Below are 69,274 nucleotides of genomic sequence, written 5' to 3' on the forward strand. Positions count from 1 at the left end.
TAAGATAGGCTATTGAAAGCTTCAGATCAAAACCAGCCTTGATAAACGAGGGAAAGCTGGAGGGGTTAATCTGGCTCAAAGTAGCCAAGTGGTGCTAGCAGAGAGCTCATGGGTGGGACGGATCTCAAATTCCTACAGGATGGCTGGGCTAAGCAGAGTGCCTCTTGAGCAAGAGTAGGAAGAAGTCCTTGCGTCTTGCCCTAATGACTGGTTCATGGGACCCTGACTGCAGAAAGGGTTCTGTCGGTTACTGCTGTTGAGAAAATGCCAGACATCACCCCAGAAGGTACGGGAGGATATTCAGGATGGAGTTTATCTCATTCTCCATCTGAGGACAGTTGCTCGTCCTATTAGTTTGAAGGTGCCTGGAATAACTTCAAAACTGGGATAAAATCCAGAAGCATCCTCTGTACAGATTCTCCAGGTGCGAATCAGCCAATGTACAGCACGTGGCCCAGTCCCAGCACACCCCTCTTTCCCATACAACAGATCCTTAAGAATCTGGCAGCACTGCTTCAGGATTGAGATACTGGGAAAATAAGGGGCAAAAAGTTGGGGCGGGGGGGAGAGCAATGAGACCAGAACCTTCCGGAACTTTTACAAAGTGCGCAGAGAAGGAGAGAGGGTCCCATGGGTGGTACTGGATCAAAACCAGTTCTGACAAACTATCATGACTCTTCATTCATGCCGAGGACTGTTTTTGTCCTGTTTTTGGAAATAGGTCTTCTCTCCCACCCCAACTCCCCCGTGTAGCTCCATCTCAGTGTTTTATTAAACATGCCCTCAAAGGCTGAATGGCCAGGTGAAGTCACACGAGGCACAAGTCAGAAGGCATACGGACAGGGAGACAGCCTCCCTCTGACACCTCGAGGCCAGAGCATGGAAGGCGGGCCGTCCTACCCCAAGCGTGTCTGATAAGTAGGTCATTTTGGCTAACATGGTAAATAGACCAAAATCTCTGTATCAACTGTTTTTCACAGGAACAAATTTGGATATACTTAAAGCCAAATAAATAAGAGTACTATGACAGACCACAGCTGGCAAAAAAAAAATGGCCCCGGGCCCAGTCCCAAATGTTGGTCAATCCCCAGTATGAATTAGGCGCATGAAAAATTGGAAGGAAAAGGAGACGCAATTAATTATCAAACTTTAATTGATAGACTAATCTTACAGGATAAACAATAAGACAGCTAGTCAAGGTTACACTTTAAAAAAAATCCAGCAGCGCAAATCTAATAGACTAAATACGTTCATCTCCTCCCAAACAGGCATTTGATTTAAAAACAGAAACCAGAACAGAGCGCACACCACAAGGAAACATGGTACTTACGTATATTGTCAAATAATTCTGCAGAACTCTTTAAGAAAGAAAAGGAAAGAGGTTTTTAGAAATTTAGAAAGCAGTAGAACCACCCAGCCTGGCAGGGAGATGTGCCAGATTTCTGCACTCTGGAGGGCTCCCGACCACCTGTAACTTCAGAGAGGCCATCAGGCCCTACTAGGAAGGAAACAGTCCTCTCCTAACTGGAGAGGACTTCCTCGCAGAGCCTTAAGACAAAGGGACCGTCCTTTTTCCAACACAACAGGCATGAACACAGCAGCAAGGAGCAAGAGAGAGGTCTCCCTCAGAAGATGGGGTGGAAAGCAGGCCTGCCCTCACACGGCCCTGGCACGTGGAGTCCATCCCTTCCCCTTCTCAGCCCCAGCAAAGCAAGGGTGGGCCAAGTGCGAGAGCCCAGGATGGCTCCTCCAGGCACATGGTTAAAGGAAGAAGAAGAGGAAAGCGAGTCCCTTCCGGATGAAATATGGCAACTTTTCTGAGATGTGGCAAAGTGGCAGAGTTGGTCTCTTTGGCCCTTGTCAGGTAGAGCAGCCGCTAAGGAACCTACTGAGGCCTCAGTGGCCCCCACCGTGTCCGCGAGGGCATCCTTAGTTCAATCCCATCTGCAAAGAGCTAACGCCACTTGCAAAAGGCCCAGCTTCAATTAAAATACTTCACACCAGAGACTTCCAGCAACTCGCAAATCTGCTTTTCTAAGTTCTCTGACCAGACTGACAGAAGCAGAGCTGCGAGGGCCGGAGCCCTGGCAGGAGTGACCTTGTCACTACTTGGCTAAGTGGGCTCAGGGAGGGAAGAGAGGCCTGACGTCTGTCCTCCTGAGGCCACCCGCCTGCAAGTCCTCTGCCACAGGGAGGCAGGGCATGACCCCAGGGAAGGAGCCGCTCCCCTCCAACAGGGAAGGAGCGGCACAGAAATAATCCTGAGGAAAAATTAACACTGTGATGCCACCTAGGGGGACGAGTACTTCATTTTGCTAACACAGATTTAGTCAGTATACTCTGGACCGTAAACAAGGTTAGGAAGAGACCGCTCACGGGACTGAGTGACAAACCCGTGAATACTGCTGTGACTCAGACATGGATCTAAATCAAATACTTCTCCCAGCGGCTTCTGGAGCTGTCCACCTCTGCTCTCCCGAGTGCTCCCAGCAAGGTCTCCATGCAGACAGGGTCAGGAGCCAGAGCTCAAGATCATTCTAGCAAATTTACTGAGCTCCATAAAGCAATACTCCAACGGCTCTGTATGAAAAGATGTCGTTGACATTATTATTTATATATAGTATCTCGAAGTAAGGAAAAAAGCACCATTTTACGTAAAACAAAAAGGCTCACGCAGGCTTTGGTCCTGCCTAGAAATGACAGCAGCCTGAGTGAGAAGCGGTTTGGCCCTTGGGGAGCAGGGAGACAAAGGGACACACACTCTCACTGGGAAGGAAGGAGGGCAGACGGCATGTGCAGCCACTGAACAGGGCACACGGGAGACCTGGCGGGAAGGGCCTCGGAGAGCAGCACTGTGAGGCCAGTCTGGGGACGGAGACACCGGCTCTGTGGGAACAAAAGTGGGCGTGTGGCCCCGTCAGGACACGTCTCCAGGACAGGGACGCTGGCCAACGAAGAGGGCAGTATTCACACCGAGAGGACCTTCCACTTGCTACGTGATCATTTCCTCTGCAGACCCGTCCACCGCAGAGGGAGGCTCTGACAAGTAGCAAAGGAGCCCTTTTCTCCAGGCTCCGCAGGCCAAACAAGGACAGAAACACTGCAGCGACTGCTCCTTCTTCAAGAGATGACAAACATGTGGTTTCTTGGATGCGACACTTCACTTAATGTACGTATGCCCCCCAAAAAAGCAAGAGTAGATTTCCCTGCTCAGATGCATAACCGGGCACAGGCTATACCGTGAGAAGCACGAGTCTGTCTACATGGGCTGGATGCCTGAACTACAGCTTGGAAGGGAAGGGCGTAGAGTATCATCATTAACTGGCTCACAAGGAATAGTCATCTTAGGCGAACACATGCTAATTACATTTCACAGAATGAGGGGGAACAGCCTAGAATCCAAAATGTGAAGTTTGGAAAATCTCTCGCCAAACCTTACTATGAGAGCCTGCAGCCAGGGAGAGGAGAGTGGCAAAGACAGCCAGCAGAGGAACAGCAAAGAGCACAAAGGGGATCATTCACCAAGAGACTCGCCCTCGTGTCAGAGTCCACCAAGCCATAAGGAGACAACAGAAGCTCACATGTACCAAGAACATAAGGGCTAAAACCAGAAGAAGGTGAGCTATTTCATGAAAGTAACTTATCCCGTTTTCGATGTTTAAATACATCGGCCAACCCACTAGGTCAACAAGTCTTTTGAGAAAGGCAGCATCTCTGGACCTGGGATGAAGGACACTTGAACATAACGCATGAGCAGAAGGACCAAATGGAGAAGCATAACTGAAATAATTGTTGGACTGCTTAAGAATTTCTCAGAACTCCAAAAGAAAGAAGGATCTGGGCCTGTGGCTGTATGGCTGGAGAAACTGTCTTCCACCCAGCTCCTCCTCAGAGAGGCCTTAGTTGGCCTGGGAGCTGTGGCTTTTGAGCAGCGCATCCCCAGGGCACGCATGCCGGGCTGGGCCTTGAGGCCCAATCGGTGAGGCCGCCAGACAACCATGGCACCAGCAGTGGAACTCCCCAGAGATCAGGGCCCAGTGCAAGAGCTCCCTTCCCTAGACCAAACAGCTCTTCCTCTCCCGCCGCACATTCTCGAGCAGCAGCACGGTGGGAGGGAGGCCAGGAGAGGAAGCATTGATGAGGTACAAAAACAGGAACTGACATCTTTGGGTTTTTAAAACAAAAACTCAGATCTAAAAAGTGAGAACATAAAAAAGGGAAAAGAATTAAATCTGAATCGATAGACAGAAAAATATGGCTTACTAACCCCCCCTCGTTTTGCATACAATTTTATATGAAAAAGAAAAAACCCAACTCATCACAATGCAGTCCAAATGTTTGCAACCAAAGATTTATGAAAATATTTCAGTTGAAGTCACTTAAAAAAAAAAAAAAAAGGAAACCAGCAAGCTTTTGATCATTCTTTTCTAAACAAAATTGGTAGATCTACTCTCAAACGCACTTAAGAGTATTCCACACAACATGTTTGGAATTCAGATTTATTGATTTCCACCGTATCAACTTTAAAAATGATATGAAGCTGACTGCAAGAAAAGGGAACTGGTGATTTTAAGTTAAAATCAAGCTAATGGTGAAAGTACATCACCTCTGGCTTCAGTCACCACATCACCTTAGATTGGATATAGCTTTTTGTTTTTGAACAAAGTCCCAGAACTCTGAAATCCAGGGATGCTGCAGGCCTCTCCCAGCAATGTCCTTCACTTTGGGTCAGTCTCCTGGGCCAGAGGTGAAAGTGCTTTCAAAAATACTGCCACTTCCCCAGCACAGTGTCTTTGATTGCATCCACATATTGAGTTGGGACCCAGTACACCCAGTAGTAAGAGGCTTCCGTGGGGCCCAACTGAAACGCCTGGAAGGGAAAAAGGAAAACCAAGCGGTACTTCAGAGGTCGGGAGACTAAGCAGGCAGCACGACACACACGGGGGAGGGCTGAGAAGTGAATTCTTTACAGGAAGGGGAAAACTGTGCACACAGGGAGCATTCTCCTGTCCAAAAACAAAACGAAAAACCAAAAGGTGGTGGGCAAGTTAAGCATAGCCAATCCTAAAGCAGTGGCTCCCAAACTTGAGTGTGCATCAGAACCATCTGGAAGGCTTGTTAGAACAGACTGGTGGGCTCCACCCCCTCGAGTTTCTGATTCAGGGAGGTCTGGGGCCTGAGAATCTGCATTTCTAACAAGTTCCCAGGTGATGTCATACTACTGATCCAGAGACCAGTCTGACAACCACTGCCCTAGAGAAACTGTCACACATGCACAAGGAGACAGGTCTGAACGTTCAAAGCAGCGCTGTCAGAACTGGGGACAACCCGGGAAAAACCTACATGTCCGTCGGCAAGGGAACGCAAAATTAAAAGTGACATGGTGGCCTGCTCGTATGAATGCGGGATTACTTTTCAAAAGGTACGAACTGGATCTATAGTTAATACAGACAGATCACGATGTCAAACCAAAAACAGCAAGCTGCAGAACGATACATACCATGAGACCGTTTATGAAAACTGAAAAAACACAAAACAGTACTGTATCTCGTCCATGGATTTATAGTAACGTAAAAGTGTAGAGAGCTGGGAAGGATCCCCATGATAAATCATGCTCATGGTCATGGGGGAGGGGGAGACACTGGGGACGTGTTCACTGTTGGTAGGTTTTCTTTTATTTAAAAAAAAAAAAAAGGTTTAAAGCAATTCATAAAATATTTCCAATGATCATTTCTTTGTGACGGATATACGGGTTTGTTACTCTGTTCTTTTCTGCCTTGTAAAACATTTCTCTGAGAACAAAAAGCACAGCCACCCTTCTCTGATGTGAACTATGATACTGTTAATCTAGTGACTGATATGGCATCTAACAAACAAGGGAAGTCCTTTCGCTTACAAGTAAGGATGCCACTTAATGGTGTTTAGTGACGAGAAGGGGCTAGGAGCGCTACTCTCTGCTGGAGAGGACCTGAGAGAGAAACAAGCACTTAAACCGAGTAAGAAGGCATTGACCATCCAAACCAACTTCTGAAAGGTCCACTCGACTTGTCCGAAATCCCTCTCACCAGGCTGCTTGAAAACCGGGGCTGCAAATGCTACCAGGCAAAATGGGGGCCCAGCTGAAAATACCCAGAATCCAACTTCGTAAATGGAAAAAACAGCTGAGTGAGCAGAACAAATACGTCTACAATCCTTTAAGGCTGGAGGGCCTGACAGTGACAGTGTCACTCCCAGGTCACCCAGAGGCCCTGTGGCCCAGGGACTGCAACCCCAACCATGGCCTGGCTTCAGTGGCTCGGAGCGGACAGACCCCAACAGGCCAAGAGAGGGGACGGGGCTGACATTCCCCCGGAGCCAGGAGACTTGCCATCTGCCCAGAGACAACTTCTCTAACACCAGAACCCCTTTTTCCTGGGATCTTCCAACACCTCCCTCTGCAGGGGACTTCTGTAAACACCACTGCGCAGGTCAAGCCACAGCCGTTCCTCATTTTCCATGACAGGGCTGACACAGCTACAGTGCTGTCGGCTAAAGCTAAAACATCTGCACCACCTAGTAATGGCTCAGGTCAGGCCCCTGGCATAGTAACTTAAAAGTTCTGGTAACCAAACTTCACTTCTAAAGTGGCCCCTCTTAACAGTGCTGGGAGAATTCAGGGGTTTGCCTGAGCTGCTCCGTTCACTGTATCACTGGTTTCTTGGCTTTGTTCTGCATAAACTTGGGGAATGCCTCCAAACGTCATCCCGCGAAAGAGCCTGCTCTCTTTAGAGGAAACTTCCATGCAGAATGATGACGACAGACCCCATCTTATCCACAGAGTCCTCAGCCACCTGATGGCTGCCGCCTGAGAAGAGCAACACCATCACAGAAGGGGACTGCCCGGCGTCTTCACCAACGCCCAGGTTAGTGGGAGATTTTGTCTTATACGTAGGACAAAAGTTAAAAGGAAAACCCGCGAGCCAATCCTCCTCTCTGTATTTATTTTCCTGGTCTAAAGACAAAATATTACAAACAAGAGGAAGATAAATGTATTGAACATGTCCCCTCTAAACTGGTGGGGAGAGGATGCAAAATAAACTGAGGAGTAGGTCATAGATTAAGTTCTAGGTAGATCAAGAAAACGTGAGGGTCTTAAACTGCGCGTCTTCCGAACACTGAGTTTGATTCTTCATTTAAAAAAGCTCAGTTAGAGCTCCATTCCCTGCTAGATGAGCAGAAGTGCAGTGAGAGGCTAACCCACGCCGGGTTACTTACCATCATGTGGTAGTCTTCGTGTCCTTCGATAGGTTCACTGACCACATTTTTAATGGAGCCCATGGGCAATTTCTCAGTCCGCTCTAGTTGAGAGGGATTACAGTGATTACTTAAAGGCCCTCCTGTCCACTCCTGTGACTCAGCAGTCCCTCATCAGGATGGTGGCTTTGGGATCTACTGGAATCTCAAGTCTCCCATGTGCTCTAGGGATGATGGGATAGAGTCTTCTGACCAGCACTCCCAGAGATTTGCTTGGCAGTTGGAAACTTCTCGGGAGCAAACAGGGAACAGGACTCGCAATGACATATTAAAGGTCTCTGGGAGCAGAGACAGTGCTTTCCCGGTGTTATTTTTAAAGTCTGGCAATTTATAAACACCCAAGGATTTCCACTGCAATGTTCTTGCCCGAGCCCAGCAATGGCTAAGTTCTTTGGCACCTGGGGGAGGGACAGTCAAGAGGACCAACAACATGCCCCTGTGGCTCGCACAGATAAGGAGTGCTTGGGGGTTTCACACTAGTTTCTGTCCCATTCTCCTCCTCACTTGCCCTCCCACTTCCCCATTCCCTCTCCCAGCCCCCCCAACCCTCCATATACACACACCTGAAGTAGTTCTCCTGAAACATTTACAACACCTTATGATTAACCCTCAAGATATCACTTATCCCAGGAGGCTCAGGAGACATTTTGCAGCAAGTTTAAGGGTGGCAGGTAAGAAAGAGGAGGCAGTGAGAGATGCCAGGAGTGAGAGGAGCCTGCAGGAAGTGAGCCAAGTGCCGCAGGGTGGGGCATGGAGGCAGGAGGGGCAGAGTTCCTGCACAAGAACCCACCCCCTAGGAGCAGCAGACACAGCAGAGGACAGGAAGGTTCTCAGCAAAGTTAAATCAAGTTGGAAAAAACTCACTACAGCCTTTGCAGAAAGAAAAAACTGGAAAAGGCAGAATCTGAAAATAGATGAGTTGATGAAACAGATCTAGAATTTAGAGACCTGGGTTCTAATCTGGCTGGTTGACTGGACACATTTTATTTCCATTCTGTGGGCCTTCGGGTCTGAAAAATGGGGGGGTGGGGAGAATGGACGTGAAGACATCCATTCAGGTTTTGACTTTCAGTGGCTCTAAAACAGTGACCCACGGGCAGGACCGGACCAGCAGCTGTCTTCAAGACTGAAATACTTTTAAACGCCAGCCACCTTGAAATGTCCAGAGATTTCACACAAAAAGATAAATTTCTGGCTTCTCTTGAAAAGTCGATCCTGGGCCCACATTCCTAGTGACAGCAATGAGCTCGATCCCACTGGACCCCCCTACGGCCAGGGCACAGGCTCCCCCTGGCGGCTTCGATCACCCACGTCTCCTGCCTGAAGCTCGTCCTTCCCATAGCTGGGTCTGAGGCTGGGAGGACTGCCTGCTACACGGGCTACCCCAGAGAGAGTTTAAGCTGCATGTAGGAGCCCCTGAGCGTCACTCTGGAACGAACTCCATCGACAAAGAGGCCAACCAGCTGCCGGGATGGTCATTCCACAGCAGCTCCTCGCCAGTGGAAAGATGAAACCAGTGGCTGGTAGCCAACTCCCAGAACAAGCTGTCCTGCTGGGAGGCTGCTTATGACACTCAGATGACAAGACTCCTGGGCAAGTGAGGACACTGCCCAGCATATATCGATACAGTAGTCTGGGCGAGAGTGAAAACCTCAGTCTTGGTCAACCATGAAAACAGAGGTCTTGGCCATGTTCCTTTAATCAGGCTGGTGAGTAAGGAGGCTTCTGATAGCTCTGAAACCCCCACATACCAAAATTCTTCTAGAGTGCTGCCTTCATGCCAAAACAGGAAAGCAGCTGCTCCTACAAGCTGATATGAAACCTCCAACACAGGTACAGGGGGTTCTGCTTAGGGCCGCAGGTAGAACGGCCTTCCTACACAACCACCTCACATGGAAATGTTCCCCGAGGCACCAATGGGCACCTGCAGACTTAGTCATCATCCAGCCTCCCCAGCCTGCACCTGTCCTCCTAGCCGTCAGGGACCTTTTGCATCAGCCTTAGCAACTGCTTCAGTCGGACTGCCCGGAAGAGAAAGTGAAAATTGAGGAAGAGGCAGGATTTGGGCAAGTCAACGCAATGATGGAGAACTAAGCAAAACCAACTGCAAAGTCGTGAACAAGTAAGGATCTGACAGAGGCAGGGAAGCTCACAATGAAAGAAAACCAATGTTGTGACAGGCTCTGCAGGAAGGGAAGGATCTACTAAAGAGGGTCCAGAGACCCTTGGGAAAACTAGGGAAGCCCTTACGTATTCTGCAAAACCTGCTTTTTGACCATGCAGTTAGAGGTGAATGTGAAACGAAGAACATACAGCAAGTTATCATAAAACTGTTAGAAAACTCAAGCGTTTTTGGCATTTTGGTCTTTGTTCGCCTTAAGAACCAGGACAGAGTTACAAACAAGAAAACATGTTTTGACATTCTGAAGGAGAACACACCTCACTCCCCACTGCCCCTCTGATTATTATTTTCCATTAAACTGTGGTCCCATGTTAAGCAGTCACATTAAATGGCCTGTCCCTGAAACCAGGTAACCTCACGTGATGGAACCCCCTAGACTTCTCTTTAGCATTTACCTCGAACACTGAACACCTACAGTGCTGGCCACAAACAGGTGAATTAGGCATGTTCGGTTCCCTCCAGGAATCTAACAGGGGGACAGACAAGTCAGAGAGTAATGAGTGCTCTGGGGACGTAAACGGAGTGCTCTATGAACAGAAGCGGCAGCAACTCATGTGGAGGGTGGGAGAGGCACCAGGGAAGGCTTCATTAGGAGAGGACATTTGAGTAGGGCCTCAGAAGATGTTATTAATAACAAAGAATGGGAAGTAAGCATTCCAGGTAAGAGCCCAGCAGGAGCAAATACGCAGGGCTGTGCAGAGCGTGGTGGAAAGTGCAGGCTGATGCAGATGAAACCCACAGCGTATTAACAGGGAAAGCAGGGCCGAAGCCTAGATCCAAAATTTGACAACACTGGACACTATGTGTAGGCATGTGAACTTGGCCTGAAAGAGCCAAAGGTTTTTGAGCGCCAGTGAGGGAGATGGGTGGGACAGAACAGAACACAGACCGGGCAGGGAAATAGGTTAACTTGCTTTAACAAACCAAGTTTAAAGATGCTAGGAGTCTTAACTGGCACAATAGAGTGGCAAAAAAAAAAAAAAAAGGGCGGGGGGGGGGGAACAGAATTCTGGAGCATAACTGACACGACTTTGAACCATCTGGGGGAACGCAAGGTGAGGATAGTCAGAGACAATTCCCAGCCAACAGCAAGCAGCAGCCTGCCCCAGTGGGCACAGGCAGGGGTAGGTGGAGGCAGGCAGAGCACAAACAGGTAAGGGGGGTGGGGACAGGTCCACAGTACTAGGAATGCACCTGGTATGGGGACAAACGCTGACCTCCGGGGGCCAGGCAGGTGACATACATGAACAAAGCTGGCTCCACAGGAGGCAAACAGGGCAGTGAGGACTGCGGCTCATCTGAAACTACCACTGGGCTCCAGCCGATCGCTGCCATGTGAGAATGCAGGTCCAGAATAGCTACATCTTTTGATTTTTTTCAAGAGAAGCCCAAAAACCCCCACACGAGATCAAGTGAAATCTCTTGATTTTTACAGAAAGTGTGTAAACCCAAAAAACCCTGGTCTGTGGATCAGACCTGGCCCTCAGGCCACACATTTGGGACCTCTGGTTTTGGGCACAAGTGAAGAGCCACTGTTGAAGGACTGGCCCTGACAGAAGACTGAAAAGAATGAGGGAAAAAGGTCCAAACAGAAGGTGAGCATCTAAAAGCAAAGACAAAAGCCAGGGGCACGCAAAGCACAGTGAAGAGAGAGAAATCTCAGGAGGGGCACAGTCGCACCCAAGACCGAGCGCCACTGAGGGCCCGTAGCGGCGAGCCGGGAGGAGGCAAGAGCAGGAACCTACCTTTAGTGCCAATCCACAGCTGGTCTTGTTCTAGCTTGAAGGTGAGTCTCACTTTGCCTCCGGACTTATTGTACATGCCGGATAAGGGTACCGTGGGCAGCCGCTCCTAGAGGCACAGGAGCACAGTGAGAGATAGGGACTAGAAAAATGGCATGACAGAGAAGGACAAGGGACAGGATGTGAGGACGTGATCACAGGAACCTCAGGAAGTCAGAAGGCGGGTCTGGTTCGTTTTCAGAACGCTCACAAAGGAGTCTGGCTTACCTGGGCACCCTTAACAGATGGCATCACATCTTCAGGTTTTCCTTTATCCAACACTTTCCTGTGTTGCTATAACATAAGTCAGAAGAAATAATAAATGAAACAGCTGACTCCACTTTAGTCATATTACTTACTACCTTTCTGAAAAAGAGAAAGAAAGCCTTGATGTTTTGGTTCAAAAGCTTTTAACATGTATAGGTTATGGGTCTTTTGACATTAAAGAGCAGTGGCAAGAATGTCTCTGATAGAAATCTCCTATATCCGTAGTGTCTGAAACAGCAGCCACGAGACATTTGGGGCTATTAAGTACTTGACATGTGGCTAGTAGAACCAAAGAACTGAATTCTCAATTTTAATCAATTTTATGCGGCTGCCGTATTACACATCAGAGTTCTGGAGCAACGAGGGTTTCCAGATTGCTAATTCAAATGAACTCTACTCCCCTCCTCTGACCAAAAAAATTGCCACTGAAAGGAACATCAAGCTAAAGAGAACCGCAAAGGGTGGTTTTCTGCTAGGTACAAAATGACGGCCATTTCTGTCAACTTAACCTCCCAAAGAAACGGATCACAAGGCTGGTAAACAGCCTAACTGCCTACAAGGGGCATTGCTCCGACAAATGGAAACTCAGCCTACTGCAGAAGTCTTCCCCGCTGCCCCACCCTCAACCCCAGCTAAACACAAAGCCTGGAGAGCCACATTTCGAAGAGAAATGCTGATCGCTCTCTAGACTGACATTAAGAAGCCTCTGACCCTGCCCCCCAGGGGGTTTGAGGCAGCTTGCTAAGGGTTCTCGTTAGGCTCATGGCTCCCTAAAACAGCTCTTAACCAGCCCAAATGCCCAAGCTTGTTTCCTCTCCACCTGTGGCTTTCTAGGTCATTATTCGCTCCCTATTTGGAAAAGCTGAAAAACAGCCGAGCAGCCAGTGGGTGAAGGGAAACAATGCCACCAAAGTGAAGCACCAGGTGGCCACTTCAAAGCCCCCTTGGCACGGCAGAAACCCTCTGGCAGGGAGGGTCCCTACACGTATTAGCCCCAGATTCCTCAACAAGCTGATAAAAAGCCAGGAGAATGGGTCCCTCTCATTAGGCCATGTCAGTCCTCATAACTAGCATCAACGAAATAAAGCAGCAGAGATTAACAGCTTAATTCGACTCATATCTCACAATCACCTTTTGGAAAAACTTTCCCTGTATTGAGGAAAACAGTTTTAAGACTGTTAAGCTACCATTAGTAACTCAAAACCTATGTTTAAGAAGCATGTAATGCTCCAGGGGTGTGACCAGTGGGAACACTCACTTCTGACGTGCTCACATTTCACAATTTCATAGATGTGGCAGAGGAAGATAGGTAAATGGAAAAGAACTCAATTGGTTACATTTTGATCTCATACTTGGGGGTGAAAATGTCCAAGCAAACACCTTTTAAGTGTTAACACAGAGTTATGATTCCTTAGCTAAAACTCCACAGACAGATGTTTTAGATTTTTATAAAGCCCCAAAATCTAGTAAACTTTATAAAAGCAATATAGTTTAAAAATATGTTACACATGGGGCACCTGGGTGGCTCAGTTGGTTACGTGTCTGACTGACTCTTGCTTTCAGCTCAGGTCATAATCTCACAATTTGTTGAGTTTGCTGGGCTCTGTGCTCACAGCTTGGAGCCTGGAGCCTGCTTCAAATTCTGTGTTTCCCTCTCTCTCTGCCCCTCCCAAGAGACATGCTCTGCCTTTCTCTCTCTCTCTCTCTCTCTCAAAATTAAATAAACATTAAAAAAAATTTTTAAAAATATGTTACACGTTATCCTCTGTAAAATCTGGGGCAGAACCTTGTCACTGAACACATGAATATTTCTATAGCAAAACATGAATATTCACAGTAATTCTGGTTACGTTTTGATACCTGGTCAGATTTTGGAAGCACATATAGAGGAATAGGGATCTGTAACACGAAACTATCTTCTCACGCTATGAGCCACATGCCTTGGTGCGTATGATTACTAAAACTGATCTTGGTTCAGATTAGTCTACTCTACTCAGAACACAGGTTAAGTTGAGACTGTTTTGCTAGGACACTACTAAGAGTGCCTGAGAGGCTCCAGGACAACGACTGGGGTTTGCTGGGTAGCAAGGTTGCAAGTGATGGTTCTTTCAACTAACTCCCTCTACGGTGAAATACTCTCACTTTTCCTAATTACGAAAAGAATTTTAATGGCTACACTGAGCAGAAGACAAGGCTGGATCTCTCCTATCCAACACGAGCAACAGAGAAGGTAAAAAAAAATCAGGCGCCCATTTCACGGACCAGGAGGGAAAAAACCCAATGCCGGTGTGGTTATGTTCCTAGTCAGCTTCATTTGGCTTCCTGAAAAAGTCAGTTTTAGAGGAACCTCTCTCTGCCGAGTCTGTGCCTATCCAGAAATGGCTTGTTGACTTGGGGGAAGCCACAAACCGAAAAAACAAACGTAAGCACTTGTATAAAATGGGGGGTAAATTCTAACGGTCGCGTTTTTCTCTGGCACTGAATAGAGAAGGGAAATCCACAACTGATTCCTTTCGATACCTGGAGCCTGCCTTTCCAAAGGCCTTATCCTAAAGTAAGTAGACTTGAGGCACACTGACCCGCCAGATGAGACAAAGTTGCAAATCTCAGGTGGTTGTCACCTCCACTCAACAGCCAGCCGCACCCAACTGCTGCCATAAATTTCCATCATGGGCCCTGTCCAAAAAGGAGCTTATTCTAGGGAGAATATCACCAGCCAACGCTCCAGAGGACAAAGCCTCAAACTTCCCAGGACTAGCAATCACATGACAGACTCACTTTCTGCCTGCAGAGCGGTTCCTTCTTGTTCTCTTCAGCCTTTGCGTCCTGCTGGGCAGCATCTTTGGGTGTGTTTACGGCTAAAACATCATTTATCGTGGAGCCAACCACCATGATCTTGGCTCCGCTGGTCACTTTTATTTCTCTCAATGTCTTATCCTCAGGGACAAGTCCCTTGTACATGACTTTTTGCATGGCAGGAGGGAGACCTTGGGAAAAGATAGGAGAAAGTCAAAGGAAGGGATGAAAAATGCACCTGGACCAGAGTCATGTGGCGACAGACCTGGAAATGAATACTCCTCCACCACCTTGTGTGCTCAGGCAACTCACAACCTGAGTCTGTTTCCGAAATTCTATAATTATGATGGCAGTAATTCCTTCTGCATAAACTTGTTTTAAGGATTTAGACATGAAACAGAACATTTAGTACAGTGTCCCGGTATTCAGTAATTATTCAATTAAGTTCATCTATCATTCGTTCCAAGTTGTTCCTCAACCCTCTAAGCACACAAATACTAAGTGAAAGACCACAGGTCTCAAAGATACAGAAATCAGTAAGGATAAAGTTGTTTTTAGAGAACTTACAGGCTTCGTGGAGAAAACTTAAAAAAAAAAATCATTTCAGTTGACAAAGTGCTGTAAACAAGACAAAACTGAAAACTAAATAGTATAAGAATCTACAAAGGGGCCAGCAACGTTTCCTAAATTTCCCTTATGAGAATTACCCAAGATATTTGCTAAAAATAAATTTCTGGCCACATTCCAGATACACTGAATCAAACCCTCTAGGGGAAAGGGCCTAGGAGCTGTAAATTTAACATGTACCTCAGATGATTTTCATAAGAGAGGTTTCTGGCAACACTGATTGGAAGCAGGGGCCTAAGGGTCAGGCCTGGGCCTGAATCTCAGCTCAGCCACTTTCTAGCTCTATGATTTTGGGTCTCATTTTCCCCATCTGAACGATGGGCATATTAGTACTTACTCCGAAGAACTATTCTAAGCATTGACGGAGCAGATGCAAAGAGGGTGGCCAGCCCTGTGCTTAGCACAGTGCAAGCACTAGGAATCAGCAGGCGCGGCGAGGAAGGCTGGCTGTCGCTGACAGTGCCACGACGATTACCTGTAATCGAGTGAATCTTCTGTTTTAGCTCAGAGCCTGTGCTATCCAGGGGGAACTTCACGTCGTGCTTAGTCTTGTTCCAGATGATCTTCAGGTCCACCAGCTCCTGGCCCGCGCCGCCACCAGCGTCCTCGCCGTTGCTGACCGAGGCCTGGGCCGCAGGGTCCCCAGGGGGCTGGGCCGGGGCCGGCTGCAAGCTGCCTCGCGCGGCGCAGGAGTCCTCGGCCGCCGCCGCCCCCGCCGCGACTTCGGCCTCCACGCAGTTTAGGGGCCGCGCGGGGGTCTCGGTCGCCACCGTCTCGGCCTCCGTGTCCATGCCAGGTTCCTCCATGCCTGCAAGGGGGTTAGGGGGTGGGCGCTCGCCGCAGGCTGGGCCTGGGACCCAACCCTCCTCGGGCGCTGCCGGACCTCCGCTCCCGAGCCAGACTACTCCCCAGCGGACCGGACCGCATCCCTCCCGGAGGCCCGCTTCACCTGGGCCCAACCCGGGGGCCCGCCACCACCGCCACACTCACCATCCGGGGCTCCGGCTGCCGCCATGATGATTGTGTACAACACCCACCACTCCCGCAGAGGCCGCCGGGAAAAGACGAGCTAGCTGAGATTGGCCCCCGCAGCAGCCCCTAATCTCGCACAGCCTGGCCGGAAACAGGTGGACGTTTCTATGGAGACCCGCCTCCTCCGCTTCCCCTGCCCGGCCCCTGCCACGCTTTAGCTTTCAGGACCCGAGGGGGGCGGGTCCGGGAAATCGCCCGCTCGATGGGCTCTGCCCCCTAGAGGCCTAGTGGGGCCGGAGCGGCGTTGGGGAGCGTGGGCTTGCAGGCTAGGAGGCCTGCGCCTTTAAGGGGCGGGGCTGCGCCCTCTGTGGCAGACGCGGATTGGCTGGAAGGGGTCCTCGGAAGTGATGCACCGAGAAGCCCACGTGTGCGGTTCCATCCCACATGGCGGTGCTTCTGAAGAGGCTGCTGCAGTCGGCGAGGCCCCCCACGGCCTTGGGCCGCCCCGTAGGACGGCGCGAGGCCAGCATGGGCACTGATCCCGGGGCTGCAGTGCGGGTGCGGTTCGCCCCCAGCCCCACAGGTAACCTGGGCGGACGTGACGCTGTAGGTCGAAGTCCATTGTACCGTGTCCGCCCCCCGAATATTCCCGAACGAATCCCTTCCGGTCGAGTCAGACTGGGCGGGCAGCGCGACCCTATTTTGCAGGCGTAGAAGTAGGCCCACAAGCGTAATTTATTCACATTGCCAGGAAGTTATTTGTGTTTATCGAACTGTACCATTACTTTCGGTCCCTTTTTCATGTATTCAATAAATGTTTATTGAGGACCAACAGTGTGCCAGGTATTGTTTTAGGCGTTGGGATGCCGTGGTCTCCAGGAACGTTTTTGGGTCTTGTTCTCAAGAAGCCTATCCTATAGTATACATTATAGCCGCGACAAATACGTGTAAAAATAACTGTAGTTTTAGTTACAGATGCCATGAGAGAAATGAAGCAGAGTAGGGGTCTGGGGGTTAGATAGGAAGCTCAAGAAGGGCGTGTTGAGGATGTAGCGTTTGAATTGAGAACCAAAAGACAAGAAGTCTATGTAAAGTCTGTATGAAGTCCATAAGAGGGACTTTAGGCAGAGGAAATTGCAGGTACAAAGGTCCTGTGGTTAATGTTGGCACTCAGCAAGCCAAAAGAATTAGGCAGAGGCTCACTGTATGCCCTAGTGGAGAGCTTGTCAGGGTGTCCCCACCATTTCCCCCTGGTTTGTTTTTCTCACGGAGGCTTCCTTCTGCCCTCTCCACACTGAGCATTCCTCTCATTCAGAACCTGTGGGTCCACATGTAAGCCTTTGTGTCAAGATCCCACCTGCACAGAGTGACAGGATCTTTCCTGGCAGGCAGCAGAGTGTAGAGCCGGCCTCTCAGACCATGGTGACAGGACTGGTTTTTAATTTCTAATTGATTATGGATCAGTATTTTTATATAACCAATAGAAATGTGTTACTAAAAAGGACAAATATTGAAAGCATACAAAATATGAGCCTATTTCTGTTGAATTCACCAAATATAAAATTACTCTGTCAAATTGCTGTTTCTAAATATTTTTTCTCAATTTCTGTACTTACTTGGTTATGAACTGGCAGCAGTTTCTAGACCAGCAAGTGTCTGTACTTGGCTTTGCACAGCACTCATGTAGTGGTTGGGGGCCACAAGGTCTGAGGTTGGCTGGGTCCAAATTGCCAGCTTTGCCGTTTGTTAGCTGTGTGACATGGGCAAATTGCATAACCTTCCTGAGCTTCTGAGTTTTACCTTCTGCCAAACAGGGCTAGTAATAGTTCCTGACTTGTGGGTTTGAGCTAATGCAACTGAGGCACTTAGCAAGGTCTGGTACTTAGCACTTAATAAACAATATTCTCTATTGTGATTATAGTTCTCCTTTTTTTTCTGATTTGCAGGAAAAGCCCATACAGAAAAGGCTGCTAACTACAGACAGATAAAACATACTGACTACAGACAGATTTATGAAACAACATAGGTCATTAATAGCTAAAATTAATTGAAGGGTATACTTTGACCAGCGCTTAGGTCACAACAGCCCTGTAAGGAAAGTTTCTTTTTTCTTTTCTTTTTTTTAAATCTTAGCAGATGAGGAGATTGAAGCTCATACACATGAAGTAAAGTGCCCAAGGGATAGCAACTGGTAAATGGTGGATGGAGAATTTAAATCCAGATTACTGGACCCCTGTCTTCTGTCTTGGGGACCTCTGGTTTTGTGGTTGCCTTGTAATAACTAGCAGAAGGTCACACATAATCCGTGTTGAAGAAGTTTGCCTGATGCCAGAAGAGCCTTATGGGTCCCATGCTGCCTCCTAAACCTGTAGATGCAGAGAGGCTCGTTATGGAGTCAGAGCCATGGCCTGGACCAAAGAAGATAAGATACTAGCTTTTTTTTTTCACCCAAGCACATCATTGAATTTGTACATGTTAAATGGATGTGTGGTAATGGGTTCAGTGGATAATCCTCTGTCCTTATTTGGGTAAAACTTGGCCTTGAGGCAAATCTAAGTAGAACAGTGGGTGCAGTTAGGAAGAGTTGGAGTCTTTTTTTTCCCACAAAATTACATGCTCTAAAACTTGGGTGGTCTTCTATTTCCAGGATGAGGGGCTAAAGAGGTTGACCACCCCTGTCCTCTCCTGCGGCAGTCTGTCTCGGTGTTGACTGGAAGGATGGGACAGGGGTAGCTGTTCCTTGAGCTTCGATATTTACTGGGACGTCCTGGTACAAGCAGGGCTTACTTGCGCCTGGCTGAGGTGTATCAGTTCATCTTCCCTGTCTTGACTGAGTGTTCTCTTCTTATACTAGGCTTCTTGCACCTGGGTGGCCTACGCACTGCCTTATACAACTATATCTTTGCCAAGAAGCACCAAGGGAGCTTCATCCTCAGGCTGGAAGACACGGATCAGACCCGCCTTGTGCCTGGGGCAGCAGAGAATATTGAAGACATGCTGGAGTGGGCAGGTGAGGCGGTCAGGAAAAAAACCCTTCTCCAAGGGGGAAGTGGGAGCAGGGAAAGGAGCCAGTAGGCCTCACAGGGCCCAAGCTGGACAATGAGGAGTTCCTGGAGAGATGGGTATATTTGTGCTGCCTCAGGAGGCACGTGCCCCCCCAAAAAAGATGCTAAAGAAATGCTTTGAGGCTGTTTTGAGGTTCCTGTTCTTAGAGTGTCAGGTGCTACTGGGAACGGACAGGAAACACAGGCCAAGCATAAGATGGAATTGGAGAGGCAAGGCGTGTGGTGAGCAGAAGGCTCCAGCCCCTTGTTCCCATGTGGGAATGCTGGCCCAGCTTGTCCAACCTTCTGACTTCCAAGAGGAGCCAGAAATCCAGGTTTTTGTTACTGTTTTTTTTTTTTTTTTTAATGAATACTTGCCATTGTTAAACTTGAACTCAGATTTTTTTTTTTTTTTAAACACACTGTGTGAGCCAAACTAAATGTGTACAGCTTCTAAAGTCAGTCTTCTTATGGGAAGTTTAATCTGAAGGACTGCTAAACCCCAGGAAGACAAGGAGGAGTGTGTTTGTGTTCCCTGGGTCAACAATTGCTTACCTGTCAAGACAGGTATAACCAGTTAAGTTCTCCAAGGAAAAATACCAAAAATACCGAGACTTTTATGAGATGTGTATTTTAATCTGCAGTAAATTATTAACTAGACTTTGGATTCCCAAAGGGCAGAAACTGATTTCATTTTTATCTTCTATTGTAGAACATTATGGCAGATGCTTAGTTGAGATTAGTTGAGTAAAGGAATTCATTCAAAGAGATCACTTATTGTAATTTAGGTCGTGTTCCAGCGTTGAACAGAGACTCTGTTGTCAGTAATTGGAAGACAGATAAATTAATTCATTTTCACCATGATGTTAAGTGTTAATGTGTGCTATGGGGAAAAGGTTAACAGGTTAGAGAACTGACAGGGAGGGATGCTGTTTTAGACAGGGTGGTCTTCTCTGAGGAGGGGACATTAAAGCAGAGATCACACAAAGTGAGGGGCTAGCCCTGTGGCTACTTGCACGAAGACTGTTCAAAGCAGAGGCAGGGCACCTGGGTGGCTCAGTAGGTTCAGCACCCGACTCTTGGTTTTAGCTCAGGTCATGATCTCACGGTTTCATGAGTTCAAGCCCCACATCAGGCTCTGCGCTGGCAGCCTGCTTGAGATTCTCTTTTTCCCTCTCTCTCTCTGCCCTTCCCCCACTCGTGCTGTCTGTCTTTCTCAAAATAAATAAATAAACTTAAAATTTAAAAGCAGGGCATCTGGGTAGCTCAGTTGATTAAGCATCCGACTTCAGCTCAGGTCATGATTTTGCAGTTCGTAAGTATGAGCCCTGTGTTGGGCTCTGTGCTGACAGATTCTGTGTTTCCTTCGGATTCTGTGTTTCCTTCTCTCTCTGTTCCTCCCCCACTTGCACTCTGTCTCTCTGTCTCTGTCTCTCTCTCTCAAAAATAAAGATTAAAAAATTTAATTTAAAAAGCAGAGGGAATGGCAGGTGTGAAGGCCCTGATGAAGGAAAGCATAGGGCGTATTAGAGGAGCAGCAAAGAGGCCAGCATGGCCCAAGGACTGTGAGCAAGCAGAGGGACTGGAGATGTGAGGACAGAAGTTGGCCGGTACTGAACCTGCAGTACCAGGCAGGCCAGGATGAGAACTTGGATTTCACTGAGTGTCTGCTATATGTCAGCCACTGTCTGAACAGGAGGTCCAGGGGTGAAAGAGTCCTACCCTTGGAGCCCCTGGTGCAGCACGATTGTGTAAATGACGCCTGCAGCCCCTCAGCACAGCTTCCTCCGGTGTGGTGGAGAGGCAGAGCTGACTTCTGTGGCTTCTTAATTTAGGAGTCACCCTTTTTGTGTGTAATTGACATATAATTTACCTGACACGAAAGTCACCATTTCAAAGTCTACAAATCAATGGTTTTTATTGAAAGCTGTTTAGGGTAGAAATACCACCATCCGGCTCTTTTGTGTCCCCTTTGTCTCTGCAGAAAGTGTATATTGGTTAAATCTGTCCTTTGTGACCGGAGGAAACTGGACCTTGGGCTGGAGCTGTGGCTTACAACAGATCGCATTTCATATAACGGCACCCATCGCAGTGGTTCTGCGTGTGTGCACCAGGCTGAGCACTTTGAAAGTACCAGTGCGTCCCGTTCTTGCCACCGCCCCGCATGCTAGAGCATAGCTCCGCTTTGCGGGGAAGGAGGCTGAGGCAGTACAATCAGGGTGAAAAGCGTGGATTCTGTGGCCCCCTGGCCTGGCTTCGAACGCATCTGTACCGCTTGCTGTTGGCCAAGTGATGTAACAGAGCCCCTCTGTGCCTCAGCGTCCATACTGAATGGGGGTCACGATGGCGTCTACCTAGTAGGGCGGTTCTGAGGCTTGATGGAAGTCATGGGACACAGGAGCAGCCTGGCAGGTGCTTGGCACTGTGGCCCTCACCCGTCTTCAGGATCCCTTGTCACAGCTTCTCTGGCACAGAACTAGGGGTCCAGCCAGGGCTATGCCCTGAACCATACTTCGTTCTTTGGAGCCAGCTCTTCCAGGCCTGGGCTGCTTTCCCCCTCCCCAGGGAAAGGACAGATGGAGAGGAAGGGCAGTTGAGAGCGTGGACTATGGAGGTGACATACCCCTGTGACTCCTTATCTTTCAGGCCTCACAACCTTGAGCGCTTACCCTCTCTTGTCTTTCAACTGGTCACCTATAAAAAGGAAATCGCGACAATAACAACCTTGAGGGTTGTTGTGAGGATTAAAAGCTTTACTGTATGCATAAGGCACACAGAACAGTGTCGAACCGGTGCTGTCAGCATCTTCATCGTTAGAATTTGGTGAGCATTCTCTCTTGTTGTGCCGCAGGCATCCCCCCAGACGAGAGCCCCCGCCGGGGAGGTCCAGCGGGGCCGTACCAGCAATCCCAGCGACTTGAGCTCTACACCCGGGCCACAGAGGCGTTGCTGGAGTCTGGCGCTGCTTACCCCTGCTTCTGCTCACCACAGCGCCTGGAGCTCCTGAAGAAGGAGGCCCTGAGGAATCACCAGACGCCCCGGTGAGAGCCCCAGCCTGTCGAGGCTGCTTCCCCAAAGTCGCGTGTGTCCCTCATCTGCATGACAGATTCCCCCCAAACTGTGGTCCCTGCACGGCCTCTTTGGTCAGGAGTCTGGGCGCAGCTCTGCTGGCTCCCTTGGCTCAGAGTCTCTCTCAAAGCTGCAGTCAAGGTTTTGGCCAGGTTTGTGGTTTCCTCAAGACTGGCCTTGCAGAGGGTCCGCTTCCATTTCTCTCATGAGGCTGCTGGCTGACCGTGGGCTACACTGGCTGTTGTGCGGAGATGCCAGCTCCTTGCCATGTGGGCCTGTCCACAGCACAGCTCACAGCATAGCAGCTGGCCTCGCTGTGGGCAAGGTGGACAGAAAGCAAAAGAGAGCAAGACAGAAGCCAGTCTGTTTGTAACTGAACAGAGGAAGCAACATCTTGTCACTTGTGCCGCATTCTCTTCCCAAAAAGAAAGTTGTTAGGTCCAGCCCACACTCCAGGCAGGGGATGACACAAGGGCAGAAACACCGGAGGTGGGCATTACTGGGGCCATGTCAGAGCTGCCGACCACACTGGCTCTCAGGCAGTAGTAACACGTAAAGTAACTTCAATTATTTGTAATTCTGAGTAAGTAAAGTTTTTTTTAGAGGCAGAAAGATGTATATGCAAAGATCTCTCCTAACCCTGACTCTGGCCCCTCAATTTCCCTTTCTATGAACAACTGCAGTTAGAATTTTCTTTCTTTTTTTTTAACGTTTATTTTTAAATTTTTTTTAATGTTTATTTTTTGAGAGAGACAGAGCACAAGCAGGGAAGAGGCAGAGAGAGGGAGACACAGAATCCAAAGCAGGCTCCAGGCTCTGAGCTGTCAGCACAGCACTCACAGCTGTCAGCACAGCACTCACAGCTGTCAGCACAGCACTCACCAACTGAGTCACCCAGGCACCCCATATATTTATTTATTTTTGAGAGAGAGAGAGAGCACATGTGAGCTGGAGAGTGGCAGAGAGAGAAGGGGACAGAGGATCCAAAGCAGGCTCTGAGTTTACAGCAGAGAACTCAGTGTGGGGTTTGAACTCATGAAACGTGAGATCATGACCTGAGCTGAAGTCGGATGCTTAACCGACTGAGCCACCCAGGTGACCCTAGAATTTTCTTCTGTCTTCTCCAGAGACACTCAACCCATGTACCCTGATGAACACGTATTGTTTCTCTTCCCCATTCCAATGGCAGCACACAATATACGGATTGTGCAACTTACCGTTCCCACTTACCTTTTTTGAGGCTATCCAATCTATATAGGCCCACACATTTTTCTTATGCTTGCATGGTATTCCACTGTACAGATGTAACATCCGTTAAACAGTTTCTTACTAATGAATCTTGATGCCATTTCTAATCTGTAGTTATAATGAAAGAGCTGGAATGGATCATGTTGACATATGTTGTTGTGCACGTGTGCAGGGTGTTTGTTGGAGACCCTCCCAGATGAGGAATTGCAGGGCCAGTTTGGAGCTTTGATAGACACTGCCTGTGGCCCTTGACCACCTTGCTTCCCATCAGCAGTGGCATCAGGACATCTTGAGTTCCAGTTTGTTTGTTTGTTTATTTATTTATTTATTTATTTATTTATTTTTTAAAGATTTTTTTAACGTTTTATTTATTTTTGAGACAGAGACAGAGCATGAACAGGGGAGGGTCAGAGAGAGAGGGAGACACAGAATCTGAAACAGGCTCCAGGCTCTGAGCTGTCAGCACCGAGCCCGACGCGGGGCTTGAACTCACGGACTGTGAGATCATGACCTGAGCCGAAGTCGGATGCTTAACCGACCAAGCCACCCAGGCGCCCCTCACTTATTTATTTTTTAAAGAAATTAAAACAAAGTTTTTTTAAGTTTATTTAAGGAATCTCTACACCCAACGTGGGGCCCAAACTCATGACCACAAGATCAAGAGCCACATGCTCTTGCGACTGAGCCAGCCAGGTGCCCCGCCCCTTTTTAAGATAGGGTTCATGCCTGATGTGGGGCTTGAACTCACATCCTTTAAAGTCAAGAGTCAAGCTCTCATGGGCACCCCCCACTGAGTTCCAGTTTAAATGAAGTGTTTGGACAAGCACTGGATATTTGTATGAGGTCATGATATTCACTGCAGCTTTACTTTTTTGTCATAAATAGTCTACTTGTCTATTGGTAGAAGGTTTGTTTTTTTTTTTTTTTTTAAATTTTTTTTTTCAACGTTTATTTATTTTTGGGACAGAGAGAGACATAGCATGAACAGGGGAGGGGCAGAGAGAGAGAGAGGGAGATACAGAATCGGAAACAGGCTCCAGGCTCTGAGCCATCAACCCAGAGCCCGACGCGGGGCTCAAACTCACGGACCGCGAGATCGTGACCTGGCTGAAGTCGGACGCCCAACCGACTGCGCCACCCAGGCGCCCCTAGAAGGTTATTTTTTTTTTTTTTTTTTTTTTTTTTTTTAATTTATTTTTGGGACAGAGGGAGACAGAGCATGAGCGGGGGATGGGCAGAGAGAGAGGGAGACACAGAATCAGAAACAGGCTCCAGGCTCTGAGCCATCAGCCCAGAGCCCGACGCGGGGCTCGAACTCACGGACCGCGAGATCGTGACCTGGCTGAAGTCGGACGCTTAACCGACTGCGCCACCCAGGCGCCCCTAGAAGGTTATTTTTTAAAATTATGGTCAAGTTCTGTTGTGGAATCCATGCAGCCGTTTATTAATTGAACACTTAGCTCTGTGTCAAGGAGCATATTTTCAAGCTTTACATTTCTGTGTCAGGATTCTTCAGGGAGTAAGTAATGGAACACCCCTTTTAAAAGGGACAAACCATGCTAACTAACTTGGATGTAAATTAAAAAAATAAATAGATAAAATTTTAAAAAATTAATAAAAGGGACAAACCAGGGGTGTCCAGCTGGCTCAGCGGATGGAGCATGCGACTCTTGATCTTAGGATCATGAGTTCAAGCCCCATATTGATGGTAGGATTTACTTAAAAAGAAAATAAAGAATAGGGGTGCCTGGGCGGCTCAGTTGGTTAAGCGGCCGACTTCAGCTCAGGTCATGATCTCCGGTTCATGAGTTTGAGCCCCGCATTGGGCTCTCTGCTGTTAGTGCAGAGTCTACTTCAGAGCCTCTGTCCCCTTCTCTTTCTGCCCCTTCCCAGCACTTGCACACAAGTGCTTGCTCACTGTCTCTCTTTCTCTCAAAAATAAATTTAAAAACAATAATAAAAGAATTTAAAAGAGAGTGGGGGACAAATCAGAGCTTCTCATGTTCTAATGTGCAGACGACTTACCTGGGGATCTAGTTAACATGCAGATTCAGATTCACCAGGTCTGGGCTGAGGCCCGAGATGCTGCATTTCTGACCGGCTCCCAGGTGAGGCTGTTGCTAGGGATCCACAAACCATACTTGGAGTAGCCAGGGCATAAACCACACAGACATTTGTCACTTACTCTGCAGAAGTCTGGAGGTGGATGACTCAAGGATAAAACCAGCAGCTTCAAGACATCAGCGCTCTGTTGTGGCTTCTTCCTACCTCCCCTGCCCCATCCCCTACACTAGCTGCAAGTGGCTGCGGAGGCTGCAGGCATTCTGCCCTCACAGGACAACATCTGAAGGGCACAGGGGGAAAGCAGAGGAATTTTCCTCTTGTGGCTCTTTTGCTCTCAATTGGAGAGGCAATCTTTCCCCCAGAGCCTAAGCCTCCCCTGCCTCCAGGCATACTTTTCTTTGAGTCTTAGGGATTAGAGTGGTCTGGCCTGGACCAGTTGCTGGCAAATGGGAATGGGATTGCATGATTGGCCACACCAGCTGTGATTCAACCCCCAGGACTAGGCATTTTGCTATTTCCTCATTAGCAAGGAAGAAGAGGGAGAGGCTGGCAGGTAGGCAGGCACAAGTGTCTGCCACACTGTTACCAATTACTGTCTTCCCCATACGTCACTCCACTCCCTGTTCAGGACTGGAAACAGAGCTGGAGAAGTAGATGACTTGCCAAGGTCAGCCAACTATCAGAGACAAAGACAGAATTCAGTCTGTCTGTAGTCATCCTAACCTCTGTGACGCTCTGCTTTAACAGGTATGACAATCGGTGCCGGAAACTGAGCCAGGGGCAGGTGGCCCAGAAGCTAGCCACAGGCCCCAAACCTGCTATCCGCTTCCGCCTGGATGGGGAGGCACCAGCCTTCCAGGACCTGGTGTATGGCTGGAATCGGCATGAAGTAGCTAGTGTGGAGGGGGACCCGGTCATCCTGAAGAGCGATGGCTTTCCCACATACCACCTGGCATGCGTGGTGGACGACCACCACATGGGCATCAGCCACGTGCTGCGGGGCTCCGAGTGGCTGGTCTCCACCTCCAAACATCTACTTCTGTACCAGGCCCTGGGCTGGCAACCACCTCGCTTTGCCCACCTGCCCCTGCTCCTCAATAGGGATGGCAGCAAGCTGTCCAAGAGGCAAGGAGACATTTTCCTGGAGCATTTTGCTGCTGCCGACTTCCTGCCAGATGCCTTGCTGGACATCATCACCAACTGTGGCTCCGGGTTTGCAGGTACCTGCCCACCTGGGAGTTTGCAGTGGGACCAGAGCAGTGAGTTGCTGGGGCTTTGGTTCAGGCCCACCTGGTCTTCAGGCCAGGCTGTGCCATATACTAGCTGCACGCTCTTGCCTAAATTCATTCTTTTCTCAACAGATGTTTATTGAGCCAGACGCTGTGTTAAGTGCTGGGGCTACAACAGTGAACTAGCTAAATGTAACCCCTGGCCGTAAGGAGCTTATGGTCTTTGAGCCTTTCCTGCCTTTCTATAAAATGGGGATAAGTGTTTACCTCATAGGGTTAAGTTAGGATTCACTGAGCTCATGAGTATGAGGCACCCAGTAAGGTGTCTGCCACTCTGCACAAAAACCGTAGATCTTATGGTTATTATAATTATATTACTCCCACTATGGCAAGTGTGGGTTCCAACAGAATTACTAAGACGGCTATGACCCTAGTGTATTCCAAACTGAGCCCTTATCCTTGGTCCAAGACTTAGAGCCCAAGGTTTAAAGAAGCAGCAAATTAGGATGACCTCTTTGTGGAGGGGATTTCTAGAAATGTGGCACTGGTAGTCTGCTTACTGTTTATTCTGCTCTTGTCTCATTTACTCTTTAAAATCGTCTTTAGAGGATTAAATTATCCTTGCTGTTTATAAGAGAATTGTGAGGCTCAGACAGGTTTGATGACTTGGCAAAGCCATGCAGCCTGTAAGGGACACAGCAGAGACTCCCTGTAGGCCTAGGCCTGGCCACGATGCCTGCTGACCGCATGGGACGGGGCTGTAGCTCTGGAGAAGCAGCTCCCCACGCAGCGATTCTCCACACTGCCTGAGGTTTGGAACCACCTGGGAAGCTTGGAAATACTGATGCTCAGACGCCATCCCAAACCAGCAGAGTCAGAATCTCTGGGGCACAGCCAGGCAATGAGCATGCTGTTCCTGCAACCCACATCTTTGAGGGCAGTGAGGGTTGGTTTAGCCTGATTATTTAAAAAATTTTTTTTGAATGTTTATTTATTTACTTAGCATGAGTGGAGGAGGGACAGAGAGAGAGAGAGAGAGACACACACACACAGAATCCACAGCAGGCTTGGATCTGAGCTGGCAGCACAGAGCCCAACATGGGGCTCGAACCCATGAACCATGAGATCATATCCTGAGCCGAAGTTGGACGCTCAACTGACTAAGCTACCCGGGCACCCCTAGTCTGATTGTTTTCAAACTTGTTTTTCCTGAGTGACAGAACCCTTTCTGCAAATGAAAGCCCCTTCAAGGCCCGTGATCTATAAAAGAGTTAGAAGTTGGGGGCGCCTGGGTGGCGCAGTCGGTTAAGCGTCCGACTTCAGCCAGGTCATGATCTCGCGGTCCGTGAGTTCGAGCCCCGCGTCAGGCTCTGGGCTGATGGCTCGGAGCCTGGAGCCTGTTTCCGATTCTGTGTCTCCCTCTCTCTCTGCCCCTCCCCCGTTCATGCTCTGTCTCTCTCTGTCCCAAAAATAAATAAACGTTGGAAAAAAAAAAAATTAAAAAAAAAAAAAAAAGAGAAGTTGAATCCCTTGGGTCAGAATGGAATGGGAAACCCAGAACGTGATCACCTAGCCTCCCTTGTGATTGAAAAGCGAGGGAGGGGGCTGAGGCTGGGCCTGCCTCCTTGCAGAGAACCAGATGGGCAGGACCCTGCCTGAGTTGATAACACAGTTTGACCTGACCCGGGTCACCTGCCACTCAGCCCTGTTGGACCTGGAGAAGCTCCCGGAATTTAACAGGTGAGTGGTGAAGCAGGGAGGCCGCTGGTACAAAAAGGCTTTCTTGCTAATGAGGGTACCCATGGCAGAGGGTCTAGTGGGCTTTGGAGTCACATGGACCTGATTTTTACTGTGGGCTCATGTGTCCGATGCTCCGTGAACACAGAGCATGTAAGTCACCTAACCTCCTGGAGCCTCTGTTTCTTCCTCTCGAAAATGGGGCTAATAACAGTACTTACCTGTTAGGATTGTTGTAGGAGTTCAGTTAAATTAAACGTTGCATCAAGGTGTTGTACACACCCCCTGGCACATAAAAAGTGTTCTGTAAATGGTAGGTACTGTCTCTGTCATTACCATTATTCCTGGTTGTCCTTTGCATGGATTCTGTTAGCCATGGCCTAGAGAAAAGGGGCATCTTCGCCTCGGAATCACCCCTTGCCCGCCCCCCCACCAACACGGTGACTGAGCACTGTCTCATGACACCTGTTTTACATCTCATGTAGCTCTTTAGTCAGACCTCTAAAGCCAGTTACAGTTCAGATCACTGTTGACATATCCATCTAAGGGCCTTGGTGGTAAAGCCAGCAGATAGATGTGTACTTAAGGGACAAGGGACTCAAGGATGCCGTCTCTTGAGCACTGGTTTGGGGACAGGCTCTCTGTGCTTTACTTGCATGAGCCCAGAGAATTCGCATTGACTGCAGGTATTGAAGGTTGTTACTTCATTTATCTCCCATCAGACATCAGATCAGTTGTCTGACTTTGCACTCTTTTGCATAGAAGGAAACGACACATAGGGCAGTGTTCCATAACCAGCCCGTTCACGCAGCAAACGGCAGGCATCCCTTGAATGGGGTATTCACCAGTGAATGCAACTTGAACCCTACCTTTCTGATTGTAGGGAAAGTGGTATTTCAAGGAAATGGGGCACGGCGGGGAAATACTTTGTGACCCATTCCAGTCCTCCAGCATGAGGGTAGCCAGAGGAGGATGGAGGTGGGCTCTGCTCGGCGTGGACCCAAGAGGAGATGCAGTTTTGGGACTGCCACAAACGCAGCCGAAGCCATTAACGTTTAGATGTTCCTGGCATCAAGCCGCTGCTGTGATTATTTCGGTAATAGCAGTAAAGGTAGCACCGGTAGTCGTCAGAGCAGCACCACAAGTGTGGTGGAAGTAGTGATGGTAATTGACATTTATTTGGCACTTCCTGTCTCCCAGGCCCTAGACCTTCCATGTATTATCTCAAGCGTGGCCACTAGGGTCTCCTGATTGCTTTCTGTCTATGGTCTTCTCCCACTGCTGCGGAGATCCTAGAGACACTTTCAGTATGTGGTGTTAACTCCTTTTTAAGAAAATCATTATTTTTTGGGTAGCGTGTGCTCCAGATAGCTTCGCAGAGGGTCTCATCCTTCCCCCCCCCGATGTGCGGAACCCTCAGTCCTGACCCCCTGCCCGCCTCCAGCTGCCTTTTCCTCTGTGCTTTCCAGATAGTCCCTCATGTAGTCTGCACAGTGCCCTGTGACGGAGGCCCCTGGTTGTCCCTGTGGTGTACATGAGCCTCCTGAGGCTCTGGACGATCATGTAACTTGCTGCAGACCTCTCACAGGGCCGGCCTGATTCACAGGCCTGCCCCAGTTCCAGAGCCCAGAAGATATGCCCCCACCGCTGCCACCTGCCTTTCTTCCATGCCAGGGCAGCCTAGGGAGGGGACTGAGGACTGGTTAAAGCTTTGCTGCTCCCGAAGAGAGGGAGCAAGGCAGTTAGAAGAATTCTGGAAAGAAGAACATTGGAATTGACAAGAAAACCTGAACTTCTTGATTATGAGCCCTGGATTCAAACAGCTGTGCACTCTGAGCTTCAGATCCTATAAATCTATGTTCTTGATCTCTGCCTTTTTGTGCCGGAGTCTCATGCTTTAAACTATGCAAGGAGGCAGACACTTGTAGATTGTACCTTGTAAAGTCAGGTGCCTGTCAAGGCCAGCAGCCAGCACGGGGGTAGGTAGCAAGCCTGGGGAGAGGCACTGGGGAGCAGAGGCCCTGGCAAACTGGAGTGCTCTGTGCCTGTAAACCGGGCGGCCTCCACTCTGCTCCCGCTATTGAAGTGTGGGGCACGAGGGCCCTTTGCAGCCAGATCTTCTCTGATATCCCAAGAGAAGCCAGAAATCTCTGTTTTTATGTGATCTCTTTCTAGTTTAAAATGTTAGCTACTATCTTAGAAACACAACAGGATACCTGAGTTGCTTGGGGCTCTTAGGCTGACTTAGACCTTGGCCAGATCCCTTTCCTGTATGATCTGTTTCTGGGCTGTGGGAGGGACAGCTCATATAACGTGTCATTCTTCAAACTTTGCTCCCTTAGGGAGAGGGTTTGGAGGGGACTGGGAATGCCAGTGGCTGCACGGTCCCTTGGTTTCTCTTATAGGCTGCACCTGTGTCGGTTGGTGAGCAGTGAGACCCAGAGACGCCAGCTGGTGGGGAAGCTGCAGGCCCTGGTGGAGGAGACGTTCGGCAGCCAGCTGCGAGACAGGGATGTCCTGGACCCAGCCTACGTGGAGAGGATCATCCTGCTGAGACAGGTGTGGTGTCAGGGAGCTCCGGTGACTGAGGGAATGGGTGGCGCCCCCCTTCTTCCCTGTCCTCAGTGTTTTCAGCGACTGCCCCTTCCCCTAGGGTCACATTTGCCGCCTGCAGGATTTGGTCTCCCCGGCACATTCCTACCTGTGGACTCGCCCTGCCGTGGGCCGAGTGCAGCTGGGCGCCATCTCGGAGAAGGTGGACTTGATTGCCGAGCGTGTGCTGGGGTGAGTTGCTGCAGGCCAAGCTCAAGGCTCCGCCCCTGAGTTCCCTCTCCCTCCCAGCGCCCCCTTCCTCCAGGACTGGCTGCGGGGCCTGCCACACAACGCATGGCTAGTGACAGGGTCTTGGCAAGATGATCACTCTGGTAGGGGGGCTTTCCCAGAGGAGCCAGACCCTCCCCAGAGAGGGCAGTGTGTTTGGGGTTGGGTTCACCTGGGTTCCCTGCCAGTGTTGCCGCTTACCCAGTCCTTTCTCCTGCCCAGGTGGCGTCACTATGGCACCTCTTTGAGCTTCCATTTCCTCACCTCTAACGTAGAGATGCTACTACAGTCTTAACTGTACAGGAACAGAAATGCAACCAAAGCTGGCTTAAGCCCAGCCTAATTCAGGGGCCAAAAACATGTCACCAAGACCTTATTTTTCTCTCTGTCCCTTTGACCTTCTGTTCCACACTTCTCAATGCCGGCTACTCTTTCTGCAGAGACTCTGTATCGAGTAGATGGAGGGTGGGGCTCTCTATCAGACAGAAGAAATGACAGTGCTTACCCCACGAGGAAGTGGCGATCCAGGGCTAAAGAGCTTTTTCCATATCTCAAGGGTCCTGATGTCCCTAGATTCTGCTCTTGTCCACACGGTGCATGGTGGCTCATAGACCATCCATACTTTAGCCAGAAGAGGAAGGAGGAAAAAGGGAAGGGGATGGGACACTCCTACTCCTTACGGAACAGACTTAAAAGTTACACATTCATTTCCACCTGTATCTCACTGGCCAGAATGCCTATCTTATGGCCATGCCAAGCTACAAGGGAGTCTGGAAAACTTTTTTTTTTTTTTTTTAACTTGGCAGCCATGAGCCTGGCTAAAAATTTTATCACTCTGTATGAAAGGAAAAAAAGGAGAGCAGCCTCTCTCATGTCTGTGCCCTGTTTGTAAGACAGCTCCAACATCACAAAGCCTCAGCCGTGTCTTAAGATGAACTCTGATGGAACCCAATTAGCTACATTTTTCTCTCCGAACCAGTCACACGAGGCCTGGGGAATGTGATGTGCCCGTTGGCGTAGGTTAGCTCATCAGCTCCTGGGCCGTAAATGGACCCCCAGCCAGGGCACATGAGCTGAGAATGGGAGCCAGGTAATTCCTCAAGGAGATTTGGGGTATCAGGAGAAAGGGAGGTGGATGCTGGGCAGCAAAACCCAGTGTCCGTTTTACCTACCTCCTCCCAGCTTTGTCATGAAGATGAAAGTAGGTCTTAAGCGTTTACTTACACATGCCTGCAACTTGCTATTTATATGCATTAGGTCTGTATACGTATGTACACAGGGTGTGTGTAGATATGTGTATACACTGAAATTCACAGCCACCTAATAAAGTATCTGGTTAAAACGTTATCCCCATTTTATAGGTGAGAAAATCAAGACACAGGCTAAGTAACTTGCCTAAAATAACAGTAAGTTGGAGGAGCAGGGATTCAAACCCAGGCGAGGTTGGGCCTAGAGGCCATACGCTTCTCTCCAAAGTGCTTGGACAGTGCCTGATATCTAGAAACCCTCAGTGTATTGTCATAATAAATAAACACCTGGAAATGATAAGAAATTCATGTGGCAAAAAATACAGTATAATACAAATAGTAGAAGAAGGTCTATGGCAAAAAGTATGTGTTTCCTCCTACTGCAGCCCCCAACAGAAATGCAGCCGCCCTTAGCAGTTTCCTTTATGTAATGTCTGAGTATTCAGTGATATGGATATGTAACTCCATTTTTGTCTTTTTAAAATTTGAAATTTGATGTTTTAATTATGAAAACATTCAAACCTCTTTTTTTATGTTAATGTTTATTTATTTTTGAGAGAGAGAGAGTACCCCCATTCAGACCTCTTAAACCTGAGTTTAAAAGCTAGAAAGTGTGAGGCACCTGGGTGGCTCAGTTGGTTAAGCATCTGGCTTCAGCTCAGGTCAGGACTTGCAGTTCATGAGTTTGAGCCCCGCATCGGGCTCTGTGCTGACATCTCAGAGCCTGGAGCCTACTTTGGATTCTGTGTCTCCCTCTTTCTGCCCCTCCCCTGCTCACGCTCTGTCTCTGTCTCAAAAATAAGTAAACGTTAAAAAAAATTTTTTTTAAACCTAGAAAGTATAAAAAAGGTAGATATTGGGAAATCCAGTTTTATCCTTGTCCCCCATCTGTTCAGTTCCAGAACTGTCTGCGCATTACTACCCTTTTTAATTATATCTAAATGATCCTTTTTTTTTACACAAAACTACAGTAACACTGTTCTGTGTCTTTTGATTTGTTTGTTTCACTTAACATATCTGTAGATCTGCCCAGTCCTTAGAGAGAATCCTTATTATTTTCTACAGCTACACTTAGGCCATTATTGTACCACTTTACGATAATTTATTTAACTCATTTCCTATTGATGGACATTTGGATTGCTTCCAGATTTTGCTGTTATAAACAGTGCTTTAGTGAATAGCCACATATAAACATCATTAATCGGGTTTGCATTTATATCTCTAGGATAAATTCCCAAGAGTCATTATTACAATACTCCTTTAATTTAGGGCATTCCACAATAGGAGCTCTTAGTGCTAATTCACCAGGACCGTTGCCTTGACTCCACATCCCTGCCATGGGGTTAGATTTCAGAGACACTCTGGGGCTCCCACTCAGGACAGGAAAACTGACACCCAAGTGTTCTGAAGCTGCCAGATTTCTTAGAAGTCCCTTCTGTACCCACGCCAAGCTCTGGGCCAGCTCTAATGTGTCCTGAGCTGCCATTGCCTGTGACCTGTCCCTCTTCTACCAGCTCCTTAGCAGCCTGCTTCCCCACAGTGGCATAGAGGAGAGTTCCTATGTTTTCCCATGGTAAATTTTAACAACTTTTTTTTAAGTAGGTTTCATGCCCAACATGGATCTTAAACTCATGACCCTGAGATTGGGTTGCATGCTCTACTGACCAAGCCAGCCAGGCACCCCATTTTCCACATTAAAATTTTTTTTTTCTTAAGTTTATTTATTTATTTTGGGAGAGAAAGAGCATGAACTGGGGAGGGAGGGAGGGAGGGAGAGAGAGAGAGAGAGAGAGAGAGAGAGAGAGAGAGAGGGAGGGAGAGGGAGACAGAGAATCCCAAACAGGCTCCGCACTGTCAGCCAGGAGCCCAGAGTGGGGCTCAAACCCTTAAACTGTGAGATCATGAGCTGAGCTGAGATTAAGAGTCAGATGCTCAACTGACTGAGCCAGCCAGGGCTCCTCCGTGTTAAATTTTATATTTTCTGTATTTTATCTTCTGGATATAGGAATAATAATAAGCACGTGGCCGAGTTAATGATGCAATAAGCATGGTTATTTTTGCCTCCTGTTGAAACTCAGTGGCTCAGAATCCAGAGTTAGTAAGGGAATCTGTCGGTACCAAGAGGCAGTTTCTTCCCATTACTTACGAGCACGGGTCCCCCAGCCAGTCACCCTCCACGTGAAGCCTGTCAGTGGCAGGGGACTGTCTGGACCCCATTGAGCACGGGCAGTACCCCAGTTGGCATTGTGGACCATCCGCACTAGTGGAACTGTCCAGGCCCTCTGCAGCATTTCCACTTTGGAATCTCTGTAATAGCTGAGGGGGACTGAGAAGGTGCTGTAAAATACAGGCCCACCCACCCTGCTCCCGTCCTTTGCTCTAGCTCAGAGATTAACAATTTTTTTAAATGTTTATTATTTATTTTTGAGAGAGAGAGCAGGGGAGGGTTAGAAAGAAAGGGAGACACAGAATCCAAAGCAGGCTCTAGGCTCTGAGCTGTCAGTACAGAGCCCGACGTGGGGCTCGAGCTCATGAACCATGAGATCATGACCTGAGCCAAAGTTGGACACCCAACCAACTGAGCCACCAGGTGCCCCTCCAACTCAGAAATTTTTTATTTTATTTCTTTTTTCTTTTTTTTTTTTTTTTTTTTGGCAAGTGAAGCTCTAACTGAATGGGGAATCTCTCTTGAAACTCCAAACGCACTGGTGAGAGAGGATCTCAGCTGGCTACCAGCAAAGCAGAGGGCGATTGTTGGCCTATTAGATTTTATTATTATTTTCTAAACATTTATGCTTTTTTTTAACTCATTAAGCTTTTTAACTTTCTTTAACTTTTTAAAAAAGTTTTTAAGTTTATTTGTTTTGAGAGAGAGAGTGCAAGCTGGGGAGAGGTAGGAAGAGAGGGGGAAAGAGAGAATCCCAAGCAGACTCCGCACTGCCAGCATGGAGCCCGATGTGGGGCTCAAACTCACAAACCATGAGATCATGACCTGAGCCAAAATTTAGAGTTGGACGCTCAACTGACTGAGCCACCCAGGTGCCCCTGGCCTACTGGATTTTAGATCCTTACGTGCTTCAACTTGTGGGCAAAGAATGTTTGTAGCAAGAGGTGGGCGCCAGGCTGGCTGATGCAGCAGCCTGTGCTCTGGTGGGCCCAGGCAGCCGGCACCATAACCCTGTTCCACTTTGAGAACTGCTTCATGCTGGCCAACGTCCCTGACTTTGTCACCTACAGGTGCAGTGGCCTATCAGAGTGCAAACCCTTCTGGAAGTGCACACAGGCTGGGGTCACCTACTTCTTCATGAAGCTGTGCAAGGTGCTGTTCCTGGCCACTCTTTTCCCATCTGGGAAGGTGGCATCTGACTTTATTGGGGAGTTCATAAAGGCCAGCATGGATGTGGCAGATCTGATAGACCTAAATTTTGTCGTGTCCCAGAATACAGGCAAGTGGGGAGTTCAAGATCATGGTTGTTGCCCTAAAAATTTTTTTTAAAGAATGATTGTAGGGGCACCTGGGTGGCTCAACTGGTTAGGCATCCAACTTCAGCTCAGGTCATGATCTCACGGTTTGTGAGTTGGAGCCCCACATTGGGCTCTGTACTGAAAGCTTGGAGCCTGGAGCCTGTTTCGGAATCTCTCTCTGTCTCTCTCTCTCTCTCTGTCTCTCAAAAATAGAGAAACATTTAAAAAAATTAAGATAAAAGAATGATTGTAGCAGGTTGTTGGCAGTACTGTTACTGGAGCCGGGGTCTCCCGAAGTCTCTTTCTTTCTGCCCTTCTGTGCTACAAGCCCTCTCCCCTGCCCAAAGAGTCTCCCCTTTGCCAATCCTAAAGCTGTGTTTCAAGTAATTTCACAGAGGGCTTCATTCTTCCATCCTATGTCTAACCTGTTCTGAGTTTGTTTTTAGATTCTCTTGCAATGTTTCTGAGCTCTTGGATATAATAAATATTAGCTAATGTTTAATTTCTTAAAAAAAATTTTTTTTAATGTTTGTTGATTTTTTTTTTTTTAATTTTTTTTTCAACGTTTTTTTTTTATTTTTGGGACAGAGAGAGACAGAGCATGAACGGGGGAGGGGCAGAGAAAGAGGGAGACACAGAATCGGAAACAGGCTCCAGGCTCCGAGCCATCAGCCCAGAGCCTGACGCGGGGCTCGAACTCACGGACTGCGAGATCGTGACCTGGCTGAAGTCGGACGCTTAACCGACTGTGCCACCCAGGCGCCCCTGTTTGTTGATTTTTTTGAGAGAGAGACAGAATGGGAGTGGGGGAGGGTCAGAGAGAGAGGGAGACATAGAATCCAAAGCAGGCTTCAGGCTCCGAGCTGTCAGCACAGAGCCTGATTTGGGGCTCGAACACATGAATCGTGAGATCATGACCTGAGCCAAAGTCAGACACTCAGCTGACTGAGCCACCCAGGCACCCCGCTAATGTTTAATTTCTAAATGAAATACAAGATCTAGTGTTTCAGAGTGTTTACGGTCTATTCAAGCAACGTACTTAGTGCCTAACAAGTTTGAACTCAGCCCCACCATAGCCCTGTGAGTTACAGACACCATTATTATCCCCACTTTATAGATGAGAAAACTGAGGCATAGCGATCACATGACCTTGAGGTAGAAATTAGTAAATCCTCTTACTGTGGTACCATCTGCGTTTTCCTGTATTGTGCTTGGATTATCTGTGTATTTGGTTCCTTAGTTGTTTTTTTTCTCAAATTGGAAAGGGATGGGGATCTTCTTCCTTCCCTTCTCCCCCAAGCAGACTTGAACACTGGTTGTGAATGTTAATCATCAGAAATCCTCCCTCTTACCTACTTGCCACTGGCCCATGCAGGCCCTCATAGACTGGCTCTTTTCTAGGCTTTTATTTATTTATTTAAGTTTATTTACCTTTTTTTAGTAATCTCTGCACCTGACATGGGGCTCAAACTCACAACCCCTAGATGAAGAGTTATATGCTCTTCCCACTGAGCCAGCCAGGCGCCCCTCTTTTCTAGGCTTTTAGAAAGACCCGGTATGAGCTTAACTCAGGACGTGCTGAGTGGAGAACTGAAGAAGGTATCAGAAGGTCTGGAGGGGACCAAACACAGCAACGTGATGCAAGTCCTCCGAGTGGCCCTCAGTGGACAGCGGGTAAGTGGACAGATGGGCTGGACTGTTCCCTGGAGCCCCTCATTTATCCGTTCAGCTGACATTCAATGGCAGTCATGCTCTGGTTTGGGGGTACAAAGACAAATGAAACACGATCACTCCCTTCAGTCTCTCAGCAGATAGTATTTATGGAAGCACCTACTATGCAGAAGCACCGTTCTGGGTACAGTGGGCCCAGTAGTGAATGAAACATGCACTCTCCCTGCCTGCATGGAGCTGGCGGTTGATGGGGGGGCCAATAGACATATCACCACGGGAAAACAGGCTCCTGGGACCCATCCTTGGCCACGGAAAGTAAAGACAACGCAATGCTAACTGTGCCCCTTCAGACGCAGGCAGTGGCACTGGGGTTGGCCTGGGGCGTAGCGCCTGCAGACTGGGGCTGGGCTTTAGTTCTTTAGGCAATATAAGGCAATAAGGCAGTTTCTCTTTTTGTTCTTAGCAAGGACCTCCGGTAGCTGAGATGATGGTGTCCTTGGGAGCGAAGGAAGTACGGGAACGAATACAGAAGGTGCTTTCCAGCTAGAGAGAAGATATGACAGAGGAAGAGGCAGCCCTAGGAACCTGGACGTGCATGGAAATTGCCTTCAGAGCAAAGCAGAAGGGGCCTGGGGTCCATCAGGAAGCTCACAGAAGGAATCCCGAGTGGAAACGGTCTCTGGGTGCACCCAGTGCGTTTATGGCTTCCTCTCACCTCGTGCTTGGTTCTAACACCACATGACACAGCACAGGTTAGGAGCTGGTTCACGAGGGCTTGTGTCATATTCAGCTCAGGCTCCCGTAATGGCTTAAACAAGAGAAAGTTAACTTCCTCACAGTTCTGGAGTCTGGAAGTCCCAAGTTCAAGGTGTCAGCAGATGTGGCTTCCCAGAGGCCTCTCTCCTTGGCTTGCCATTGGCCACCTTCTCTCTGTGTCCTCGCATGGTCTTTCCTCAGTGTGTGCTCTTGGTGTCTCTCTGGGTATTCAGATCTCTTCTTATGAGGACACAGGTCAGATTGGATTAAGGCCTACCCTCATGGCCCAATTTTAACTTACCTCTTTAGAAGTCCTGTCTCCACACACAGTCACATTCTGAGGTCCTGGGGGTTAGGGCTTCGGCATAGGAGTGTTGAGGGGATGCAGTGCAGCCCCTAACAGCTTGGCATCTCCCTGGACTCACGGGTCGCAGTGTTCAGGCCCCGCTTGTAGGTGAAGCAGTAAAAGATGAATGACACCAGCAGGGCTGAACTGGATGGCACACTCTCTGGGGCTTGTAAAAGAAGTGACCGTCTGCCGAGGGCGAGCACTACGCTTTATACCAGTCTTACACACTCTGCTTTGTCCTTGTATTCGGGCGCCTGTGTCTCCTTCTCTAAAGGCCCTTTCTTCCTCTTTTCTAGTTCTCCAGACCTGGTCCTCGGACTGGAGACCTTCATCCCCCCTGTTTTACACCTTTTTCTTCATACCTACCTCCTCCTTCTGCCCATTCTTGTAAGTCATTGTCTGCAGGTTTCTGAAATAAGATGTTCTTTTTTTTTTTTTTAAACTTTTATTTATTTAAGTAATCTCTGCACCCACCATGGGGCTTGAACCCACAACCCTGAGATCAAGAGTCACATGCTCTTCCGACTGAGCCAGCCAGGTGCCCCTGAAATAGGTGTTTTCATTGGGGTGAATAGGAATAGCTAAAGAGAAAGGAGGATGATGTCTGCCTATAAAAACTGTACTGGAAAAATAAAATAAAAATTTGAAAAAGACCCTGCTGGGGCTCCTAAGCTTTTCCTGTATGGCAGCCAGCCTCCAAAATGTCCCCCAGTCATTCTGCCGTCCTAGAAGTCACATTGAGTAGGGCCGACTTGTGATGCCTCGTGGCTTCTGTCTTATCCTCTTGGATCCCTTGCTTTGTGGGAAGCCAACTTCCACATCACAAAGACACTCGGGCAGCCCTCTGAAGACATCCGTGGGACAGGGAACTGAGACTTCCTGCCCGCAGCCATGTGAGCGAGTCATCTTGGAAGCAGGTCTTCCAAGCCCCGGTCAGGTGTTCAGACACCATCCTCCATGAAAGATCCTGAGCCAGAACCACTCAGCAAAGTTGCTGCTGAGTTTTGGACACACACAGGTTATAAGATAATAAACGTTTATGGCCTCAAGTCACTTGGTTTAGGGATAATTTGTCACCCAGCAATAGATAGCCTTTTGCCCAGGAGAGTAGGGAAAGGGGATTCAGGGTTTGTTATGCTTTGCGCAGTCGTAGTCTTCGCTTCAAAAAATACATCAGGTGAAGTTCTTTGGTTGCAAGTAATAGAAACCAACTCTGCCAAACATAAGTTGATTGGAGACTATGGGTTTATGGAGAGTTTAAGTCCGTGGGAGAGTCAAGGAATCTATGAGAAAGCCAAAGAATCAGGGCTTGGAAAAGACAGGAATTGAGGGCACTCTGGTTATCGAGGCAGCAGGAGCTAATGGCCAGTCTTGTTCTTCAGTGGGGATGTCTGAATCTCGGCTAGCTTTTTTGTTGCTGTGGTTTGTTTCCCTACTGTGTTTTCTCTTTTAGTTCTGGATGACTCATCTAAAGATTTTGATTTTTTTTTTTAATTTTATTTATTTTAAGTAATCTCTACATCCAAGGTGGGGCTCAAACTCACAACCTGGAGATCAAGAATTGCATGCTCTTCTAACTGAGCCACCCAGGTGCCTCTAAAAGATTTAGATTCTAAAAAGAGAGTGTCTTGGGGAGCCTGGGTGGCTCAGTCGGTTAAGCCTCTGACTCTTGATTTCAGCTCAGGTCATGATCTCATGGTTTGTGAGTTCGAACCCCGCATCAGGCTCTGCTCTGACCTGCTTGGGATTCTGTCTCCCTTTTTCTCTGTCTCTCCCTTGCTTGCTCTCTCTCTTTCAAAATAAATAAAAATAAAGTAAAAAAAAAAAAGTAAATAAAGAGAGAATGTCTTTTTATTTTTATTTATTTATTTATTTATTTTCAACTTTTTTTTTTCTTTTTTTTTTCAACGTTTTTTTTTTTATTTATTTCTGGGACAGAGAGAGACAGAGCATGAACGGGGGAGGGGCAGAGAGAGAGGGAGACACAGAATCGGAAACAGGTTCCAGGCTCCGAGCCATCAGCCCAGAGCCTGACGCGGGGCTCGAACTCACGGACCACGAGATCGTGACCTGGCTGAAGTCGGACGCTTAACCGACTGAGCCACCCAGGCGCCCCGAGAATGTCTTTTTAGACACCAGCGGTTAGAACTGTGATTGTGTTGCCATTTGTTAGCCAGGAATAGGTAGTCTCTCAAGAATTATATCCAATGCAGGAAGAGTCATCCCCAAGGAAAAGTAGGAAGCTTTTTCCAGAAGAAGGGGTAATGAAGAAACAACAGGTATTCCCCACAGAAGGAGATGCAGAATACTAATACTTAGGGTTTATCGTGCACATATGTGAGCCTCGACCACTGCTGTGCCTCATATTATGCTGGTAAACATTGTAGTCCGTCCTTATTCAATTTCCAGAACCACATGAAGAAGGTAGTCTCATATCTGTGTTACAGGTAGGGAAACTGAGGCACAGAAGAGTTGATGAACTGTTCTGAGGTTATAGTATGAGGCAAAGCAAGGATTTAAACTCAGGCTTATGACAACCCAGAGCCCAAGGTCAACTCCTTACTGAGTGATACATCAGAGCTTCTGTTTCTATGACACACAGGATGGTTACAAGGAACTCTGGCTCGTGAGTTGATAAAGCTGCTGCCACGTCCTCAGTTGGAGGAAGCCTGGGTTTTCAGACTGGGGGTTTTGCTCAAGACCGTGTGTGTGTGTGTGAAGGGATGTCACACATTTGAAATAACCTCAAGTCCATCCCCCAGCACTTTTGAGAGCACAGTGAAGTGGTAAAGGCCACAGAGGCCAACTGTCTAGACTCAAAACCCAGTTCTACTGTCTACTTAACCATATCTGCTTTACCTCAGTTTCCTCATCTGTAAAATGGGGATAACAATTGTTCGTGTCTCAGAGTGGTAAGGGTTAAAATAGATGATGTATGTAAAGTTCCAAAACTGTGCCTGGCTCTTAAATGTTATCGATTACCATTGTCACCACCACCGGTAATTTCATTCTTAGAAATGGCGATCTTGGTTGCAAAACCTAGAAACACACTCAGACTAATTTAAGCCACAAAAGGAATTTGTTGAAAGAGGTAGGCTGTCATAGATCCAAAGGGGAGGGCTTCCAGCTGAACCTTACAAGAGCTTGAATCTGTATCTGCAAACCCACCAAACCCACTCTTGTCCGTCTGAGACTGCAGTTTCTAACGTGTCTGCTCCCCTTGTCTTTCCTCTGCAGGCCGGCTTACTATATGAAATTATCTAGTGTACTTATCCATGTTTACTGCCTGGCTTACTCTAAAGAACCTGAGATTAGGACTGGCAGGAAGTTTGTCTCATTCTTGGTTATAACTGGTACCTGGCCTATTGCCTGACATGTAGTAGGGAATCAAGTGACGATCTTGTGAAGAAAATAAGAGCCCCATCCGTCAGACTAGTGTGTTCAGAAGTGACAGTCATCAGCTGGTCCAACTCTGCCAAATTCGAATAGTTTCCCAGCATTGCTTTCATTGCAAGCTTCTCTCCTGCAAGATATGCAATTGTAGTTAACAGTCTGGCCCACTGCCTGTAATTTGCTTTGAATCCATCTATCTATGATACATAGACTTTAAAAAAATATTTTATTTTGGGGGCACCTGTGTGGCTCAGTTGGTTAAGCATCTGACTTCAGCTTAGGTCATGATCTCACAGTTTGTGGGTTTGGGCCCCTCATTGGGCTCTGCTGAGAGCTCAGAGCCTGGAGCCTGCTTTGAATTCTGTGTCTCCCCCTCTCTCTGCTCCTCCCCCACTCATGCTCTGTCTCCCTCTCTCTCCTTCAAAAATAAATAAAAACATTAAAAAAAAAATATATATATATATATATATATTTAACTTTTTAAAAGAGAAATGTTATTTTTAAGTAATCTCTACACCCAACATGGGACCTAAACCCACAACCCCAGAGTCCAGGGTCACATGTTGCACCGACTGAGGCAGCCAGGCACCCCTCTGTGAGACATAGACTTTTGACACAGACTCTAAAGTAAAGAATGGGGACAAATGGAATAGTTCAATATAGAAGGATGTGCAGTGGGAACTAAAATTGGATGTGGTATATTCATCAGTTAATATATTTGTCTAATGACATAATTCCTACCTTCCCAGGGACTAGAGTGATGAGTACTTAGAAAGTGAGGACCTCTGAGTGATAGCAGGGTCCAGAGAGAGAGGCTTTTAATCTGTTCAGAGGTGCCAGAAGGCTTTACAGATAAACTGACCTTTGAACTGGGTCATAAGGGATGTGTAGGAGTTTCCCAGGTCTGTGAGGGTTGGAAGGGTATTCCAAGCAGAAGGAGGAAAGGGGAACTTCACAAAGGTGGGCATGATTGGAACTAAGGGTAGGAGTTGAGGGGGCGTCAAAGTGGCTGAGAAAACAGGCAGAGGGAAATTCCAAATGGCCCTTCTTTGCCAGGTTAAGGGTATCAGTGTGCCGTCTGATGCAACAAAAACAAACAAACACAAAACCAAAAAACCCAGATTCAAACCAGCTTAAAACAAGATTTAGTATTTCACGTGACAGGAAGTTCAGGGGTAAGGCAGGCTCTAGGGTTGGTTAATTAAACGTTCAGGACGTCAGTAAGGACCCAGGGTCTTTCCATCTCTACTATATTGGCCTCAGCCAACAGCCTCTGGTTGATTGCCTCTGCTTGCAATTAATTGGCTGGCTTAAGTGGTTGGGCCTCTCTGTACTTCCTCCTTCATGTCTTGTCAGCAATAGTGGCTTTCTGTGACTCTCTCTCTAAAAGTAAGGGAACTTCTCCAAGCACCCTTCACGGCTCTACTTCCCCATTCTTGAACTTCTGGGGAAGTAGGAGAGACATCCTCATAGATCATTCAGACCCAGAGCTGGGGGCAGGGCCAGCTCTTCCCTGAGGTACATGGCGGGTTGGGGAACAGTGGGCACCTGAACAAAGTGGGGGTTCAGTTAGTGAAGACATGAATTAAGTCTTTGGGAGGTGGAAGGTGAGGAGCCATTGAAATGTTTTGAGCAGGGAAGGGACACGATCAGGTTTGTGGGTTATTGGAAAGATCGTTTTGGCAGCTTTGCTGCAGAGATTTGAGCAGAACCAGACCTGGTGGGAGAGGATTAGAAAATGAGGCATGAGGAGAGCTGTTATCATGATGAAGCCATGCATCCTTATCACAGCCTCATCCGTTACTGCCCCTCACGTGCCCTCTTGTCTGGCCTCCAGCCACATATGCCCTCCCGAGGGCCCTAGGCATGTCTCCTTCCTGCCTTCGTACTAACTACTGTTCTCTGTGACTGGAAGGCGAGTCCAACCCGCTCTTCTCTGGCTTTGCCTGGTCACCTTTTTCTTAGCCTTCAGATCCCAGCCCGGCTATCACCTCAGGGAGACCTTTGACTTCCTCCCAGAAGGTCTTCCTGTTGTCATTAATCATCAGCACCCTATTCTTTTCCAAAGCACACAATTGGAATCGATTGCGTAACTAATTGTGTATGTAAGCAATTCTGCACTTATTTGTTAGTGTCAGACTGGAGAGTCCACGAGAACAGGGGCCTCTTCTGTCTTCACCATTGTACCCCTAGTGCTGAAAATGGCACTGGTTCACTGGTGGGTGCTTAGTAGATACTGTTGAGTAAAAGGCCAGATCTGCCTCTGATTAAGTTGGATGGTAAGGGTGAGCAGTCAAGTGCACAGGCGCTGGCGTTGCCAAAGTCACTATGTTTAGTTAGAATACTGACTTGCAGTGTGCAGGAACTTCACATCATTTGTGGCTACTATTTTCATTAGTGAATCACAGGAAATGAAATTTTTTTTTTTTTTAATTTAGAAGTCAGTACAAGTTTGTCTTGGCATTCATGCTTATTATGATGCCCTGGGGATCTCCAGCTTATCCCACATAGCTGGGCCAAATGTTAGGGCCATGGCCTTTCCCTCTGGGCTGGAGTCCCCTCAGCTCTGCCCACTACCACCCCTCCCCCAATCCTGATTGCAGTAGGACAGCCCAGCCAAGGAAGGGAGGCCTTCTTTACCTGGAGAACCGCTCTAAACTGAATCCATTTAATCCTGTCTTTATTCATTCACTTGACGAATACCTATCGTGTGCCAGGCCCTGTTAGGCCTGGAAATGTGGAGAGGAATAATAAGGGCTCATTAATTACAGATGCTCAGTCCACAGGTATTTCTCACCCCCAATTATTTATATACTTATATGTGTATGTGTGTATTTACATTTGTTTGTTAAGTTTGAAAAGAACAGAGAACGAAAGAGAAGGTCCCCACCTCAAAGAGATGAAAGAGTCTCATGTGAGACTAACAATTACAATAATGTAAGTGTGGAGGTGATGGTGCAGAGGCCATCAAAGTGGTATAGGGATATGGATATCCTGGGGCAGGCGGAGGAAGCCAGTGGGGAATGCTTTCTTTAGAAGGAGTTGGGTTTTTGCCTTTTAATTTTGATTTCAGATAAATAGTGAATATTTTTTTTAATGTTTATTTATTTTTGAGAGAGAGCGCAAACAGGGGAGGAGCAGAGAGAGAGGGAGACACAGAATCTGAAGCAGGCTCCAGGCTCTGAGCTGTCAGCACAGAGCCTGATGCGGCGCTCAAACTCACAATTGCAAGATCATGACCTGAGCCAAAGTCGGATGCTCAACTGACTGAGCCACCCAGGTGCCCCATGAATAATTTTTTTTTAGTATAAGTAAGTCCCATGCAATGTTTAGGACATACTCGTGCTAAAAAATTGTTTGTCTGAAATTCAGATTTAGCTGGGCTTCCTCTATTTCTATTGGCTAAATCTGGCAGCCCAATGCTGAGGTAGTTTGACAGGATGCTGAGATTGTTCCAGGCTGAGGGAACAGGACAAGCAAAAAAAAGGACTCAAGGTACAATTAGCCCCATCTGGTGCTGCGAGCTAGCTGGGGAGAGCCAGAGGATTCCAGCTCCACCAATAATTATTTTGCATTTATAAAGTGCCAGAAGTTCAGTGATCTATGAACCCAACCACTACTCTGAACTCCCAATACACTTCCTTACTGCCCACTTATTACCTTTCGGTTGTGGTCCCTAGACCAGTGATCGGCATCAGCATCGCCTGGGGACTAGTTAGAAAGATTCTTGGGCCTCACCCCAGACCCACTGAATTAGAAACTGTGTGGCCCTGCGTTATGTGTTTTAATAAGCCCTTCAGGTGATGCAAATACCAGTTGGAAAACTACTGATCTACATGTCAAAATATTAAATGAGTGGAGTTGCTTAAAATCAGGAACCGGGTGTAAGAAATATTTAGGAAGTGATGGATGGTTCCTGGCAGACGAACTCCTGCCCCTCTACAGGGCCCAGTCTCTAGTCATTGCCAGACATTTGTTGCAGTGAGGAAGCCCAGCTGTAGTGTTGCCAGGTGTTTAGAATTTTTAAGAGATGGGCATGTGTTAAAGATTTTATTTGACTCCAGGGGCGCCTGGGTGGCTCAGTCAGTTGAGCGTCCGACTTCGGCTCAGGCCATAATCTCAATGGTTCGTGAGTTCAAACCCCACGTCGGGCTCTGTGCAGACAGCTCGGAGCCTGGAGCCTGCTTTGGATTCTGTATCTCCCTCTCTCTCTGCCCCTCCCCAGCTTGCACTCTGTCTCTCCCTCTCTCAAAAATAAATAAACATTGGGGGCGCCTGGGTGGCGCAGTCGGTTAAGCGTCCGACTTCAGCCAGGTCATGATCTCACGGTGCGTGAGTTCGAGCCCCACGTCAGCCTCTGGGCTGATGGCTCAGAGCCTGGAGCCTGTTGCCTGTTTCTGATTCTGTGTCTCCCTCTCTCTCTGCCCCTCCCCCGTTCATGCTCTGTCTCTCTCTGTCCCAAAAATAAATAAACGTTGAAAAAAAAAATTAAAAATAAATAAATAAATAAACATTAAAAAAAAAAGATCTTATTTGACCCTTTAATGAAGACACTGATGAGATGTTACAGCCAGTTCAAAGGAGAATCCAAAGTGCAGACACATTTATAGCTCAGGAATATCAAAATGAACGTGCAGATGGAGACAAACTGGTTTTTCCACATGGAGAGGGTTGTATCTTCCTGGGACAGAATTCATTTGCATGCCTATAGACAGTAAGTTTTCATTGCTTTTATTTAACCTACAGCTTTCAGAGATGTAACATAATTTCCAAAGAACCAGAAAAAGATAACAGAAGGATGTGCTATAGACAATGCAGTTTTCATTGAAATACAAAATGTCTCCTATATGAATAATGTTCTAGTTGGAAGGTGTCTCCTAAAATTCTTGTTGAAGCTCTAACTCCCAATGTGATGGTATTTGGACCGGGTTGGCTTTGGGAGTTAATTAGGTTTAGATGTGGTCACAAGGGTGGGGTGCTCATGAAGGGATTAGTGTCTTTATAAGAGAATGAGACCACGGGCATGCTTTCTCCCTCTTCCCTCTCTTCCCACCTCCCTCCGCTCCCTCCTCTCCCCCCACTTTGTGAGCACACAGCATGAAGACAGCCCTCTGCAGACCAGGAAGTGAGGCCTTACCAGGGACCCAATCTGCAGCACCTTTGGACTTCCCAGCCTCCAGACCTGTGAGAAATGTCTGTTGTTTAGGCCACCCTGTCTGGGATATTGTGTTATAGCAACTTGTTTACTAAGACAGGTAAAAGGTTTAGCATAGGGGCACCTGGGTGGCTCACTTGGTTAAGCATCCGACTTCGGCTCAGGTCATGATCTCACAGTTCATGGGTTTGAGCCCCGCATCGAGCTCTGTGCTGACGGCTCAGAGCCTGGGAGTCTGCTTCAGATTCTGTGTCACCCCCTTTCTCTGCCCTTCCCCTGCTCACGCTCTGTTTCTCTCTATCTCAAAAATAAATAAACGTTAAAGAAAAAAAAAAGGTAGCGTAGAAGCAGGCATACAGTAAACGTGTCATTTCTTTGTCCTGCAGAGCCCTTTTGTGACAGTTTCCATATAGAAGGGTGCTATGGGCAGCAATCTGCCAGCAGGAGATGTGTGTGGCTAGGCTTATTTTGAAACAGCACAACGGTTGTACTTCACTTAGATTGTGTATTTATTTGGGGTAGGGATATCACTGGGCCGAAAGGGTGCCAAGAGCAAGCACCTAGCTCTGGAGGTCCCAAACAGACCAGGTCTGGCCATTCACTGCTGACAAAATCCAAAAGCAGAGAGCCAAGGGGGGTAGGGGGAGAGTGAAACAAGAAAGGGATTTATTTCTTCGAGAACAACACGGAGAAGAGAGTCGTGTAACATCTCAAAGACTATCTCCAAAGTGCCAAAAGCACTTCCAGGTTTATGTAAGGAAAATGTGGGACAAAGGTCGGTGGGTACGTGCAAGTGGGCACTGAAGATCAGGTCATGATTGTCTTAGGGTCAGGCAGGACGGGTCTTGCTGGCTCAGGGTGGTCCTTCTTGCTTGAGGGGGTAGTTTTGTTTCCCATCACGGGATGCTTTCCTCACTGGGGCCTTTTGCCTGTTAAGAGCTTGATCAATGAGAAAGTTTGAGGTCAAAATTAGAAAGATTGATGTACTCTTTCAGAGAGGGGACAAAGCCCCACAGCTACCTCTTACTGCTTCTAGGGTTCATTTGGCCATTCAACAAATATTTATTGGCACCTGGGGTTATAGAAGCATACAGAGTTTTTGCTTTTATTAGTGGGGCAAAACAGACAATGGAGTATCGACAATTTGTGCTTGGAAGGAAAATTATGCATTGCGTTTCTTCGTGGCACAGACATCTCACAAGGCGGTTACTCATAGATGAATGATAGTGATGCAAGTTATTCAGCGGGCTGGACAGACAACCCTCACTGCTGATGGAAAAGCTGGTTTTGTGTCCCTTTGTCCATGTGTTCCAACATTCCGTTATTCTGTATAAATTTACCTTTTTAAGCTTTTTTGGTTAACATTTTTTTAAGTAATCTCTACACCCAGTGTAGGGCTTGAACTTACCGACCACAAAACCGACTCTCATCCTTAGCAACTGAGCCAGCAGACGCCCCAACCTTTTTTCTCTTTTGAATGGATTATAGCATCTGCTTGCTGCCCTTCTAATTAGTTAAAATATTTAATACGTGCTCATTTCAATATGTGTGAGAATCATGACTTTTTCGGGAAAAATTATCCTTTAGCAAAATAAGCAAACCTGTAGTATATCTATGGTGTAATGTATGATGGAGAAAATAAGGGAGTATAGAGGAGAGCGGGCGTGTCATTTCAGAGAAGGTGGTGTGGTGCAAGACCCCGCTGGTTAAAAATACCCCCAAAATATACCGAGTTTATCTGAAATCAAATTTAAGTGAGCGTCCTGCATTTCATCCGACAAGCCTACTCCAAAAGGAGGAGAGCGCGCAGGCCTCGCGAAGTTGGCTTGATGGGCTTTGATCCCATTGCTGGTCGAGAAGACCGGGCGAACGCAGCCCCGACAGAGGGGAAGCATCTTGGTAAGATACCTCCCCGGGCCCCTAAGACCGCAGGGAGGCGGGGGCCGGAACGGTGGGCGGGGCCTCACACGCCCCCGCCCATCACGTGCCAAACCCGCGCCTGCCGCGTCGGCAGCCCCGGAGCGCGCCGGACGGCGGCGGTGGCAGCCAGAGGGGAAGGGGCGGCAGTGGCTTGAACAGCGGGGTTTGGGCCATGGCGGCGGCGGCGACGGTGCCAGCGGGGGCCGAGGCCGCGGCGGGGGCGGAGTCGGCCGAGGGGCCCCCGGGGCCGGCAGCAGCGCTGGAGCTGTGGCTCAGTGAGTAGCGGGGCCGCCCCTCGGCACGGGCCCAGAGCCACACGTGAGGCCTGGCTTCCCGCCTCCCCAGGCCTTTCTTCGGACGCGGCGGCGGGCAGGTGGCCGCGGGGAGGGGGCTGGGCTGGGCCGGGGTGCGGGGATCGGCCCGGGTGCGGCGCGGCGGGCCCGAGTCTACGTGCTCTGCTCCCCGCCACTGCCCACCATCACTGTCGTCGTAGCTCATAAACCTTAAAAACGTAATGGCTAGCGTTTGTTGAGCTTTTCTTTTGTGTCAAGTACTGTGCTAGAAGCAGTCCAGCCTTTGTTAAACCTCATTACGACCCCAAGAGGCAGCTTCTATTATTAACCACGTTTTGGAGATGGGGACGTTTACACTGAAGGGGACTGGTCTTATTCGTGCAAGCCAGGCAGCCTCTTGCGGTCTCTTTGGAGCTAGCACAGATCGCTGGCTGGCTGCGGTCGTCAGTGTCAAAACAAGCCCTTTATACCTTTTGCGCGTGTTTACTCTGGCCGGACTTATTTATGTGTATGGTTAGCTTCACGACAGCCCTCGGGGGTTGGGGTTGTTATGTCCTTGTGTTACGGATGAGGCATTGAAATTCAAAGAGGACAGAGACCGTGCAGCTTGTATTGGGCTCTGCTAGGTGCTGGAAATCCTCTGAGATGCATAACACAGGGCCCTTGATCACAAAGACGTTGTTTAATGGGTCCAAGCCCACAGTAAGGGCACCTTGTCATAACTAATGGACATTGGGGGTGGGGGCCCACAGTGGTGGTAGGAGTTGATCTGTTTACCTGGGGATTGTCACAGCAGATCTAGCATTTAAGTGGACAGTGTAGGCAAGAACATCTCTCAAGCACAAGAAACTGCATGTGCAAAAGCTGGGGACAAGAGAGTGTGGAGCACTCGGAACCAGTAGTTGGTAGTGCTAGAGTGCAAAGCCTGAAGAACAGAGCCTGGAAAAGAGGCTGCAGGGCTAATTGGGGCTTGTATGCTGCAGAAAGGAGTTTATATCTTATTCTGGGGTGGGGTTGGGGTGGAGTTTTCAGCTGGAGAATCTGATCCGGTACACCTATTAAGAGCATTACCTGCAGTCATGTGGAGCCAAACTGGTTAAGGAGGAGAGTAAATACAAAAGGTCTTTCGGTAGTGTTGGGGGGCTGAAGAAGGACAAAGGCATTGGGACTGACAGTAGAAATCATTAGTAGGCACAGTCCGCAGCCTTGATGCATTTAAATGGAGGCAGGAGACCAGAAGAAGTCTGGGGTGGATCTCTGGGTTCGGACTCGGGGTAACTGGTTGGTTAGAAATGACTCACCTGTGAGGAGGACTTGTTTAAGAAGGAAGGGATGGTTGAGTTGTGGAGTTTGAGGTGCAAGTGGCACAGCCAAAAAGAGACCTTCTCCAGGCAGGTGGTCAGCTGCAGAGAGGGTAAGAGCTGGAGGTCAGTGTGGGAATCTTCAGTTCATTGACAGAGAGCTTGTCCAGAGCAGAGGTTTGCAGATGGAGCGTGGAGAACCTCACCATTTAGGAAGCAGGTGGGGAAAGCAGCCTGACACGGGCGGAGCGGACACAGGCAGGGGGAGAGCTGGGAGGGCGGGGAGCCCCAGATCTCAAAGGAGGGGTGCAAGTTGGTAGGTAGCTTTGCTGCAGAAAGATGGAGGTGGGTCAGGCAGGAGAAGGGGGAACTTTGAATCTGGCAACTAAAAGGTTACTGATGAGGCATCTTTGAGTTAAATGGTGGGGACAAGCGGCTAATTAGGTGGTGGAGAACATGCCTAGACTGGAGTTGCCAAAAAGAGAGTCAGGTGGGCTGGGTGCAAGGATGGCTGTCAGCTGACCCGGTACAGGAGCTAACAGGATACAAGACTGCCAGAGGAGGGGGTTCTTTAGCCCCAGACGTTTTAGGCTACTGTCCCAAAGGTGCTGGATCTTCTAGTTCAGGTAGAGCTAGAACCTACATTTTTATGTAAAATCTCTTGAGTTTTGAAGAGTTGGCAACGACTCTGAAACATAAAGTTTGGTGTAGGGAGAGAGAGTAGCCCCTGGTCACTAGCCTTTTTTTTTTTTTTTTCTTTTTCTTTTCTTTATTTTTTTGATGGCCTTTGTGAAAGGAAGGAGGGAGGGTAGCTAGAGGGAATTCAGGTGTAAAGGAGATCTTACAAGGAGAGGGGCACTTGTAAGCCCCTCTTTAGCCTGTTGTTCCTTTGAGGAACTATCCTTAAATTCCAAGTCCAGTGCTGTAGCTCCTGGCAAGGGGCTTGAAGATGCTGTGGGAGGTCAGAGCCTGAGCAGAAAGGGGTGATTTGGCTTCGCAGAGAAGGGCACCTTGTGTTTTTCTGAATGTTTGGGGAAGGAGATAAAGATGATTACACATGCAAATAAGTTTCAGTATCACTGCCCCCATTCCCTGCTGAGTGTTGGGGGCTGCAGTGGAACCAGGGGATCCAGGAACGAAGTGGGGAAGTTTGGGAAGGGAAACAAAAGGGAGCCCACCTGTATGGTTGAGAACAGGGTTTCTCAACCTTGACATTGATGGCATATTGGGCTCCATAACAGTGTTGTGGGGCCTGTCCTGTGCTTGGTATAAGCTTGGTATAAGATGCTTGGTAGAATCTCTGGCCTCAATCCATTAGATGCCAGTAGCACACACCAAAATGTCCAGATAAAACCAAAAATGTCTCCAGATATTGCCAAATGTACCCTTGGGGAGAGGGGCAGGATCACGTTCCTCCTTCACACTTGAGATCCTCTGAGTTTGGACCTCCCAAGTGTTGATTGGACATCAGAAATGTTTCTTCTAGTCTTTGTGGTTGTGTGATTCTCCACCTCTAGTAGGATCAGAGGAGGCAAACTACGGTTGAAACTAGATTTGCTGGGGATGCCTTGGTGGCTCCGTCGGTTGAGGCTGAGCATCCAGTTTCAGCTGGGGTCATGCTTTCAGGGTTTATGAGTTCGAGCCCTACATTGGGCTCTCTGCTGTCAGTGCAGAGCCCACTTTGGATCCTCTCTCCCTATCTCTTTGTCTCTCCCCTGCTTGTGCACGTGTTCGTTCTCTCTCTCTCTCTCTCTCTCTCTCTCTCTCTCTCTCAACATTAAAAAAAATAAAAACCTTTAAACTAGATTTGCCGGGATGGGGGGAGTGGGGCACAGTGGACTTGGTGCTAAGCTAAGGAAGGACAAGGAGGTGTGGAGGGGGTGATGGTATGGCAAGGACAGTATAGCTGCGTTCCCTGAGTCTGGGCTGGATGGAGGCAGAAGTCACTTTAGCTGCAGTCTGATGACTGCAAAGTTCAGGTCACTAACAGATCTGGCCTCAGCGGGCAGGGCAGCTGTGTCTCGAAGACGGGGATAGTAGTAACCTGTCCTTGTTAGAGTTGTTAGTACATGTGAAACACTTAGAATAGTGCCTGGCATGTAGTGTTAAATATTATTATTATTAGTGTTTTCAGTTGTGAATGGGAGAAAACTCAGTCATATTGGCTTAGCAGAAAAAAAAAAAAGAAAAACTTTGGACCTAGAACTGGGGAGGAGTAGTTCTCCAAAAGAACATCAGGAAGCTGTTACTCTAAGCTTATACTTTAAAAATACAAATAGCAGGGGTTCCTGGGTGGCTCGGTGGGTTAAGGATCTGACTGTTCATTTCGGTTCAGGTCATGATCTTGAGGTTTGTGAGGTCGAGCCCCCACATCGTGCTCTGTGCTGATAGTGTGGAGCCTGTTCGAGACTCTCTCTCTGCTCCTCCGTCACTCATGCTATCTCTGTCAAAATAAGTAAACATTAAAAAAAAATACAAATAGCGGGGCACCTGGGTGCCTCAGTTGGTTAAGCATCTTCGGCTCAGGTTATGATCTCACAGCTCATGAGTTCGAGCCACATCGGGCTCTGTGCTGACACCTCACAGCCCAGAGCCTGCTTTGGATGGATTCTGTGTCTCTCTCTCTCTCTGCCCCTCCCCAGCTCATGTTCTGTCTCTCAAAAATAAACAAACATTTAAAAAAATTAAAATACAAATAGCAGCTCTGTGCATTCTGTAACCCTCTACCCTTAAATGTAATTGATTTTGGTTGCTGTTCCACATGACTGCACAGATATGTCTCATTTTGTTACTGAAAACCTCTATGTCCCTTTATATGGGTATACTGTAATTGATTTAACTCACTGCCCTCTTAGTGGGCCTTTTAGCTTCCTGGCCAGTCCCATGCTCTTCCAACCAGCACTGGGGCCCCTCGGTCTCTAGGATGGTAGCTGCAGATGTGCTGCCAGGGGCTATTTGCCATCTTCTGTGCTTAAAGTGGGGTGCTCGGTAAATCCCTTTCTTCCTTCCACCTGGACCTACTCCCAGGTGATGTATCCTGTCTTCCTTCCAGCCCCCCTTTTGTGCCTCTTTTGGAGTTGGGGTGGTCAAATTGCAATCTATTTATATGCTCCCAGCTTCTGGCAGGCTGAGCTCCTTCTTTATCTTGGAGCATGGCATAGGAGATTCCTGTGGTGGGTCTCGGTACCCAAGACACATCCAGTGTGCTTAGTTGAATGACTGCTGGACTACTGTAGGGGTCAGTGGGTGCTTCCCGAAGGATTTAATTCTAAATGCTCCTTGAGGCGACTGCTTGCTTCCCCACAGCCCCAGGGTTCCCCTTTCTAGCACAGGCTGCTCAGAGCGCCACAGTCATGACTCTAGTGGTTGGTTGGCAGCTGGTGTGAGATGATTTGCCTTCTGATTTGGTCACTCTTAGATGAGCTATTTCACTCAAGGCTGGAGGGCTCAGCTGTTTCCTTAATACCTCTCATCCTGCAGCAGGCTTGAAATGGATAGAAACATTGCTTTTATTAAGCAGATAGATGGTGGTAGTGTTGTTTGTCCTGCCCAAGTGCCAGCTAAATAAATCCACTAGGATGGCCCCCGGGGAGGGCTGTGGCAGTCACGAGAAACAGAGAAGGGGTTCTTTGAGTTCTTCCTTGGCCATGCCCTGCTTGCCCCCAGCCACTCCTTGGGGCAGATGGGTATCCTACAAACCTGGGTCAGTGCCATGGCCTGATCAGACCCAGCTGATGGTCCCCTGGGGGTCGTTTTCTCTGGAGCTGCTCGAGGCCTCTGAGATAGCTTGACAGGCCAGCATTACGTTTTGGGAAACCCAGTTGTTTCAGAACTGGAATACCCATCTCCTGGAGTCAGAAATATGTCCAGCCAACTGGTCAAACTGTGTATAGCAAAGGGTGAATCATTCATTCATTCAATAGATCTTTGTGCCGATTACTATTCTAGGTGCTAGAGCATGTGAAGGTGAATGAGACTGATCTTCTTGCTTTAGGAAGCTGATGACTTAGTGGTGAGAAAATCGAAGAAACTAGTTCTCAAAGAGGCCTTGTCTCTGTCAAGGAACTGAGTTTACCTTGAGAAATGTTTGGGCCCCGGCTTGGGCCAGACCTGAGACTGAAGTTCCGTTCCTGTTGTTTTCCAGTTTTTGTGGCCAGGTAGGCTTCTTTACCTGTAAAATGGTGAGATGATGGTGGTGTTCTCCCTTCTGAAGATTAGAAGGAAGGGAGGCTTGGAAAACACTCAGCCTGGTGTATGACACGTAGTAACTTCTTAAAAAAAAAAAAAAAAAAAAAGAAAAAAGCATCTAATACTATTATTGCTATTATTTGGAGGCTGGGATAAACTTTGAGGGAATCCTCATGATACAAATAAAAAAGAAACTCTTACGCTGTATAGATCTAGCTGCTTTGCCTTGGCTAAGGGTTTGGAACATGACTTAATTTCATAGAAGTATTTTCTTCCTTTGGAAAAGCTGGTGCCTGTCTAACTCTTTTCACTTGGTGGTGGGGGTGGGGAGATGCCGGAGGAGGAAAGCTGGATTCTGTAGGTCTCTGCCTCTGGGTCCAGTTGCATGTTGAGGTCTGAATGCCTGGAGGCGTCAACATTGACTTTGTAGTGAACTAAAACTTCAAGAAGCTTAAATAGGGCAGAATTATTTTAGATGAGTCACACCTCCTTAATCAGAATCTCCGGAGTCACTGCTTTAAATAATTTATTTCATGAGTAATTATTTTGTGCCTTTGAGTAAGACATTGTACTAAGCACTGCAGGGAATATATGGCTTTTGCCTTCTAGAGTATTTTTTTTTTAATGTTTGTTTGTTTATTTATTTTTTATTTATTTATTATTAAAAAAATTTTTTTTAACGTTTATTCATTTTTGAGACAGAGAGAGACAGAGCATGAATGGGGGAATGTCAGAGAGAGAGGGAGACACAGAATCTGAAACAGGCTCCAGGCTCTGAGCTGTCAGCCCAGAGCCTGACGCGGGGCTCGAACTCACCGACTGCGAGATCATGACCTGAGCCGAAGTCGGATGCCCAACTGACTGAGCCACCCAGGCGTCCCTTGTTTGTTTATTTTGAGAGAGAGAGAGCTCAAGTGGGAGAGAGGCAGAGGGAGAGAGAGAGAATCCCAAGCAGGTTCTGTGCTGTGAGCGTGGAGCCCAACACGGGGCTTGATACCATGACCATGAGATCATGACCTGAGCCAAAATCGAGACTCAGACACTCAACCGACTGAGCTATCCAGGCGCCCAGGAGAGGATTTTCAAGATATAGCATAGGGAAAGAGCTTTGAAGAGGAACAGGTGAGGGAATGTGGGCATTGCCAGCCAGAATGGTGTTAGCGTTTTGAGTCTTACTGTTGAGGTGGACAGACACATGACTTCCACATGACAGAAGTGTGACTGTCATCAGGAAAGGTTATACTCTGCTTGACCCTGGGATCTTTAGTAATTGGAAGGGAGGAGAATCTCGGGGGCTAGAGCAGTGGGAGGAGGTTTTGGGAGAAGGTGGAAAGTCAGATGGGCCTTGAAGAATGGGGTAGGATTTTGAGGAGAGGAGTAGAGGGTCAGGCGAAAGGAATAATGTCAGAAACAGAACCCTAGAATCAGCCTATTGTAGAGCTTGAAAGATCTTCTCTGTCAGGATCAGGAAGGTCTTTCCCTGGAGAGGTGGGTAGGCCCCAGAGAACTGGACAGGAAGGAGTTGGGGTGGCAGTTAGGAAAGCCTAGGACAGAGGCCTCCCAGCAGCTCCTTTGTGAGAGAGCAGAACCTGGTTTAGTCTGGGGCGGGACACGCGTGATGGACACACTTTCTGGGCGACTAGACAGGAATTCTAGGCAGCAGCAGCAGGAGAAGAAGCTGCTGTCATCCAGCACCAGGAAGGTCAAAGATCGCCCCTCCCCTCAGTGGAACATGGTCTTAAGTTAGGCTTCTGATAATGCTCCTTCTGGAGGTGTCTCTGTCTGTGCCCCCATGCCTTCGACGCTTGATGTCCTCAGATGTCATCCAAATACTAATGTCCAGTGCAGGGGACCCTAGCATGATTGGATCTGGGGTCCCTGGGAATGTGTAAGTTTATGGAAAGGAACAGCATTTTAAATTTTTTTTTTCAACGTTTATTTATTTTTGGGACAGAGAGAGACAGAACATGAACGGGGGAGGGGCAGAGAGAGAGGGAGTCACAGAATCGGAAACAGGCTCCAGGCTCTGAGCCATCAGCCCAGAGCCCGATGCGGGGCTCGAACTCACGGACCACGAGATCGTGACCTGGCTGAAGTCGGACGCTTAACCGACTGCGCCACCCAGGCGCCCCCGGAACAGCATTTTAAAGAGTGAACGTGAGGAGGTCCTTTTATCAGACCACACAAGCTGCTGTTACGTGGAGAAGCTTCTTACATAGGACGCTCAAAAAGCACTTCAGTAAGCTGAGGGTTAGTTTGAAGGGTATTGTTTTTGAGGAGACGGTGGGATGACCAGGTGGAGCCACCTAGAGCCTTGTGGTATGTTCTAAACTTAGTTCACACAGTTCAGAAACTTACAACTAACCTCCCAGATTCTGGTCCCTGCTCACTCTCGTTGCAGGGCCAAAGTGGGGAAGTCCTGATGGGAGGCATGAAGGAGGCACACACAGGCCAACCCCTGCCCCGGAAGTAGAGTCTCTTGTAGGACAAGAGCTTTTGTGTTCATTCAGTCAGCAGATCTTCACTGCAGCCTCATCATGTGCCAGACGCTGTGCCTGATGGTGGCCAACTGCACAGCCAGGGTCCTGTCCCTTCAGCTCTCTGCCTGCGAGTTACGATCCCCTGCAGGAGTGATATGACAGTCCTTGGCTGCCACTTTATTTGCAGGGGGGTGGGGTGTATGTTTATTTTTATTCTTTATTTTTATTTCCTTGACAGATAAAGCCACAGACCCAAGCATGTCGGAACAGGATTGGTCAGCTATCCAGAATTTCTGTGACCAGGTGAACACTGATCCCAATGGGTAAGGTGACTTTCACACACATATACACACACCTCAGATAAGGGGGATACGTCAGACTAAGGGCATGTTTTTGTCTCATGGGTCTGTTTTACTTAAGAGAAAGAAGGTAAGGCTCTCTTTCCTTTTTTTTTCCCCTCCATGATCTGAGAACACTTTTTCCCAAAAGTCATGTTTTTCTGTTTGTTTTTAAACAGAATAGTCCACTTGTAATTGGCAATTATTTGGAAAGAATTTTAGTGTTAGAAGACACTACTGTTGAGGAGACCTCTAAATGTTACGGGTCGGATGTAGCAAGGTTATGTAGCAATGCAATAGAGATCAGTGTGTTCTCCATAATTTAAATGTCATCTTTCTTAAGAATAAGCAGGAAAAGGGTAAGATTTTGTTGATTTCTGTTCCCAAAGCATCTGGATAGGAACTGAAGAATCAAGTCAGTCATCAGTTGTTTAATCTACGTGTTGTTGAATATTCAGCATTTGGAAATGAGTGAGAAGTTTGATCACACTTTCTGCTCTAGTGTTTATTGAGCATTTGTCATCTGACAGACAGGGTCTATACTGCTCGTGACCTCGTTACACGCAGATCTGGCCCTGGGTGTTCAGCTTGCACTTTTAGAGATGTTAGGGGTGGGTTGGCTATGGGCAGGATGATATGCTGCTGTGGACGAGAGGAGGACAGCAGGTGCTGTCACTGCAAGAAGGGTGGGTAGGGGGTTGGTCTCCTCAGAGGCACGTGGGTGTGCTGGGTGTGAGTCAGTCCACCTCTGCTCTGGGACCTGTGCTTCTGGAAGAGAGGTGACTCGACTGAGCATACTCAGCCATACTGGTTGGTTTCTTCCTGTCCGCCCGTAGCCCAGGTCTCTCTGTTTTCCTTTATTTTATTTTCCTAAAAACTTTTTTTTTTTTCAATGTTTATTTTTGAGAGAGACAGAGTGTGAGCGGAGGAGGGGCAGAGAGAAAGGGAGACTCAGAATCCAAAGTAGGCTCCAGGCTCTGAGCGGTCAGCACAGAACCTGACATGGGGCTCGAACTCATGAACCCTGAGATCGTGATCTGACCTGAAGTTGGACGCTTAACCGACTGAGCCACCCAGGCGCCTCTCTCTGTTTTCCTTTAGCCCAACCCATGCACCCTGGCTACTGGCCCACAAGATCCAGTCTCCACAAGAGAAAGAAGCTCTTTATGCGTTAACGGTGAGTTTGGCTTGCCCCTTAGCGTAAGCTTGCCTGTCGTGACACTAGAGAGTGCTGGACCCCGGTCGCATTTCAGTGTGGTGGAGGGCATCTAAGAGGGAGTTCTGGGCTCGGGTTGCCCCATCTGAGGTCTGTTTCTAGAGAGCAGCATTGAGCCCGCTGTGTGGGGAGAAGAGAAGGTTTTATTTCCTTTTGTCTTCCGGAGACCAGGGCTGACAAGTTCAAGTGCCACATGTACCAGGGCCTGACAGGTCACATAAATGAGTGAGCCGCGGGGTGAGGACGGAAACACAGGCGTGGGCTGCCATAGCACAGGGCCAGCTGGCTGCTGCCAGGTGTGAGTCTGGGCCCAGAGTTGCTAGAACTTTGTTTTCCAAGAGAAATTAGAAATTCAGATTTTTAGATGAATTCTCTGAATTCATCGATATTTGTGACTAATTTGAAATGTGAAACAGTAGTGTGGACCAAAGAAAATACGTGCAGGCCCATCCTGCCATGCTGGTGTGAGATGAGCTGTGAAGCAAGCAGGCAGCCTTTGGCTGAACAGCCCTTGTGCTTCACATACCAGATTCCTGCCTCTCAGGAGGAGATGATTCTCTAGCCAGTTTCATCTGCCCAAAGGGTCTCCTTTAAAGGTGAGGTGGCCTCTGGGTACATGTCACCGAGCTTCTGCCTGGGCACAGACCTGATGGTTACAGTGAGATCAAACAGGTTGCATTTTTTCCTTAGTCTGAAAATGTCACCCACCCTTCCTCAAACTTCAGTGTCTTTGTAGTCTTTTTTTTTTTTTTTTTTTAACATTTATTTATTTTTGAGACAGAGGGAGACAGAGCATGAACAGGGGAGGGTCAGAGAGAGAGGGAGACACAGAATCTGAAACAGGCTCCAGGCTCTGAGCAGTCAGCACAGAGCCCGACGCGGGGCTCAAACCCACGGACAGTGAGATCGTGACCTGAGCCGAAGTCGGACGCTTAACCGACTGAGCCACCCAGGCACCCCTTCAGTGTCTTTGTAGTCTTGAGGAAACATTCACCATGGTTCCAGCGAATGCTCGTCAGATTTGAGATGAGTCCTGAAGCCGGTGGTTTTCCCTTCTCATGGGGGTCCTGTGTCTGTGCAGGTGCTGGAGATGTGTGTGAACCACTGTGGGGAGAAGTTCCATAACGAGGTGGCTAAATTCCGCTTCCTCAATGAGCTGATCAAAGTGTTGTCCCCAAAGGTGAGCACCGTGGGCTTGGCCCTGTTCCCTGTACTGTACCTACCCTCATCCTTCCACCTCTTGTCCCCTAGAGGTACCTCTTGTCCAGAGGTAGCCCTGCTTACAGCGGAGCCTGCCAGCCTGTCTCCAGTTTGTGACAGAGGCGAGAGGGGATGTCCTGCACGTGACAGCTTTCCTCTTTGTTGGTTCGTAACCTTCAAGGGAGCTTCCCAGGTATAATCTGAAATCGGCCTCTGCACGCAGGGCAGGGAGAGCAGAGAGAGGCCACTCTAGGTTGGTAGGTGGCAGGGTTAATAAGCAGAGGTTTATATAGAGGTCTTAAGTGGATTCAGTCAGGTGTCCTGTGTGGGTGTTGTCCATACCACATCACTGTCTCGTGACTGTCCGTATTCCGAGGACAGCGGAGGGGCTGAAAGATCTTTGATTGCCCAAGTCCAGCTTGCAGGTCAGCTGGTGGTCATGTCTTTTCCGATGGCCTTCCCCAAGCCTCTCCAAGGTCTAGGATGCTGGTCATGTTCATCAGTAGTGCTCTGTCTTTGTCCGTGTCTTCACGTTCTCCCTTTAAAGATGGCCTTGCGGTGGTGGCTTGGAGGGGTGAGGAACTCAAGCTTGAGGACAGGTTGTTTTCTTTCTTTCTTTCTTTCTTTCTTTCTTTCTTTCTTTCTTTCTAAAAATTATTTATTTATTTTAAGTTTGTTTATTTTGAGAGAGAGAACAAACATGAGTGGGGAGGAGCAGAGAGAGGGAGAGAGAGAATCCCAAGCAGGCTCCATGCCCAACGCGGGGTTCGATCTCACAAACTGTGAGATCATGACCTGAGTTGAAATCAGGAGTCAGATTCTCAACAGTTGAGCCACCCAGGAGCCCTTTGAAGACAGGTTTTTTTTTTTTTTTTTTTTTTTTTTTTTTTTTTTTAATGGCAGTGGCAAGAGATACCAGGTGTGGCTTTAAGTTTTATGTCCCTTCTTGCCTGTCCTTGGCACCTTTGCTCCTGGCCCCTGTCTTAGCAACATTCTCGGGTACCTAACATTGATGGAGCCCTCCTTCGCTGCTTCTCAGCAATTCTCTGATATCAACTGTGTGTCCTACAATTTAATTCATTTCAGTTCTGCCACTAACTACCAGAGTTATTACATACCCTACCTGTGAAGGGCTCAGTCCTACCTAGACTGTGCTGCCTACTTCAGATAGTAGATGGGGTCTCAGGTGTCCCCAGGCTACTTCCTCTGCTCTCTGACCAACTGCAGATTCAGGGGTTCCCATGACGCCTTCTACCAGGTTTCATAATTCACTAAAAACACTCACAAGAGGTAGGAAAGCACTGTACTTGTTATTACCCTTTCGTTATACAGGATGTAGATGGAAGAGCTGCATAGACCAGGGTCTTGGAGGAAATGGGGAGCAGAGCTTCCCCACCACCCTCCTGGTACATCACGTGTTTTAACCAGGAAGCTCGCCAGACCTCGTTTTACCTGGAGTTATGTAGACATTTTGATTAAATCACTGGCCATGATTGAACTCTCATCTCCAGCCCCCTTCCCTCCTGGGGGTTGGGCTGGGGCTGAAATTTCCAACCCTCTCATCACACGGTGGGCTTTTCTACAGTGGTCAGTCTCCCTTGAAACTAAGTGCTCACCATGAATGGTTAACATACACTGAGGTGTGGTTCAAGGGGGCTCATTATGAATAACAAAAGATATTCCTGTACCTCAAATTCCAGGGGTTGTTGAAACTGTGCCAGCAACTAGGGACAAAGACCAAATATATTCTTTTAATATTCCATACTTGCCTCATTCAAAAAATGAGTGTCCCCAGTGGCTCTAATCTAGACCAGTATATGGTGGGTTTAATTTTAGCAGTTCTGGAGGGTGACTCCTTGAAACCCAGAAGGCACCCTGGGGCTGAGTGCCAGGGAGTTTGGCCTCTGTTGCCTCACCTCTCAACCAGCCATGGGCAGCTCGCTTCCCTGGACCTCAGCGGCTACCTCTTTAGTCGTAGCGTGTGCTGGCTGGTCTGCTCCGTCCTTTCCAGCTTTCTAATTCTTTCCTTTTTATTTTCAGTACCTAGGGTCCTGGACCACGGAAAAAGTTAAAGGAAGAGTCATTGAAATACTTTTTAGTTGGACAGTCTGGTTTCCAGAGGATATCAAGATCCGAGATGCTTACCAGATGCTGAAGAAACAAGGTTGGACTCCATCGTTTACATTGCATTTCCTCTTCACAGAAGTATTCTTGCTTTTTTTGGGGAAAACTGGACATTTTGTGTAGGGCAGTAGAGACTGAGACAAATAGGTTGTTTTTTTGTTTTAAGATTTAATTTTTATGCAATCTCTGCACCCAACGTGGGGGCTCGAACTCACAACCCCAAGATCAAGAGTCGTGTGCTGTACTGACTGAGACACACGGGCATCCCATAAATAATTTTTGATCCCTGGCAATGGACAGACCTTTCCTTCTCGTGGGCAGGAGTTGAGCTGAGTTTGAGACTATTGTTGCTATAGCTACTCTCACTATACCAGATTTTAAGTTCCTACAGTGTTAGCTTGTGTTTAGTGTGGGAGCTGATTTGCTAGAGTTTTCCTCTGTATCTGCTCCATCCAAGCATTAGGTCTTCCTTTTTGCTCTGCACCTCAGAGAGGGTTTTATTCCAGATACTTTCCTAACAGTCAACTGCTATTACTTGTTACCCAGTGCCCGTTAGCCTGGTGGGGGCAGGCACCATCATTCTCCATTCTGTCTAAGCCTCTGTCTTCAGTGGACGTTGTGTCCCTGGGTCCCGGCAGGACCTGTTCGTGATCCTGCCCCTTCCCCAGGGCCACAGGGTTTTCTTTACTGTTTCTCAGCTGTAGTAAGTTTTCAGCACTGCTTTAAGAACTCCACGGCTTATTGTCCTTCCCCAGCAGTTGAAGGTTCTGGAAGGAGAGAGAAGAATTTAGGTGGGACATCAGGCCTTTCCCATTGTCTTTCCAGGAGTGCGGGTGAGGGCCCTGGAGAAGAGCCTGTTCCTCTCATGTTACAGGCCTCAGAGGTTGTGTTCTCTTGCTGGCGTATGCCAGCCTGTAAACCATTTAGAAACCATTTAATCTGAATTAGTCACATTGGTGTTGCCTTCCCATTTTTCCTCAGATTCCAGGGTGTTTGTTGCCTTGCAGTCTCCACTCTGGTGGATTCAAGAAAAGTGGTAGATTTGTAGCTTGTCCGGGGTCGTGTTGGTCAGTGTTGGAGGAGCAGTTCATGCCTTTCTGTGTCCTGTGCAGAAGCTGAGAGTCTGTAGGGCTCTGTACAGGAGGGAACCTGGATTCAGGATGGACTATCTTTTCCTGTCAAACGTACTCACTGTTTTTATTTATTTATTTACTTACTTATTTATTTAAAGTTTATTTTGTTTAAAAAAATTTTTAAAGTTTACTTTTGAGAGAGAGAGAGAGAGAGAGCGCATGCACACGCGAGAGAGCACGAGTTGGGGAGGGTCAGAGAGGGAGACACAAAATCTAAAGCAGGCTCCTAGCTGTCAGCACAGAGCCCGACATGGGGCTTGAACTCAGGAACCATGAGATCATGACCTGAGCCAAAGTTGGACGCTTAACTGACTGAGCCACCCAGACGCCCAAAAGTTTATTTATTTTGAGATTGAGACAGAGACAGAGAGAGGAATGAACCCAAGTGGGGGATGGGCAGAGAGAGAGAGAATCCCATCCAGGCTCTGTGCTGTCAGCACAGAGCTGGATGTAGGGCTCGATCTCATGAATTGTGAATTCATGACATGAACTAAAATCCAGAGTCGGATGCTTAACCAACTGAGCCACCCAGGTGCCCCTGTAGTCGCTGTTTTTAGAAGTGTCATGGATTCTACAGTAATTTCTGGGTCCTGGGAGGTTTATGTACTTGCATACAATGATCAGTATTTTTTATAGCATGAGGCCCATGGCCTACTAGCCCTAGGGTCTGGCTCTGTTCTCACTTAGTTGGCTCTGATGCCCCTGTCTTTGTGCTCCTTCCTTGGAGTCTCCTGAGGGAGGATGCAGAGCCTTGGTCATACCCTGGGTGTATTCCTTTAAGGTCATTGACAGTGTTTTCCCAGTGGGACATCAGGAACTGGGGGTTTCTAGACTTTATGTGAAGTCAGTGGGTACCCATACCCATATCGTAACTTTATGAATTGTGTGTTTTAGGGATTGTAAAGCAAGACCCTAAACTACCAGTGGATAAAATTTTGCCTCCACCTTCTCCCTGGCCCAAGAGCTCTATCTTTGATGCTGATGAAGAAAAGTCCAAGGTAAGGAGCCCCTCCCTGACCTTGGTGACTGACCTGAATCTGATCGGACCCCTTCCTGTAGAGACTCTCCTGAAATATCCCCTGGAATGTGCTCTGATCCCTGAACCAGAGTGTGGGGGAATGTAGGAAGGTGCATTAGTGAGTTCTCTCTGGAGTGGGCTCTTAGAATAAGGTGACATAAGGTCTGGATGTTTTCTTCATGGATGGGCCACATAGTAAAGCCACGTTCTTTGTGCCCTCCACCTTATCTGTGCAAGCATTCCCGAGGGAGACAAGGTACAAAAGGATGACCCAAGTGGGCAGTGTGGATGATCAGTCGTATCCAGCGTATGTGTGGTATTAGGGGAAGATGGTGGAAAGAATTGGTTACATGTTGACTCAGCTCTTTTTCTTTAGTGCCAGTAAGCCTGGTGCCACCCGTTTTCCTTCTGCCACTGCCTCCCATAATTTGTTGCTCCTCAGACATCAGTAAGGAGTGGGACAAAGACCTACGAATAGCGTCAGAGTGCCTCTGAATGGGGAGAGGGCCCTGGAGCAGTGGTGGTGCTTTTGGTGATTACTGTTCTCAGTCACACACAAGGTCTGGGAAATGTAGTACCAGGAAAGCTTCAGGCCGTGTGTGTCTGTAGTACGCGCTGCCTTCTCACTGCACCCCTCAGCTGTGCCCTTCCCTTGGACTTAGATGTTCAGTGGCCATGAGGTCAGAACAAGCAGGGCCAGGTTCTGGGCTGCCTTTCTCTTTGGCCTTTCTCCTACTGATGCCTTACAGTTGCAGAGGCGGGAAGACGAAGGATGGCACAGACTTTGGAGAAAGATAGAATCCTGTGTCACCTCGGGCAAGCTGCTTATGCACTCTGGGCATCAGTACAGCCATCTTTAGTGCCATCAGGGACGACCGAGTGACTCCCACGTCCCAGGCGTTTTGCTGGGCATGGAGAGTAAAGTGAACAAGATCACCGAGGTCTGTCACATCACAGAGTACGTGGCCCAGGACAGCCTCAGTGCTAGTGATATTTTGGGCCAGATCGTTTTCTTACTGGGGGCTGTTCCTGTTCACTGTAGGAAGTTTATAGTATCCTGGCCTCTACTCACTGGATGCGTCTCCAGATTTTGCCAGATGTCTCCTGGGGGATATAATCCTCCACCCTCCTGCCCCATTGAAAACCTGTGGTCTGTGGGAATAGTCCTAATCCCTACATGGTGTCATTGTGGCATTTGGTAAGATGATGCTTGTAAAGTAAGGAGGTGTTGTTCCTGTTCTCTTGTTGCTGCCTCTACTAGTCTGGGCCGTTTGCCACAGAGGGAAGTGGTTTCACCTGTTCTTTTTGTTCATTCTTCAGCTTCTGACAAGGCTTCTGAAGAGCAATCACCCTGAGGATCTTCAGGCTGCAAACAGGCTGATCAAGAATTTGGTCAAGGAGGTGGGCGTCTTTCCACTGGGTTCTGCAGAAACAGCATTTGACACATGTGTATGTGCGTGAGGGCATAGGTGCCCAATTGGACTAGAAAAAGGATGGGCTCTGGGCCCAAAACTGGGGCACAGCCACGGGCTCCCTGAAGGGCAAGATGGTGACTGGAAGCAGAAACCATGCAGGGTACTTCCCAAGTACGTTTGTCCAGGGGCCCAAAGCATTTCGTAGACCCTGGTTTCTGTCCCAGTGACAGAAAGTCTATTTGGGAATCTGTTTTTCAGAGGGATTGAGGCTGGTGGTACAAAGCTGCAGATTGCCCTGTCCCTGGACTGCATTGCCTTTCACAGGAATTCTCGGCCCACTGAGTTTTCTTCGCCCACTGAGGGAACACTCCCGCCTACTCACTGTGTTAGTGACTTGGCTGAGCTCGCCAGCACAGTGCCTCTTTTCCCGTCCCTCATTCAGGCTTTATCCAAGGTTTCTGCTCCTTCACTTCCATCCTCTCTCTCCCGAAAGGAACAAGAGAAATCAGAGAAGGTGTCCAAGAGAGTCAGTGCTGTGGAGGAGGTACGGAGTCATGTGAAGGTGCTGCAGGAAATGCTAAGCGTGTACCGCAGGCCAGGGCAGGCCCCACCAGACCAGGAGGCCTTGCAGGTAAAAAGTAAATTCAAGTATAACGGAGTGTAATTGACATACTAGAAATTTGGCATGTTTTGACACGTGAATATCCATGAAGGCATCATCATAATCAGGATAGTAAACATGTCCCTAAACCCCATCACCCCCCCGCCTCCGCCCCGGATTTCCTCATGCCCCTTGGTGATCCCTCTCTTCCTTTCTTCCCTGTCTTCCTATCCTTAATTTATATTTTCTAGAGTTTTGTATGAATGGAATGATAAAATTTTTCTTTCTTTTTTTCTTTCTCTTTCTTTCCCTCCCGGCTTCTCCCTCTTGGCGTAATTGAGATCCATTCATGGCATGTGTATTGATCGCTTGCTTTTTATTGCTGAGTGGTATTACGTTGTATGCATGTATGTCTCTCCATCTGTTGATGGCTATTTGGGTGTTTCCAGCTTTGGGTGATTATGAATTAAGCTGCTATAAACAGTTGTTTATAGTTGTGTACAGGATTCTGCATAAACATACATTTTCCTTGGGTACATGCCTAGGTGTGGGATTGCTGGGTCATATGCTAAGTGTATAGTTAACTTTGGAAAATAGTTGGCCAGTTTCTTGAAAAGTGGTTGTACCATTTTATGTTCCTAACAGCGTTGCTTAGAGTTCCAGTTCCATCACGTCCTACACATCTTGAGGGTTTTTTTTTTTTTTATAACACCTTTATTGAGAATTTATATATCTTAAAAGCAGCCATCAACACTAACTAGAAGATTTTAATCAGCCCTAAAAGAAATCCAGTACCCATAGCAGTCACTCTCCACCCCCACGCCTAGCCTCCCCAGCTCCTGACATCCACTAATCTGCTCTGGGTCTGTAGATTTGCCTATTGGGACATTTTGTGTAAATTGAATCCTATAGAATGTGGTCTTCTGAGCCTGGCTGCTTTCACTTAATGTTTTGGAGGTTTATCCATCTTGTAGGATGTATCAAAACTTTATTCCTTTTTATGGCTGAATAACATTCCATTGTATGGCTAGCTCGCATTTCGTCCATTCATCAGTTGAGCATTTGGGTTTCCACTTGGGCTGTGACAAATGCTGTGAACATTCGTATAGAAGTGTTTTTTGTAAAATGTAAACTTAATTTTCTTGAGCGTATATATATCTAGGACTGGAACTGCTGGATCATATGGTGGTTCCGTTTAACTTTCTGAGCAACGGCCAAACTGTTTGCTAAATCATTGGACCATTTTATAATCCTACCAGCAACGTGTGAGAGTTCAAGTTTTCCACATGCTGCCAACACTTGTTATTGTCTTTTTCATAATAGTTATCCTGGTGGGTGTAAAGTAGCACCTCACTGTGGCTTGGAAATGTATTTCCCTGATAGTTTAAATTGAGCTTCCTTTCTTGTGTCTGTTGGCCACCTGTGTATCATCTTGTCTATAGAAATGTCTGTTCATATCCTTTGCCCAGTTTTTTTAACTTTTTTTTTTCTTTTTTGAGAGAGAGAGTGCGAGCAGGGGAGGGGCAGAGAGAGAGAGAGAGAGAGAGAGAGAGAGAGGGAGACACAGAATCCAAAGCAGGTTCTAGGCTCCGAGGTGTTAGCACAGTGCCTGACGTGGGACTCGAACTCATGTACCGTGAGATCATGACCTGAGCCGAAGCCAGACTGTTAACTGACTGAGCCCCCCGGCGTCCCTGCCCAGTTTTTCATGGGGTTGTCTCCTTATTTTTGAGTTATAAGTATTCTTTATATATCCTGGGTACCATTCCTTGGTCACACAGTTTTCTCCCATTAGGTGGGTTGTCTTTTCACTGTCTTGACAGTGTCTTTTGAAGCAAAAGTGTTTTTTGTTTGTTTGTTTGTTTTTTTAATTTATTTTTGAGACAGAGACAGAGCATGAACGGGGGAGGGTCAGAGAGAGAGGGAGACAGAATCCGAAACAGGCTCCAGGCTCTGGGCTGTCAGCACAGAGCCTGACGTGGGGCTTGAACTCACGGACTGCGAGATCATGACATGAGCCAAAGTCAGACGCTTAATCGACTGAGCCACCCAGGTGCCCCAAGAAGCAAAAGTTTTTAATTTTGAAGTTCAATTTATCTCTTTTCTTGTGTTGCTGATGCTTTTGGTGTTCTAGCTGAGCCACTGCAGCCTGGTGCAGACAGATGGCGGTGGCACTGAAATGCTGTCCCAACCTGCCACTCTTAGTCTGTCCTTGGAGCTCTGCTTTCTCCAGCCTTCTGCTAGCTACATTTGTCTTCTCTCTCTGCATTCCAGCTTTTTATGCCTCTCTGCCCAGGAGCAGCAGCCTTCATGTGGTACCTTAGTTTCCCTGTCCTTCCATTTCACAGGGGTCGCAGAAACAACTAGTATCCTTCCTAATTCCAGATTCCCGAGAGAAACCTCTTTGTCCGGCACGGCTCCTGTATCTATCCCAGGTCAATCAACCTACCTACATCCAGGATTGGATGGAATTACAGAGAGGGTCATGCTGGCCTTTTGTGGCCAGAGGGGACAGTTCTCAGAAGGATTAGTGGGCTTGGGCCAGGCAGACACTCCAAAGCCAGTCCCCTGTGGTGAGTTGGCTCCAAAGTCCCTCTGGAAGGTTGGCCTGCTGGGCTTCTAAATAGTACAACTCCCCCCCTCTCCCTCCCCCAGGGTGATAACCAGCTAGGAGACAGTAGAGACTTGGCAGGAGACAAAACTTATAATGGGTAAAGCCCATTTGGAAAAAGTGGCACGGAAGTGTTGGCAAGTGGCTTCCTGATGCTGAACCTTAATCAGGCAGGTCTGCCTACCACCTGAGATGATGCTGGCACACCACTCTTCTCCTCGCAAGGGGCTTCCTTCTCTAAAACATAAAGCTGGTAGGAGCAGAGCCCAGT

At 48.0% G+C, this 69,274-nt stretch overlaps 3 protein-coding genes across 8 annotated transcripts in view; 2 read left to right on the top strand and 1 right to left on the bottom strand.

Moving 5' to 3' along the window:
• Positions 1 to 1,135: 1,135 nt before the first annotated feature.
• UBFD1 (ubiquitin family domain containing 1) lies at positions 1,136 to 16,111 on the bottom strand. Of its 4 annotated transcripts, none has more exons than XM_047838308.1 (8): positions 15,937 to 16,111; positions 15,422 to 15,754; positions 14,302 to 14,510; positions 11,485 to 11,550; positions 11,221 to 11,326; positions 9,871 to 9,941; positions 7,255 to 7,337; positions 1,136 to 2,580 (listed from the first exon to the last, which is right to left on the bottom strand). In XM_047838308.1, the coding sequence occupies exons 1-7, from the start codon at positions 15,959 to 15,961 to the stop codon at positions 7,257 to 7,259; spliced, it is 891 nt and encodes a 296-aa protein (XP_047694264.1). In that variant the 5' UTR covers positions 15,962 to 16,111; the 3' UTR covers positions 1,136 to 2,580; positions 7,255 to 7,256. The 4 variants fall into 4 exon arrangements, with proteins under 4 accessions (XP_047694264.1, XP_047694265.1, XP_047694263.1 ...); XM_047838307.1 differs by lacking the exon at positions 1,136 to 2,580 and adding an exon at positions 4,484 to 4,870; XM_047838309.1 differs by lacking the exon at positions 9,871 to 9,941.
• A 167-nt stretch (positions 16,112 to 16,278) lies between these two features.
• On the top strand, positions 16,279 to 39,050 carry EARS2 (glutamyl-tRNA synthetase 2, mitochondrial). 3 transcript variants are annotated; one of them, XM_047838303.1, is made up of 9 exons: positions 16,279 to 16,501; positions 18,773 to 18,928; positions 21,814 to 22,003; positions 26,091 to 26,563; positions 28,204 to 28,312; positions 30,715 to 30,868; positions 30,963 to 31,093; positions 37,380 to 37,515; positions 37,976 to 39,050. In XM_047838303.1, the coding sequence occupies exons 1-9, from the start codon at positions 16,363 to 16,365 to the stop codon at positions 38,057 to 38,059; spliced, it is 1,572 nt and encodes a 523-aa protein (XP_047694259.1). In that variant the 5' UTR covers positions 16,279 to 16,362; the 3' UTR covers positions 38,060 to 39,050. The 3 variants fall into 3 exon arrangements, with proteins under 3 accessions (XP_047694259.1, XP_047694260.1, XP_047694261.1); XM_047838304.1 differs by having other exon boundaries at positions 16,369 to 16,476; XM_047838305.1 differs by lacking the exon at positions 16,279 to 16,501 and adding an exon at positions 16,616 to 16,761.
• Positions 39,051 to 49,171: 10,121 nt separating this feature from the next.
• The window catches only part of GGA2 (golgi associated, gamma adaptin ear containing, ARF binding protein 2), a 33,411-nt gene continuing 13,308 nt past the window's right edge, over positions 49,172 to 69,274 (top strand). Inside the window, exons 1-8 of the mRNA XM_047839089.1 lie at positions 49,172 to 49,360; positions 57,586 to 57,670; positions 58,787 to 58,862; positions 59,983 to 60,081; positions 62,142 to 62,265; positions 64,253 to 64,356; positions 65,697 to 65,777; positions 66,285 to 66,422. Coding sequence (XP_047695045.1) covers positions 49,258 to 49,360; positions 57,586 to 57,670; positions 58,787 to 58,862; positions 59,983 to 60,081; positions 62,142 to 62,265; positions 64,253 to 64,356; positions 65,697 to 65,777; positions 66,285 to 66,422 — 810 coding nt within the window. The 5' untranslated portion in view covers positions 49,172 to 49,257. The remainder of the gene's footprint in view (positions 49,361 to 57,585; positions 57,671 to 58,786; positions 58,863 to 59,982; positions 60,082 to 62,141; positions 62,266 to 64,252; positions 64,357 to 65,696; positions 65,778 to 66,284; positions 66,423 to 69,274) is intronic.

This window comes from Prionailurus viverrinus, chromosome E3 (assembly GCF_022837055.1).
Source record: "Prionailurus viverrinus isolate Anna chromosome E3, UM_Priviv_1.0, whole genome shotgun sequence".
Taxonomy (NCBI): domain Eukaryota; kingdom Metazoa; phylum Chordata; class Mammalia; order Carnivora; family Felidae; genus Prionailurus; species Prionailurus viverrinus.

Bases quoted from the DNA above. Each gene is read 5' to 3' on its own strand.
- UBFD1 (XM_047838306.1), bottom strand. From the start codon at position 15,961: ATGGCGGCAGCCGGAGCCCCGGATG. The intron at 7,338-11,220 runs GTAGGTTCCTGC...CCTCTCAACTAG, and splicing joins GCTGTGGATTGGCACTAAAG to AGCGGACTGAGAAATTGCCC. The intron at 4,871-7,254 runs GTAAGTAACCCG...TTTCCCTTCCAG, and splicing joins ACGAAGACTACCACATGATG to GCGTTTCAGTTGGGCCCCAC.
- EARS2 (XM_047838303.1), top strand. From the start codon at position 16,363: ATGGCGGTGCTTCTGAAGAGGCTGCTGCAGTCGGCGAGGCCCCCCACG. The intron at 18,929-21,813 runs GTGAGGCGGTCA...GTTGTGCCGCAG, and splicing joins AGACATGCTGGAGTGGGCAG to GCATCCCCCCAGACGAGAGC. The intron at 22,004-26,090 runs GTGAGAGCCCCA...CTGCTTTAACAG, and splicing joins AGGAATCACCAGACGCCCCG to GTATGACAATCGGTGCCGGA.